Raw genomic sequence first — 72,089 nt, forward strand, 5'->3', positions numbered from 1 at the left:
GTCATCATTGTGAGAAGTTCCCAAATTTGTCGCTAATCGCTAAAAAGGTTTTCTATCGCTGGGGATGGCCAAACGTCGCTAAATAGGTAACGCTGACAATACAGGAGAACTAGTTTAGCGCTTCAGATCCCTGTACAAAGATGGCGGCGGTGTTGACGCATGCTGAGAAGCAGAAGGCGACATCTAGTGTATATATCTATGCTCTGGGAGCTTAATGAGCGCAGCTGGCTTTAGGCCATTATGACATCACAGCCATTCAAGTCTATGGGGAGAAAATAGCTTTTTAACATTTTTAATCCCCTATTTCTCAAAAAGTATAATTTAAAAAAAAAATCTGAAATAACAACTCTCTTGCCCCACTCCAGACCTTCAGAATGGTTGTTTCAACATGTCTGTACGTTAAGCGGTTAGAGTCACATTCATTCTTGAAAAGGTAAAAAGAAAAGGTTATAAGAAGAAGAAGAAGCCAGGAGATTTCAAGATAGTGGATTCCATCCACTATAATAATATAAAACTACAATTACAAAAGGATACATTATGGCTAATCTATTTTCATATATTGTATACTATTAATAAATAGGTCTATTGTAGTATGCACATAGGTCTCTATTTTCTTTACAACCACAACATTTTGCAAGTTTATGTTGTTTTGGTTTTCCTCCAGTCATGGTCTATGTGCTCTACAGCAAATAGAAATATGCAGGATCGTTCACCACAGTGTCCATGGATACACTTCAGAGAAGCCTGTAATGACAGTCTCCTAATCAATCAAAGCTGGAGAGAAGAGGCAAGAAGATGAAACGGCAACAACAATGCCTTCAACTGCCTGTGTTGCAGGAGAGGGGTGAGGAGAAGAGAGGCGAGGAGAAGAGAGGAGAGGGAGCACCTCCAAACACGTCTGCTTGAGAGAAGTGGGGGCAGGACAGTGACACTGCACCCAGAGCACATCCTCTGAGGGACTCAACAGGGAAGAGGCGGAGGAGACAGGAGACAGTGCCGTGGTTCACTGGCAAAGCGCAGTTCCTGGGCTTAATGGCCCTGTGTGAAACACCAGCTGCCATTCACAAGGCAAGCCAAGCGTTGGACAGAGAGAGGGGGTGCGGCGGGGAGACGGGTGGGAGTGGGATGTTGGGGAGGGGGGGCGAGGGAGGTAAACGGAGAAAACAGTGTGCCCTGCGCTGCATACAGATTTCCGTGGACCGTCGAGAAGGAGGAGGAGGAGGAGGAGGAGGAGGAAACCATTAAATGACCATTAACATCCAGGCTAAACTTTTTATTGCGCTCCATTATGTGCTCCACAGTCATAATAATTCATAAAAAGCTAACATAAAATGCTAAACCAGCGCAGTGGAACAAAGACTCCACATGAAAATTATAGGCTGAAAGTAACAGTGAGCCCACAATATACTGCCCTGCTCACATGCTGCTTTTGAATTCCAGTCACTTCCAGAGACGCGGAGCGCAGGGGGGGGCAGGGCCGAGTGGAGCGCGCTAACAGAGGGGGGACGCATCGGTGGCGCTGGGTTAGAGACTTAGCTCTGCGTCCTCTCTGGGGAGAGCCTGCTCCTCTCCTCGGGGACGAGCTCCTACTCACGCAGGGGACGGTGCACAGCACAGCGCCACATCCAAACATCCAGACTGATTTTACTCGTTTACCGCAGTGGCCTCCTTATGTAACCTGCATCCATCTCTCCTCAGCGAGCAACACTCTTATCTATCATACAAAACCAGAAACTCATTTAAAGCATGCCTACTTGTCTGGATGTTATCGGCTGTCTTAGAGGCTAGGTTGTCCTCAGGTGGATGGCTCACGGGTAGTTTTCTATCTGTAATGTAGAGTTAAATTGATTATCCATATTTGGATATTCCCGGCACAATTAAATAAAAGTGGTGGAGAAAAATAATGAGAGATAATGTCTGCCTTTATCGGAACATGTTGACCTTGTTAAATTACTGAACCACAAATCTAGCAAAAAAACAGGGAAACAGGGGCCATAATCTGTTAAATCTAATAAGGTGTCCTCTGAAGGATCAGAGAGGGGGTTCTTTAAGCGAATCAAATGGCATCTTGAGGGAGTGGTACATCCCCTCGGTAGGATTGAGACCAGATACACACTGCTTATGTGTAAAGGCAGAGCCAGCTACAGAGGAAACACTCTGAGCTTTTCCTCATGCTGAACACAACATGGTCTCTCATAGCCAATATGTCACTGCCACAGGAAACAAGAGCAGAGAGGGGGATACGATGGTGAGGTCATGTAACGCGTGCATACAAAAAGATGTTTTGACAGAGCCATCATTATTTTATCGCTTCAGGTCAGTCGCCAATAGTGGCAGAGATCCATCTGTTTTTTGTGCCACTAATCCACGAGAAGCGTACTGTAAATGTGTGCTGGCAGCAGAGCGCAGTCAGAAGTGACAACCTCAGCACAGAACTCACATGCATAGCCAGCCTCAACTCCATCTTGAGTGGAGACGGGGACAACTCCCCCAGAGACCTCCTGAAAGCACACGCTCAGAGCAAGCCAGATCACGCTGCTGTGTGCTTGAGTGTGTGGTGGGTGTTGGTGTTGGTGTACGCACTTGGGTGTGTGAAGGTTGTTTTGAAAATCTGTTTTATAATCATTTTTGGTACCCTAAATGTGACCTTGGATCAGAAGTTCTGGGTACAAGCTACACAGAAGCTATGATGGTGCTGTATGAGGTGCAGTTCCTGTTTGCAGGTCAAACAGCCTTCATGGCTAAATCTTTGTGATTTTTTCCCGTGCACACCCATTTGATTTCAGTGGCAAGTAAAAATCTTGTCAACTGCCTAACTAGCATTTTTGTCTGAGAAAGACCTCTGAGAAACACTGAGATTGTGACCCTGTACGTTCAGAGCACAGTGATCTCACAGTAATCAGTTGGTCATATTTGGCAACAGAGTTGTGTAAAGTTTAATTACTGTAATAATGCACAATGAGATGAAAGCTTTGGAATGCCAAGAGATGACAACTCCCAAAATGTTCAACTTTTGTCACAATTTGTCTCACAAAAATGAAAATGAAACTGATATTCCTTAGAGGCAGCCTGTACGCCGACAGGTTTTATTTTCGTCTTTTGAGGGAAGGGACTATGAGGACAGTGACACCGTGTCATATTGTGTCTCCGTACGTAGATACCTGAAAGCATTGTGAAACCCATGACAGATGCGTGGTGTTCTTGTGAGAACAGGCCGCTCATCTGAAATAAATACAGCCTGCTTCTTCTAGGCCTCCCGCATCTGCTAGAGAAAGAGAAGATTACCTCCTCACTGGCAACATAATATCTTCATTTAAGCTTGAAGATGATATGTATACATCCACCCACATCTTAATCAATTTCTATTATTTCCATATAATGCAAACACCTCCATCTGCCATCAGGATCACTCTTCCCTGCTCCACGAGCGCCCACTATGCACACTGCACACGCAGTTCCCATGGCAACATCGTATGGGTTGGCATCCATTTCTAATCTGTTTGATTAGGTGGCTTGTTCTCTCAACTTCGGATGGTACCTTTACATCACTGATACCCCAGAGATCCTGTAATAACTTCCAATAAACATCATAAACCACAAACTTAATAAAGATCCCATTGGGTTTCAATCGGAGTCTATGGCAGGAGTCTGTGTCTATGGCTAGAACTGTATAATAATAGTTTTGAAATGTGCCATATTTACCTGGCGCAGTCCCCTGAATCTATAAACCAAGTTTTATGTTTGCATCTCAAACATTTTAGTGCACCAACAAGTTACATTTGAACGAGCATTAATGCATGTAACATTGTAACCATTACATTTATTCTGAATTAATTTAGCTCACCCAGTGATGACAATTTCTGCAATACTAGATTTAAAAAAAACAAACAAACATGAAAATATGCACATACCATACATTTTGTCCAGTATTTAGCAAATTCAGCTTTGATCAGATCGCATTTGGTTGGCTTATGATGGTCCAAATGATCTTCAGATCAAATTCAGCTTTGATCAGATCGTATTTGGTTGGCTTATGATGGTCCAAATGATCTTCAGATCAAATTCAGCTTTGATCTGATTGTGATTGGTTGGCTTATGATGGTCCAAATGATCTTCAGATCAAATTCAGCTTTGATCAGATTGTGATTGGTTGGCTTATGATGGTCCAAATGATCTTCAGATCAAATTCAGCTTTGATCTGATTGTGATAGGTTGGCATATTGTATTTGGTTGGCTGATTGTGATTGGTTGGCTTATTGTATTTGGTTGGCTGATTGTGATTGGTTGGTTTATTGTATTTGGTTGACTGATTGTGATTGGTTGGCTGATTGTGATTGGTTGGCTGATTGTGATTTGTCCTCTCTAGACCGGGGGCTGGGGGTGAAAGTTGACGGCAAAAAAGGAATGCGAACCATAAAAAAAACGGTAACACTTTATAATAACTACACACAATTCATCATTTATTAAGCCTTTGTTACTTATTAGTTAATGGTTTGTTCATCATTAGTAATTTCTTGTTCATACATAATTTATCATCAGTAAAGCATTTGTTCACACAATTATAAATGGTTTGTTCATAGTAAATAAGCCTATCCAAAAAATATGTTTGTAGGACATGATTTATACTTAATAAGTAATGAAACAACCACTTATAATGAAATCATTGTCTTATTATAAACCAGTTGCAAACTATTACAAAATGCTTTGTTCATCATTTGTAAAGCATTGTTCCTATGTTAATTCTCATAAATAAAGTATTTGTACACACAGTTATAAATGGTTTGTTCATAGTAAATAAGCCTATATCTAAAATATGTTTATGAATTATTGTTAATACTTAATAAATTATGCAATATACACATACACTAATGATTAATTAGGGTGAGGATACATATTTTATAAACCACATCCTAATATTATAATTCATGATTAACTCAGGGGTTACAAGTGGTTAGTTAATGATATTTTGTGAGCTTATCTAAAGTGAGGACTTTCTATGCCTTGCAACACATTTTCAAATGAGTTGTAAAGATTACATTCACATTCATTCATTTAGCAGACAAGCGACGTACACATGTCAATTAAATTAAAGGCCATTGACATAACATAACAGTGAATGCCGGGAATCGAACTCCCAACTTTTCAGGCTACTGCATGCTAGTCCTGCTCCTTATCCACTACACTACCTTGGCCCAGATAGAAACCCCTACAACTATGAAAGAGTTTCTGTTTTCTTTTACTACACACTGTTATTAAACATCTGTAAACTATTATTAAACGCTGTATTCTTCATTTGTAAAGCATTATTCCTACATTAATTCTCATCTGTAAATCATGTTTACACACAGTTAAAAATGGTTTGTTCATAGTAAACAGGCATATCTTTATTATATTTTTGAATTCACTGTTGTAATACCACTGGGCAGAGGTAGTGTAGTGGATAGGGAGCCGGGTTAACATGCAGTATCCCATAAAGTTGGGGGTTCAAACCCCGCCGTCCACCAATGTGGCCTTGCCCTTTAATTTCATTGACATGTGTCAAGTCGCTTTGGGTGAAAGTGTCGGCTAAATGAATAAATGCAAGTGTAAACTTTAGAACTCATTTGTAAATGTGTTGCAAGGCATAAAACCTCCTCACTTTAGATGAGCTCACAAAATATCATAAACTAACCACTTGTAACTCCTGAGTTAATTATTAATTATAGTATTAGGAAGTGGTTTATAAAATATGTATCCTCACCCTAACTAATCATTAGTGCATGTGTATGTAACAACTGTTAAATAATGGAAATTACTTAATCAAAAACATATTATTGCATAATTTATTAAGTATTGACAATAATGTATAAACATATTTAAGATATAGGCTTATTTACTATGAACAAACTATTTATAACTGTGTGAACAAATGCTTTACTGATGATAAATTAGAAATTATTAATGATGAACAAACCATTAACTAATAAGTAACAAAGGCTTAATAAATGATGAATTGTGTGTAGTTATTATAAAGTGTTACCAAAAAAACAACTACTGGTGAAATTAAGCATGACAGTATAGGGCCTGTAACTATCCTATTTGGTGATGAGTTTAGCCTGTTCATAAGCTAGTGAATTTGGGCTATAATTGGGTCTTTGTGGTCAATGCAGATGACATATTTGGTAATGTTCCACCCTTGCATGTGGAATTCCACAAGGTTCAATACTTGACCTATTCTCACTTTATTTATTGCCCCTCTGCGAGATAATCAGAAAGAAAAGGCTATTTATGGGACCTTTACGTTGATGATATATTTCCCTCTTAATTGTGGTCAAGACAATTTCCAACCTCTTCTTAACTGACTTGAATACATCAGACTCTAGACAGTAATGACCTCAAGTTTAATGGAAATAAGGTTATTGTTATTTGGGTCCCCTGACATTGGCAGTGTACTTGGAGCACTAACCACACCAAAATCCTGTAGCAGTGTTTTTGTAGTATTGTTGGAGGCAGATATATCTGGTTGTTATTTTTTCTTTTTATCAGCTGAGAACAAAAAGTGAAATTGTCCTATCCACAAAAGGTTGTGAGAAGGTGATCCATGTTTTTATACCATTGCACCATTAAACAGCACTATACTCAGGAATAAGCCACACATCACTCACCACTGATCCAAAGTGCAGTAACAAGACTTTTAAAGACTATTTGACACATTACACTTGTTTTATTTTTAGGTTCAGGATTAAGGTTTTCTTGTCATTGTGTTATTTAGTCTCTTATTCTTTCTTGTTTATTGCTTTTATTTGTTTAGTGTTTTCAATCTCTATTTCTCTCTGTTTCTTCAATTTCCAATTCTTGGGTTCTTGGTTTTCATTTGTCAATTGATTATCCCCGACTGAAATTACTCTGGAACAACTTATGTTGTTTTTTCATGTGCTATAAATAAATGTGACTTGACTTTAAAAGCTTAATTTGTTTCAATTGGATTGTGTATATTCATTGGCACATGGTGTTTACTGTGTGTGTGTGTGTGTGTGTGTGTGTGTGTGTGTGTATCCTCTGCCTCTAGACCTCTCCAGGGTGGGCACAGGCGGGGACACTGCTGACCCCTGAGAGTGCAGGCTTGCTCAGATCTCCTGGCCCAGCAGACTCCCTGTTATGGAAAGACCCATGGCACAGTCCCTCAGATGAACTTAGTTCCACTAAACACTACTCAAAAATAGCTCAGTTTCTGAATTGCATCAATCTCAGCCAACAAATTGAAACCCTTTAGAAAAGCCATAGAGAAATCCCTCTTTGTTTACCCTACATGGCCCAGCATAAATTCGCAAATAAGCAGGCAGCAGAATTTATATCCCGGGCCACTTTAATTGCTTGCGCAAATTAAATCAGAGACGCCCACGTTCGTTTCCATTGCTCCCGCTATTCTCTCTGGGATTCTCTGTCCTTGTAGGAGGTGCTTTAGACCTACTCAACTGACTCACCCTCCTTTACAGCCCAGCCAGTAGCAGCAGCAGTGCCCCTGCCAAAAATCAATGGACTTTTGTGGTGGATAAAAACGGTGTTTTGTATCTGCTCGGCGCTACATACACGCACACACGCACGCACGCACGCACGCACGCACGCACACACGCACACACACACACAACCATGCACACACACAACCATGCACACACACACACACACACACAAAGACTCAGCCCTCTGAAGCCCTGCAGATGGAGAGGAAGTGTTGTCACTCAGCATCAAGCTCTTGAGAGAGTACGGCAGAATAGGAAGCATAGGAATTGGGGTTGGTATGCGTATGTGCGTGTGCATCTGTGTGTGTGTGTGTGTGTGGGTGTGTGTGTGGGGGGGGGGGGGTGATTTTTTTTCTCTTCTCTCACCAGATCTGTGCTGATTAGCAACGCCTCGCGCTGCCTAGGTGCACGTGAGCAGGCAGGCGCTGAGGACGGCAGATGATCGGCGAGGTTCTGAGACGCGGGACCTGCTGTGGGGCCACGGAGGGGTGTGGCTGCGGGAAAGAAGGTGGCAGAACGCAGGAGTGGCTAAGAGACAGAAAGAGAGAGAGAGAGAGAGAGAGAGGTAACCATGGTAACATGCTGTGGGAGACATGTAAGGCACTGACTCTTTGCCTCTGACCCCTCTAAACAGCCTCTCTCCATGCAGCATGTTCCACACGCAGCGAGACGGAATCAAGTGTTGTACAGAGGCTCCCCTGCCACCCTCACTTCCTGCTCCTCTCCTAGACATCACTTCCTGTGAGAGTGGTGTGAGGCTTTTACAGAGGAGCTCTCCTGAAGTAACACCTCGCAACTACAGCATTAGAAATACAACAGGAGACATTTTATTTTCGCCACAATTACCATTTGGAAGTTCAAACACTTGCAGTCATCAAAATGTACATTATTTCACACGTCTTGGTTGACTGACCACAGTTAATGTGTTGCAACACACCTCTGTATAATGCTTAAGTTCATTTTCACAGGTGTACAGGCTACAGGCTTTTGTTTCACCTAGCTTACATTATCATTTGGGTGACAATATTTCTATTTTCACAGAAGAGACTGGAAGTCCTCCTAAAAAGAAAACAAGCAAATAATAATAATAAAACAATTTATTTAAACCTATGCTATGTGAGTATTTTGGACATGCCTTGTCAATTCGATGCCCATAGCATAAAATACCTAGAGTTGTGTAGGCATTTCCAATCTGATCATCTCTGGTGAGACTCCAGGACACTGTTACGGTGCGAGTGTGGCGCTAGATGTTGATTTACAGAGTAGCAGACTGGCTTGATAAATGTTTCAGCTGCCACTCTGGGCTGTGGGCGTGTCGTCGCCGGCCCTTTGAGACCTGGCAGATGTGAGTACAGAGCATGTGGCTGACGCAGACCGGACCGCCGCCAAACCGCCGGCCGCCAGGGAGCAACTCAGCTGTGACATCACTCGCCTCATCCAGAACACACACACTCCAGGGTGAGAACCACGACGCCATGTAAGGACACACACCTCCCAACATTCCAGTGTGTGTGAGTGTGTGTGTGTGTGTGTGTGTGTGTGTGTGTGAGTGTGTGTGAGTGTGTGTGTGTGTGTGTGTGAGTGTGTGTGAGTGTGTGTGTGTGTGTGTGTGTGAGTGTGTGTGAGTGTGTGTGTGTGTGTGTGTGTGTGTGACCAGTCTTCAGGGGCGAGGGGGGTCAACTCAGTTTGGACTAAGGGATCAAAATGCATTTCATTGTATTGTAGGCTTACTATACATATGACAATAAACCGAACTTGAACTTGAACTTGGGGAGATGAGCTGGCATTCTAAATGGGATTTGAGGAGCAGACACGTAAACACACCTCCACTCCCCCCCCCCACCCCCCGGTGAGTTCTGCACTCTGTTCTCCAGTGAATGAATTGGACGTTTTTCTATCGCCTCTGTTGACTGCTGTGTAATGCAATAAACCGTGACCATTCCCCCAGCATCTGTGATGCTTACCAGAGCACATTCAGACCATGTGCAAAGCACACAGTGCTGGTGAGGCTTTGGAAAGCTCAGGGAAACAGCTCTGGTTAAACAGACAGAAATTAGAGAATGCAAGACCTTGGGGCTCCTGTCTCTTTCCACCGACAGCTTACTATTCTCTAGCAGGACTATTACCTCCCTTAAATATAATTGTATGCTGTCAGTTAACTCATCATTAAATAGCGTTCAATGTCAGGGCCCAGCTGTCAATGTGACAGTGGGTAGAAACAGCGAACAACAGGAGTGTGAAAACAAAACAACGGGAAGGCGCGAGCTGAGAGGAGAGAGGGAAGAAACAGTCACAGAGGAGAGATCGAACAGCAAGTCATCGTGAAGTAAACCAAACGAGTTGCTAATGGCCTCAGTCTGCCTCCACACCTCCTGCTGTGCGAGACCTTTGGTGAATATTGAAGGATGCTAATGTCAGCCTGCCTTCAAAAAGTCATTCTCCTTTTTTATTGACCCATGCAAGGAAAAACAATTTTTTTTTGCCAGCCCGGGAAGAGCAAGCAGTAATGAAGCAGGAACGACAAATTAGGAGTGAAATTGAATAAATAGATTACATAAAGCAAAGGGGAGGGGGGGAGTCGAGGGAAAAATTACTCACTAGAACGCAGCCTCCATCATTTCGCTGAGGACATTACAGAACAATCGTAATGGTAAGGTTTCGAACATTGGGTTTGCAATGACGAACAAACTCTTTCTCTTTTTTGAAAATGAGGTGGCGGTAGTTCAATATCAAACACAGATGACAAAGCAGCCCTTTGTTATATTACAAATTCAATATTGCCTAGCAACTAGCCGGCAGAGGTGGCCTTGAGAGGGGAGGAGAGCGGTGCTATTGTTAATGTTTCCACTGTTGCGAGGTGATCCCCAAAGGTGAGTGGGGAGGAGACGGCGCCATGTGAAGCTCTGATGGAGCACGGAGACAGCGCAGGGGAAAAAGCTCCCTCATACAGGATTCTGTCAGGGCTTCACTAATTACAGAGAAATCATTTACGCCCGGCAAAGCCAAACATCTGCTCCCGAGAACCCCCCCCCCCCCACACACACACACACACACACACATACACACACACCCCGCATCCCCTCCTCACTCAGCTGCTCCTGCTCTCACCTGGAAGTCATCGCAGTCTGTGTCCCAGTTTGAAAGTGTGTGTGTGTGTGTGTGTGTGTGTGTGTGTGTGTCTGTGTGTCTGATGAAAATCTCTATCAAAAGAATCTCTGTCAGTTTGCTCCTCCATACACATATACACATGGGCCTATGCAGTACTACGGTGGTCCTTATTTAAAAGGTTGTACTTTCTGAAGTCTGGCCCCCTAAGTTTATTTCTTCATTAAAAAAAAGTAACCAGAAAAAGTTTCATGTAAATCAATTAAAATGTAGAGGTAGTTCAAAGAGGTTGACATTTCTTATAAATGGCCAAATCATTTTTACCATTAAACTGTGGCTAGCTGTTCATTCTTCTATCAAGTCTCAATGACTAGTTTTGTTCCATTCTTGATCAAAGCTATCAATAAAAACAAAAAATGAAGCCAGGTCATTTCTGAATGTGGGCTGGTTATAATAGTACTTATGTTTAATCTTTCACTGAAACTTTCCTAACGTTTGTCTCAAGAAAGAAGAAGCAAACTGCTGAAGTTGAGCGCATTGGACAGTATTGCACACTGACTCAGACAACTGTTCACCGAGTGTTCAGTGGTCATTCCTGTGTGAGATGCCATCAAATAGAAAAAAATATGGGATTTGATAACCACTCAGAATAATATTACAGGAAAAAAGCTGCCTTCTAAACAGCAGGTCCTTAGCTACTTCCTCCATTGTCATTTGCAGCAGAAGGAGACAGTTAGGTTAGCTGCTACTAGAACAGTGGAGGAATTCTGGGATAGGGCTAGAATTCCTCTGTGCCACAAGCAAGATATTAATAAAGGAGGCTGAAAAACTGTTTACAGAATGTACGAGATGAAAATGGTTCCATTCAAGACACTTCTTTCAGTGCTCTCACATTATGACTGTATTACTGCAAAAGTTATCATGTTTGGTTGGTGGCTGTCCATGGTCCTGAAATGGCTAAATGGGATTGTGTTAGCTGTCCCCACTGACACCCCCTATGGTTGAAGAATAAGATGACAGGGAAGGAGGCAGGATGCTGGAGCATGTGTTGTGGCAGGACATGTGTATCACAGTTAACCATTTCTTAAGGCAGACGTTGGGTGACAATAACAGCTGTCAATTACCTATTACATCAATAAATATAAACAAATGGTAAGTACACTTACATATTTGATTTTTGTTGCTTTGTTTAATTAGTTGTTGGCACTGGTTGTGTCCTTATGTGCAGCTGACGACTCCTCAGTGGAGGGAGAGCTAATCATTTAATTACTTTGAACCTGCACTGGGCAACGGCCACACGGTGAATGTGTGGAGTCTGTGTGAGGTATTGATAGAGTCGCTGCGAGGTGTGCTCGCCTGGCTCCACGGCAAGTGGCCTTTGTTTTTTTTTTGCCTCTTTTGTTTCAAGCCAGCTATCACCTGTAGCCATTTTGGAAGAAGTGACTCACATGTCACTGCATTTACACCAGCAAGTGGGAAAAGGGAAAAGGACACCTATAGCAAAAAGACCAAGTAAATAAAACTGAACTGAACAAAACACCATCCTTTGGCCAGAGAGAAGGTAAAGCCCATCTCTCTAGAGGTCATCCAGGCACCAGACCCATTTGAGTTAGGTTCTGTTTGTTTTTGTTTTGCCAGTCATCTTTATTTATTTTTATATAAGGTTAGAATTCATAATGTGCAGTTCAACAGGAGCTTACTATATTACAATAAAAGACACAATATGTTTAAGAAAGCAGCTCTTCAGAAAGCAACACAATGGTTTTAAGTCTACTGTATGGCATTAAATATAACATTACACTACATTCTCAAAACAAACTTGCTTTGCTCTTTCTACACATTTTTGTAACTTACGTTGTCAGAGGCAGCCAAGATTCCTGGTCAAAGACAAAATGACAATGGGAGCTCAGTTAAAGGGAAACTTGGCAGGATTTCCCCCTCTGCTGTTGAATTGTGCATTGTGCATTATGCTATTCCAAACTGTGGGAAAAGGTAACGATAAAGCACATGGATTTGTTTACAAGCTAGCGAACTGTTAGCATAAGTTTGGCAGAACTATGTGGATGTTACAAGGTAAGAAACACGATTTAAAACGAGTTTCTTGTTTCTCACTTCTCTTTCCGGGACGGTAGTCTCAATGTTGCAAGGTTGGTTTTCCGCCTGTGGACGCTAGGCGCAGCGGGGAAAGTCACCATTTTCACCGGAACAGGTCATTTAACCATCCAAATGATTTCTAAACGGGTTTATTACGTTGAAATAGTTGCCAAGTTCCCCTTTAAATCTTGTGCCTTTAGGAATAGTAGTGGCATGCCAAATGTCCTTGTCCTCAGTCCAACAGACCATTTTTGTTTCCAAGTCCTTTTTGACCAACAGGTTGAACAATGCACCAGTGCATGGTAATTGTTGATTGCCAATGGTGATAATTAAAAGGTATTCCAAATAACCAACCCAAACAGGTCACAACTGGACCAATCACATGGTAGACCTACTTTTGAGCAGATGTCATCAGCCATAGCGGTGCAAATTGCACTCATAACCGATACCATACTTGTAGATGCCCCAACTTGGCATCCCCCACTGTGATAATGGCATCTGTTTTCACTGCTACAGACACACCACTGTTTCCTCATGGTGGCACATGGAGCCTGATGCACATGTGGTTAGCATTGCTCCTGATCTTGTCTAATGCTATATGCCTTTTCAACCCCCAAGATTTACATATGAGCCTGGGTCTGCAGACAGCCAGATTGATACAAAAAGGCCAGTAGTAAAAGGATGACATAGAAAATCAGTGCACCACAGCTTGGCTAGGCTAGTCTACAAAAATATCAAACAAATGGGCTATATCAGCTTGAAAATGTTATTTGGTATGCTGTGATGTTTATGTACTTTACATAAACAAAATAAATACATAATACAGCATCAGGAATTTAAACAGACTGAATGGATTTTGCGGCTGCACCAAAGGTGAACCGTAATAATGTTGGCCACCTGGCGCTCCCTCAATCCCCCACAGAAGGCGGACGTGGATTAAGTAGGATGATTTATTCAGTCGTGGGGTGGAAACCGTTACAACACTACAACAGCAGTCAGACGAAATGCAGTCATCATACTGTGACAATTAAGTCAGTTAAATAGCCCTGTTATTACCTACTGGGCAATTAAATGTATGACCAACACATATCAATGCAGAGTATTAAATTAAAAGATGAGAGGGTGTGTGAATGAACACAACTATTAGTTCTAAATGAATGTAATGAGGGTCAGAGGGGCTGCCTCTCTCTGAACCAGATGGAAGCGATGGCCATGCAGAAACGCCACACTGGCTTTATCCAGTACACGCCTCACTTTACATCCCATATCAACCATCTGAAGGTTTTGCTGGCAAATGATCATGTGGATGCCAAGGATGAGGCCAAGATGATTTATCTGATATACAGTATCTGTCTCTAGGATTCTGCTTGGGAGACGTGTCTGGTCACGGTCCAGGTTGGGCATCTTCCTGCTTTGGACTGGGATGAATAAATGGCTTAGGGGTGTGGAACTGTCTGTGATAGCTCCTCTGAGCTGCCCAGGCAATGGGAAGTGTTCCTTGGCAGGGATGTTTTGCAATACACTTTGTTTGTTTAACCGAGCAACTGGTGCTGGACCACAAACACTCATTGGCAGCTTTATTTAGAGGTCAGTTTGATTTGGAATAGGCCCAGTAACATAAATATTTATTTCTCAGTAAATGTATCAGTCGTAAAAAAAATCCATGTTAAGCTACTGAGGCATGCAGTGAATTTGCCTGTGAGGATTAAATAACTGTCTTTGTGATCTAAGTTTACAGGCGGGATTATCCAGCTCAAAAGTTACTGAAATGCTGAAATGAGTGAATCCAGTGGCACGTGCAGATGGACACACGCTAATGTAAGCAAACAGCCACACTGCTGAGAATGGGTGCACATGGGCCCCTGCTGGGAAATGTAGTTACAGCAAATGCAAAATGCAAATACATAACAATGTCAAAAGCAATAAAAGCCCCATTATCATAATCCATGTGACTGCCTGCAGTTACTGAAGCAGCTACTGTTATTTTAGTGGAACGTTGTTGATATTTCAACATTGGGTAATCGTAGATTTAAAGGTGTTTTAAAACAACATCTTTGTTGTTGTTTTAAAACAGCATCTTTGTTATTGTTTTAAAACAACATCTTTGAGGTGTTCTTCTTGGTCTTTTCCCCCACCATGACGAGACAGTGGGGGCACATCTCCCAGATACACTAGTTTGCTGCAGGATCAGCTACTGTGTTCATTGGTGGTTGGTGGTAATATTAGATTTGCAGTGGAGAATTGCCATTTCACAGAGGAAGAATGGATGCTGCGTGAATACATTCATGTGCAGTTCAAATGTAACATCAGAAAAGGCTACAAGATGACTATTTCTGAGAATGAAACAAATCATGTTCCTTGAAATCCCAGTGACAAGCACTGTTTTATCGCCTTTAACCATGTCATCATTCAAGATCACAGACTTTACTTGGAGTGAAAAATATCTTATTCCAATTCATTCTTGCTCATTCCCTTCCTTTATTCCTCAATTATACAATGGTACATCTACATTGATGTTGTGGGGAACCTTCCAGTTATTAGATTATATGTATCTGTTAAATGTTTACTCTGATTGTTGTCCAACAGGCTACACTTTAAGGAAATGTAGACATTACAAGGATGGTCATTACAGGGAGTTATTTTGGCTTTCTCCTGTCCATGACCTCTGAGGTCAACCGCCTTAGGGAGTCTGGAGTAAGAACAGCTTTTCTTTTATTAGCTTTTTTTAACATGACAGCTTTTTTTTTCTTTATTCTATGTAATCCATCAAGAATACCCTGTTTAGCCCTATAAATAATGGTAAGACTTTGTCTACAAGACTTGTTGCTCTCATGCTTGCCTAGGATGTTTGTAACCTGTCTCTAGCGTCGTGAATAAAGCTTTTTACTCTGCCGTACGGTCGGCTTGCCTGTGCGATACTTTTTGCCTCTTTGTGGATTAATATTTTTACCACAATGTTTTGGTATCATCTTCAAAATTCATTGTGATGGTATCATAGTCATTTGAAAGGCACCCAACAACATGCGTAATTCCCTCTAGGCCAGGGGTTCCCAAACTTTTCCACGACAAGGCCCCCCAAATACCACTAGGTTCTGGCCAAGGACCCCTTGATGTGTTATTAAACCCATCGACAATACTATGGCAAATGTAAAATTACATTAAGCTAATTCTAATAATTATTTTAGCCACAAGCACTTCGCGATTGAGCATACAGTGTGTAAAAATTGCATTTGGAGCTTTCTGCTATATGAGAGCTATCACTCTACTATTATTCCCAGTCATTATCATGGAAAATATAATGTTCAGATATGCAACAAATTATTCTAATTAGGGCTGTAACGATACACCAACCTCACGATTCGGTTTGTATCACGATTTTTGACCCACGGTTCGATACGAATCTCGATTTTTCTTTTTTTGTGGGGGGGGGGGGCTAGACATTTTATTAAATAACATTTTTATAGCCTCCCTTAGAACACCAGAGGATTACAATATAATATATATATATATATATATATATATATATATATATATATATAATTTTATATCCTGATATAAAAATATTTTTTCTGAATGACTGATATTTATGACAGCACACTTTATGCAGATTAGCCTATAGTCTACTATTTTTTATTACAACTCTACCTCTTTAATTCTTTAATTCAGCTGTCTGGTTGAAGCCTGGAAATATTGTAAACAGAGTAGCATAGTTGGCCATCTTAGCCTATCATAGTCTACTGATTGGACTGTTCAGTTTCCCCATGTGTGTTTAAGTTTCAAGGTAATACTTGTTCTCCTTGGGACAGGCCCTTTTGGGAAACGTTGGTATTGAGATGATCAGTCAACTTCAATGCAAGAGTTTTAAACAGTGCAGCATGCTAATGATGCTAAGCGGATTTAATAGTAATTTAGCTAATCGTCTTCTATGCATCCTTGCTTTCACGATTGTGAATGTTTTATTTAAGTCGCGTGTGTTCATTGAGCAGGAGAGGGAGGGAGAGTGAGAGGGAGGGAGCGCGAGAGAGAGCGGGGCAAGGAGATGGGGTTTATAGCCTACTGTTTGGTAAAGTTGCACACATAGTCTACAATGAAAGCAAGAGGTATGAAATTATTATTTATTATTTATTTGTTTTTAGACAACGTAGGCTACCGATAAGTAAAGCGGGAGATGTGGGTTGCTTTTGTGGCCGCGTAAGCTGCAAAGCACTGCGTGAAACATTAGAAAGGGTGTGTCGCGATTCTGCCTTTTCACACCGCACACAGTATCGTGGATATGAATGTCGCGATTTCGGTTTCGAATCGTATATCGTTACAGCCCTAATTCTAATGGCATTGTATAACAACCCTCATAGTAATAGGTATATTTACAGTAAAATGTTTGAAATGTATTTATTTGTTGCTTTTATTTTTCCTTCCAAATTGCTGAGGCCCCCCTGGCACCCCCTCACTTTGAAAACCACTGCTCTAGGCACCCATATACATACTCATTTGGCTTTTATCCAAAAAACAATTACATACGTCAATTACGACAAGGGCCAGTCTTCCAAAATCAACTTGGTGTTAAGTGCCTTAGTCAAAGGCATAACGGTGGCAACTGGGAATTGAACCCACAACTGGGTAGTGGCTACTGCATGCTAGCCACTACTCTACCACCATCCCACCACTACGCTAATACACTACATCCAAACACATCTGTAATTCCCTCTAGCCACCCAGGTTATACACTACGTGGTTGGAAGGACCACGCCTGCGAAAATATAACTGCCACAGCATATCACCAACTTGTCACGCCCCTGCTAGCTAGTGAGCTTTTTTTCTGGTGCCAACTGGGTTGTCATTAAAACTGCAGTGGGCAAGTCTGACAGATTGAGGGGACATTTTTAATGTTGCCCACCCCCCACTATCACCAAGCACCCTCTCATCGAGTTTGTGCTCTTCAGTGCGCACCAGACTGCACCAGACTGTGATTGACAGTCAGATCTCACACAGCCCTGCTCTGATTGGACCAGAAGAACTGGGAGCTGTGGATTTTTGCAAAACAAATAACAGGCTCTAGGTGGAGGTAGAAGTGCGGGTTTTTTTCTAAAACCGGCTGATTTATGTTGTTCTGTCGGAGCATAGTGTTGGTTTGAGTGAATATGATCAACAAAATCTTGCCAACTGCAGCTTTAAATTGAATGCAAGAGTTTTGAATCCGTTTTTGGTAGTTGTCTCATAGTTGTAGATAAATCACAACTCCTTACTGCTGCTTATAACTGGCTGATAATACATGTAGGCTTAAACTTGGCATATTGGCATATACCAGTAGCCTAGAAATCTCGACGCACCCTAGCGGCGGCAAATTAATTTGCTCAGCCTGTACGTCTAGTATCAAACCATAGGAATTTCTATTGGCTGACGCCGTGGACCTCATCCAATCACATCGCTCTATTTTGTTAGAGAGTCTTAAGGCGGGCTTAACAGGATAACGACAGTCCTGCGACGGTGAACAACAAGGAAGGTGGCTATGGCGAACGAAGAGCGGTTGTTTGAATCGGCGTTGGCGTCAACTTTGGAGGAGTTGGACTTGTGCTTTTCTTTAAAAGTTGAGCAACACAATGCACTTAAGTCATTCCTTTCGAAGAAGGATGTATTTGCCGTTTTGCCAACCGGATACGGATATGGTCGTAGCGCTGGCCTATTGCATGCCTAGGCAGTTTGAAAGACAATTCTCTGCCCGCCCCTTGGATTAAGCGAGGTGAATGGTTCGATTCCAGACTATACATTTCAATGATATAGGATGGCCCGCCAGGCTAATATACCAGTTGATTTGTACTCTAAAATCACTTCAGCATCAAAATGGACACTACTGCAGTTGCCTGAACAGCAGGTGGGCCTTGGGACTGACTTACCTCCAATAACCTTTCAATTTGTGTGCTTTTTGTTTCCCAAGACACATTTAGGAGCGAAACCTCAGCGGGATAATCACAACTAACACAAGAGAGTTCAGGAAGCAGTCGTTTTTATCAGCACTTCTTGGGCTCTGCCAAATAAATCACATTTCCGAAACGACCACATAAATACCTTACACTGGCACTTTTTCAAATTGCCTGCAGAAAGTATTATGGTCCAAACCTAGCACCTGTAATTTTTAACTGCCACCCACTTCTTCTATCAGAGGAAAACATGGCCAATATATCCAGGTAGTTATAACTAAACTTCTAAAGCTAAGAGGGGACTCTCTCATCTGGAGAGGAGGTTTAAAGGGCCGCCTTTGACCAGTAGACAGTAAGAGAGAGGACACTTTGAGAAATTCAGTTGTGTTCCTCTTTTATTTTCAACACGGGAAAAAAAAATCCTCCAGGCAGCTTGCCCACAGACGAGGCGAGGGAGTCAGCTCTGGAGTGGGTCGTTTTGGAGCAGCCGGTGGGCTGGTGGGAGGAGGTCAGGCCCGATAATTTGACAGCGAGCAAAAGGGGGAGACTGTTGGCTTCCCCTGCGAAAAGGGCTTTAGATGTTACCATTCAGCGAGGCCTGCAGGCATATGCTGACAGAGCGGAGTAGGACCACACAGGTGAAATATGTCTGTTGATGAATGAGGGCTCGGTGCTCTCGTCTGGGTTTTTAGGACACCTCCTCAGCTGATGTGTTGGATAAACCTACAGTCCAATGTCTGGCAGCGCTCTCTCTCTCTCCCTCACACACACACACACACACACACACACACACACATTCACACACTCGCAGGAGGGATGAGCACACCTTGCCTTCATCTCTATGCCTCTGGAGCTGTTACTATGGCAACAGCCTCCTAGTATCTGCCAAAGCTGGCTTCCGCAAGCGTCACTCTTTCTCTTTCCTTCTCTCTCCCTCTTTTCTCTCTCATGCCATTTCTCTCTCTCTCTCTCTCATCCCTTTGTCTGCTCCCTCCCACTCTTGTCCGCCCATTCCTCTTTGTCAGTGTCTTGACTCCTACAAACATGAAATCAGGATGCCGTGAGTGACTAGCCGAGAGAGAGTCACGAGGCGCACATGAAAGGAGTTGGCCGTGACCGAACGTCCTCCTCCGACTGCGGCGGGCGGGCGGGCGAGCGAGCGGGCGGCCGTGTGGTAGAGAGTAGACGATGAAGCCTTGACAGGCTCTGCAGGTTGGGCTGCCGCTGCCCAGAGAAGATCAGCCACGACTCCCCAGGATGCCGCCTGCTGTACCCACCACCACCCCAACACATTGGCATATTTTCAGAGGAGCCATGAAGACATCAAATGCCAGATAAATGTCAAAATGCTATGAAATATTTACACATTCAATCATTCATTTGACAATGAATAAGAGGCTGCAGGGTCTCGTGCTGTGACTCTGCTATGTAATGCCATCATTATATTTTCATGATTACTTTTAACTGGTAAATATGCAAGCAGAGGTTCATATTGACAAGAGTGCTAAGGGTAAGATTGTGAGATTGTCATTGTAATGGGAAAAGCAGGCATCACAACCACGGTCTACACCAATTGAATGTTATTTTCTCTACACCTGCACTTTGTCTCTCAGTTCTCTGGCCATAGTGGAGAGCGTATGCAGCCACATTTCTTGAGTTAATCTTTATGGGTTTATTTAATTACTCTTTAAATCCTACAGACAGCCAATACCACTGCGTTTTATTCCACTGCATGATTCCTATTGCAGCCCATTGCAGTATGAATGTTGCAGAAGGGTGTTGTTTTCTCACAGATGCTAGTTATCGCTACAGCAAACCACAACATCAAATCCTTCCATTTCCCACTTTTCTATTTCACACACGGACTGACACTGTTCGTTCACACATTTGAAATAGCCTCCAATGCTCAGTGGTGGTTAAGATCACTGTCACTCCTCATAACACACTGGATAAAAACGGAATAATTATAAGGTTTTTTTAAGCGGAATAGTGATAAGGGGTTTAAGCACTAATCAAGCATGGTTTGATGCAAGGACCATCATCCTCTCTGGCATGTGTTCCTAAAAGGTTTTACTGAGCTCATTCAGTCACTGGGCTTTTTTAAAACAGCATTCATTTGAAGAAAGATATGCAGCTTTAATGAATATTAACACAAGATAACGTGAAGGGCCTCTCAGCAGGAGTCGTGTCACTTTAGTAAACCCAAACCTAATACAACAATTCAATCACCTCGTATCCACTCCATAAGAAATGCTCACACAGCAACACAGAAGCATGCCCACAAACCACGTCAGCTGTTTACAAGTGCCGTTGGTTAGCATTAGAGAGCGGTGCGTGGGCCATATGCCTGCTGCTGTTGCAGGAAGGTGACGGAGGCCTTGACACCTTGTGTGAGGTCATCCTCTCTCCCCGCTCGGCTCTCTCTCCAGCTCCCTCATTAGAGCGGCCACACAGCCAGAGCCATCCAGCGGAGCAGCACAAGCCCAAACATGCAGCGTGCAATTAGCTTCTTATTTTTAGAGTCCACTCTTTTGTCTCAGGGACGAGTGTGGATGAGTGGAAATGTGGCTAACTTTTTGAGCTACCAACCGATGGGCAACAAAAGATCAACACGCTTTTCATCTTTATAATTGCCAGAGGCTTTGTTTTTTCCCTCTCTTTCTCTCCCTCTCTCTCTTTCCCTCCCTTCCTCTCTCTGTCTCTTTCCACTTTGTTCTAAATATAGCCAGTCATCATTACCTGCTGTCCTGAGGGGTGGGGTGTGTGCCCTACGGCAGGTCATCAGGGGATGGACGGTGGAGCCATCACTGCCCGTCATGTGCGGATGGAAGCCGTGACGCACGGGCATGCAGCGACAGATGACTGTCCAGCGCTCCACAGTCCGCCGTATGACAGGTGGAGGGCCACGGGCCACTCTAACAAGCTCTCATTACAGCGTCCGGCCTCTCTCTCCGCCCTGCCCTGTCTGCACGCCGAGAGGCTCCAGCGGCTGGATCAGGAAGCCCCAACCCTCCTTCCCTCCCTGCCGGCCCACCCTCCAGCCCCCACCCTCCTGCCTCAGGCTCCTCCACACCCTGAGCTTAGCCCAGGGACCTTGCCTTTGAACTTGTGAGAGATTATGCGGTGGCTTCAGGCGGCTTTACTTTTCAAGATCATAGCTCTTGGAAATCCGGGCCAAATCAGGAAATGAGATCGTGCCGGACCACATTTCCCACAATGCCGAGCATCAAAAGTGGAGGGGGGGGGGGGAATCGAGTCAGAGTTCAACGCGGCCCCACTCTACTGGTGCTGGATGAAAGTGGGGGGGCTTCAAAGGAGCCAAAGCACAGCAGGCTGAGCGGACTTCTGGAGGAGGTGGGGAAACGAGTAGAAAAAAAAAAGAGAATAACACCGTCACCATGGCAACAAGCCAAAGATGATGACATTTTGAAATTGAAACACGAAACTGAGAAGACAAACAACCAACATGATTATCTAGATGGTGAGTATGGCTAAGGGAAAACCAGGAGATGGCTCTGATATGAGACCTGCTGTGGAGACTGTGGTGTGTAGTATAGGGAGGAGGCTCTCACTTTCAGCTGTGCTACTGATATTCTCCTCCATCTTTGCCTTTTAGAGGACCTTGAGAAGGAGACGGCCTCCTGGGGCTTCATTCAATCAGAGGGAAGCGCTCGCTGGCATCCTCTTGGAATGTCAGTGGGAATCACCAGCTGCTTCCAGATGGAGTGAAAGCAGGATAAGAAACATCCAATCCCAGCCCTCTGCTCCATCCCAACAGGCTGCCATCTCAGTCATACATTTGTCTTCTCTCATCACAAGCACATTCAGTGACAGTTGTACTTCATGAAATAATCACACTATTCTGAGAGCAACAATGACCAGCCAGCCAGTGATGCACACATAGTCTCTGTACTCATCTTACTGAAATGCCATCGAATTAGCATTGGCACAACTACAAAGCATGCCATTTTTGGCTTGAATCATGAATCCATAAAGTATTCTAAACACTAATCTTCTGCAAAAATGTACAGATTTTTTAAAAACGGCCTCATGAATAATTCCATAGCCTATATCTTTTGACTTGTATACAGTCCAGTTGAAAAGCTATTGACCGCATAATATGCATTCTTATTTTCAATACTTTTCAGAACTGACAACCAACCAGATATTTCTCTCCTCATTTGAACAATGACAGCAGCAGCTAATAAGTCAGAATAATAATTAGTCCAGGGACGGCAGATGTAAAATGGTCTTTTGGTTAATTAAAAGCACATTAACACTATTTACACATTGTTTCAATTGTCCCAATACTAGAAATATTGCAAACATGAATCATTAGGGTTTTGATACATTCAAAATACAAAATGTACGCAGTGTCATAACAACAGAACATGAATATGTAACCACAGGAACGATCTAAAGAATCCATCATTGTGACTACCGGTTCTGTCTTTCAGGGTGATTGACAGGTGTGGATAAGAGGATAGAACTGTTGGGTGGAGTGGGTCCCCACCCCCCAATGTTTGGGCAGAGTGAGTCGAAGCAAATAGGAGATCTTTTGGGGGGAAATGCCAGGGCTTGAAGATGCAGGGTGAGCGAGCCCATCAGTTTCACTGCTTGGTCGGGGAGCAGCACTTGAAGAAGGATGGGTGATTACGCCATGACATCTTGAGCTAGCGGTCTGATTGATGCCCTGTCATACTGAAATGTGTGTGTTTGTTTGTTTGTTTGTTTGACAGTTCCTCTGTGAGTGTGTATATGTGTTTTGTGTGAGGGAGTCTTCTAGAATGGGATGTCATGTCAGACACACCAATCACCGGGTGCCACACCCTTCCATGATGTGGGTGTAGAATGTCAGTTCTGTCAATCCAGCCTCAGTGGAATGGATCTGCAGATTTACAAGGACCACCCCACATGCCTCATTCTCAGTCAGCTCAATCTCAGTTCTGCTGTCAGGCCAATCAAACCATGACAGAGGAATCACAATGCTGATATTGATGGAAGACCTTCAACCAATTACAATATAGACCGAATACCTTTAATCAATATCAACATTGATAGAATAGCATTAATCTATGAACATTTCAATAGAAATGTAATGAACTACGTCCATGACTGTGAAGTGCTGGGTGCTGGAGGCATTTGTCGCTGACATATCATTGATATGGAGACCCAACTCACCCTTGCAGGTGACTCCAGAATGAATGTAAATGTCAAGCCTTTGCCAGGGAATTTACGAGTGTTATTTGTGGTGGCTTATTTTTCGCCACGACTCTAGGAAAGGACATGCATCAGCATGTTCCTTGAGGGGACACATTTCAATTGATGTTTTCTTGTTATCCTGCAGAGAGACGTATGTGAGAGGACGCAGAGTTGAAAACCAAGAGGACATTCACCTGGAGGCTTTCACAACAAAAAAGCTCTTAGAATTCCTGTAAAAAAACTAATACATTTGTGTGTAGTACTACAATTGCCATGTAATATCCAGAGAGGCATCCCAACACAATAATGTACAAACTGGTATCTGCACCGAATACAGCAGCACACCTAGATAAAAACACAGCAGACATAATGCAATGCAGTGGGAAAGGGAAAGGGAACATTTCCCAATCAACTTCAGCCTTGAAGCCTGCACTTAAGTTCTCTTAAAAACTATACGTATGCCTTGTAAAATGCCAAGGCTGAGTGTGTGACCAAGAGTTAATGTGTAATATGTGTGTAGAATATCTAACAGTATTTCATGATTACCTAAGGGCCTTATCCGCTGGTGGGTAAAATGAGTGCAGCGAGAAAGGCTACGGTGAAATGGAAGGCTAAGATTGCTCCCGAGGTTCGCTTTTTTCCCCCAGATTCCGCCCCTCGTTACTCAGGAAAGGACATGGACTCCCAAAGGAACGTTCCTCCTCAAGATGTTATTTTTGCTCCTATCTTCAAGGCTCGCACTTAAAGTTTATGAGGGATTGAGAATGGATAATTAGCATTTAAAGGACCTGACGCTTTTCCTTTTTTAAAAGACGGAGCTGCCCCTGCTGTTGCAGTCACCTTCCCCTCCGTCAGATCGTCAGTGTCGGCCCTCACTACTCGGCTCCACTCCGCTCAGACTCTTCAAATGTCCTCTGGTTTGAGTCGGAGCCAGGGCCGTCCTGCGGCCATCGTCGGTCGCACCCTCTGATGTAAGAGAGAAATGTTGAAAAGCGAAAGGGGCTGCAGATATGGAGGTCAGGGCAGGCCATGTGGTAACGCATCCCTGGTTGTCCTCTGGAACGGAAGGAGCAGCAGTGCAAGGCTCCCGTGCTGGCTCTGGGAGCTCCGGGACTGCATGTAAACCCTGGAACGGGAGGAGAGCAGAACACAGACAGTTCTGCCTGAAGCCCCCCCCCCCCCTCTCTCTCCTCCTCTGATCATTTAAGTCACACAGAGGAAGCCAAATTGAGCTGCAGCAATGAGAGTCACAGCATGTTTCTTTGGCATCACGAAAAGCAAACTTAGCACAAACCCACAAAGAACTTTGGTCGAATTGTTGTCTTCTTCTCTGCTTCCTCTGTAAATGTGATCTCTCAGCAGTTGAGGGAGCCACACATGGCCACCCCAGCAGAGCAATGGGAGTTTCTTTGTTACTTTAACTTAGCACTGCTTAATTCCTGATTATACAGCGTGGTTGTGTCTCCAGATCAGCGACAGCTGTAATTCTTACATGGGCCTTGGAGGGGATCAGCCCATAACAGAACTCATTAGTTAGAGTGGCCTTGCTTTAATAAAAGGTTAATTAGGAATTTTGTTATGGCCTCATGGGAGGGGAGGCGGAACAACACTGGACGAGACTTCCTCTGACTCTCAAACAAATGACACAACTTAGCGACGACAACTGCTGTGTGTGTATAGCATCATGAAGGAGAAGGAGGAGGAAAAGGAGGCCCCATACATAGCCCTGTTTCCCCCCCTAGTCCCACCTCCTTATGGTGTTAGCCTGCTGGGTGCTCCTCCCTGATGAACTGCTATCATTAGCCAGAGGAGGCCCCCCCTCACAGCCAGGTGCGCCTCAGTCCCCACTCTACTCCATTCAGCAGGTTCACCACTCATTCAGCAGGTTGTGTGGGTGGCAAAGCCCAGGGGAGGCAAACCTTTAACCACAGCAGTTACTACAGATCATCAACTGGGCTCCTCGTGCATTGTGGTGTAAGCACAGGGGTGGAGCTAGATAGCCCTGAGACCTAGAGAACTAAGCAGTGGAGAAACATAGAAGAACAAAATTAGAACTCTTTCCTGGAGTGCAGAAAGAAGTTATTCATCACCCATTACTGACTCCTGCTGCACACGACCAAAAAGTCCCTGCTGTCTCTTCCTTTTTAGAGGAAACTGTTCATTGGTGAGTCAGCTGTAAAAAAGCCGCCCCCCATCCTCTCTGCCCTTTTTTCAAGCACTCCTATCAACCCTTCACTCTGACATTCCATTTGTGGCTTCCCTTGGCAGAAGCTTTTGGCTCGGAAGGATGAGGCGAGTTCTTCCACAGCCAAACACCTGGGGCAGAGCCCCACCTCCCCCTGCAGCAGAACCCAGGGTACTCGCTCTGGAACACTGAGGGGCAGCTGGGAGAGTAGGCTGGGTTGAGCACTTTGGAATGAACTGCATTTTCACGCAATTCATCCATAATGCAATTTCCCACATTCAATATTTGCTTCAATTTTGACTGGAGGCTAAAGAAAGCAGGAAACACCATCATGCTGTACAAATGCCCCCACTGGCACCACATCTGATTGCTTTGTTTGGAAAAAGTATAAACACAGGTGCCAAAAAACAGAGGGAAAAATGTGACACATCCATAGTTTATGGCAATCAAATGTCACGAAAAGCTCTAATTACATCCGTTGGTGGCCACACAAACCCATCTGGCGGAAGCAATAGCTTTCGTGTGCTGCTACTAGTCAGTGGGCATGATAACCCACAGCTGCCTCCTTTTATAGTTTTCTGTGTCAGGGTTACTGTAGAGGAAGAGCAAGTGATACACATTCAAGTGCTCTTGCAAAGAAACAGCTTGCACCTTGTAATGGGCGAGAGCCAATCGCATGCTCCCCCAGAGGGCCTCAGTTGATGTAGCGAGGTAGTCTCCTCTCAAGGCCATGTGGCACTTGCTGCCGTTGGCCCTGAGCCCAGGTTGCCAAGCCACAAACATGGTCTGCGCTGAAGTAAGAAACGCTCAAGGACTCATGCCGTGGCCTTGTTTGTGGGACTGGTGCAATGTGAAGAGAGCTGCTCTGTGGTGCTGATTTGTGTTGTGTCTTCATAATCCACAGCATCCAGTCCCTGGTCCTTAAAGTACACAAAATAAGCACTCTTCTCCTGAAAACATTTTTGGGATCGGTCAAAATGACCATTTGGTTCATTCATAATGACGAGTAACATGATTTCACACTGTCTGAATATTCAGCCAAGCTATGGTAGCCTACCTGACAATGTGAAAATGGCAAATGTGCCCCAATTTTGTGCAGAGAAAAGCCTTTGGAAGCATGAAAGTACAAAATAAATTTACCCTACAAGTGATACAGGTGTAAATTGGTTTATAGTGATTTAATAGGTGAATTATATTTGAGTGACTAGGTTAGGCTACAATTTAATCTGCATAGACATTATCACACAATGTAACCAGAGCATTAAGCTGTTTTTAACTTGGCTATTCTTATTGCAGTTGCTTGCTAATGTGAACATCTTGGCAGGGCCTAAAATCTGGGCTCGCTCTACAGTCCTTGTGATGTGAAAGATTATCACCATGGAGAACAAAGTCTCATTTATCTGATGAGAAGGAAAAATTTCCTGGATATATTTTTAGGAATTCCATCCATCACCCCTGACGCTCTCGAGTCCACTTGGCTCCCCCCAGTCTCGCTCTTCCTGTTTCCCCATGACAGAGTGCTACCATCACTGGGTCGCTTGGCAACCACGTTTTAATGATCCAATCCCAGGGAGAGCTTTGAGCAATAACCACAGACAAGCATCAGCGAGTGTGGCACACGCTCCACATGAGAGCAAACCCACTCCGTCATTGTGATGAGGCTCTGACAGTGGGATGAAATCTGTCTCACACACACACACACATACACGTACACGCACACCAAGCATTCACAGTCATAAAGAGCCACTTTTCAAACACTGAACTAAGAATGTCTTTCTCTGCAGGGTCTGTCTCCACTGACACACACAGGGCATACAGCATACATACTTCAACTTAAACACAACCAAGCACACCACTTGTTAATCTACTTTCTAATGCACATCCACAGTTCATGGCAGCATTAGTTAAAAAAGACCAACCATGCATTGAAATGAGGAAAGCTAAGCCTTCTAAGACGTCAGGACTTAGAAGGACCGGATAATAGTGTTCAAAAACTCACATCTGATTCTGTTTCTGACTCTGCAAGGACACTGCCTTCATTGTGGACCCTCTGCACCTCCACAGCAGATGCCCCTACATCTCCATCGACTCTGTCAGTTCAAAGCTCACAGCTCCCACGAATCTCCCATTGCCTCAGCTAAAGAAAACTGCAGCTTTGTGTGTGTGTGTGTGTGTTTGAAAGCACCTCTTGTTATTCAACAAAGGGAGGGCATTTGAGGGAGGATACATCTTGCATCGTGCTGCATTAATGATGTGGTCGCACTCAGTCCTGATTTGGCACCCGGTGAGATGTATTATAAATAGCCCATCTGCCAAGGCAAGGAGCCGTGCCATCAGAAGCTCCAGGTGAACTTCAAAACACTTCACATCCTCCTGAGGCATCCCAAAATCACCATACACAACAGACGGACCAGGGAGAAAAGAACACAGACAGAGAACAGAAGGGCTTAGTAAACATCTCAGACCAGCTCAGGAGGTGTACGAAAATACGTGCTGCTGTCAAAACAACTCGGACTGACTTGACGCGCCAAATAAATCATTCAAGTACTGCGATCTGTCAGCAGCCGTGCATGGAAGATGGCTGCCTTGCCCCGTGATTCGGTGAGTGTAAGAAACAAGGGCAGAGGACAGATATATGTAGGTGATGAGGGAGGGTGAGGCTGGAACAGGAGAGGTGGGCGAGAGACAGCCGTGTCCACCGTCTGCTACGAGCCTCTCTGGCCATTCTGATGCCCTGATTGCCAATCAGAAAGCGTAGCTGCGGGCCGGGGGCGCGCCGGAAACACAAGGGCACCTTAATGGCCGTGATTGCCGCGAGCAGCGGCTCCCCTGGGCCCTGTGGGGTGGGAGTGGGGGTGCTGCTGATTGGCTGGGGATCGGTCCCACTGGGGCGGTGGGGGGATGACTCCGTGTCTACAAACAGGGCTCCTCACTCCCCGCTGCAGCCGTGTGAAATGGCTGCCGTCCTCGGCAGCCCCACCGCCACCACCTCCCACCTCGCCTGGCAGGGCTTGGGTGCTTTCTCCCCCTGCTGGTGACAGGTGGACTTACAGCAAGATCCCCCATTTCCACAGATATTATTGGCCCATTTTTCAGATTAAAACATGACTGTCCACAGATTCTCTACTTTTTTAAATGCAGGGAAATGTATATATATACTATATACTGTACTGTATGTATATATTTACTATATAAAATATAGTACATTTATTTTATCACTACTGTTAGTCAGTTATTCTGTCAGCAAGTGGTCAAACAGGATTTGTTCAAGACACAACGAAACAGTTCATGACGATCTTGACGAGAACAGGACCTACCGGTAGTTCTGGACTTAAATATCCACAGATGACATTTAGACATTCAGAGGAGACCCTGTGGACAGGATGGGTGAAACTAAAAACTATTCAGCCTAGCATGCACAACAGCCTGTCATGTCACAACATCAGGCGATTGACTCCAGTTTGCAATTCTAATTCCGGGTGAGTCACTGCCTTCATGACCTTGACACTGGGGAGAGCAGAGGATAACAGGCATGGAAGACAGGGAGAAAGAGAGGAGAGGAAAGAGGAGGTGAGGGAGAGAGAAAGAGAAAAGCTATAGAAGCTCTCACTGGTTTAGCATACAATGTCTCCCTTATATTGACAGAACCCCAGATGAAGTTTGCACAGGTCCAAAATGACTTGCATTACAAAATCACAGCTTCTCTCAGGGGACACTTTATAAGTGGTGCAATAAAAACAGCAGCACAACAGCTGTACAAATCAGTGTGTACCACTGTGAAAAATATCTACGCTAAACTCATTTCTAACCATTAATTGTAAACAAAAACAATAATAAGTTAATCTGCTTTTTGAAAAAAAATGACTTTATTTAACATATTTACAATGTGCATGTATGTGTGTTTTGAACTCTCACAAGGGCACTGACAGAATGCAGAGTGAGTTGCAGTGTTTCTGGAAGACGTCTCTGAACTGCACGTAGTCGTGGAGGAGATGGGGCAGGGGAAGCCTCTGGACGTAGGAGCGGTCCGCCAGGCACTGGAAGCCCACACTCTCCAGCAGCTGCAGCCGGCACAGGTGGGCTAGCGAGGGGATCCCCTCTACAAAAGAGCACGACGGCACAAGGTCAGTACCCTCTACTTAAACACTCAAGCTGGGGAACAAAGCACTAGCAGCAGCCAGGGTCTGGTTTCCGTTGAGAGGTTTATCTTTCCCAGGCACTACAAGTGCAGCTAAACCATCTGCCTGAGCGGTGCAGAATATAGTGTTCAAAACACATTTTAAAACATATTTTACACTCTCCCATCGCATGTCTATTGTTATTGTTGGTTGAAATGCAGTATAAACTGTTCCATGAAGTATAAAGCCAAGGGCTCTGCTAGTTTAACACAGAAAACTTTCTTGAGCGCTCTGTAAAGCAAAGTTGTCTTCAAATGTGTTCAAGCAAAGCAGCTGTGCTGTGATGTGTGATCCAAGAGAGTTGTAAAGTGAAGGGTTGCATTTGGATGGAGATCTTCAGAACAGCCTCTCTGACTTCAGCGTACAGTGCTGGAATAGCATCTCTGTGACTGGCATTCATATTACATTTGGCTGTAACTGCACTAGCTACAAGTGAAGCAGAGGACATTAAGACACCACTGAGGAGAAATAACTCGACTCCCTAACACCAACAAAACTAATCACAGCTCCAGAAACACTACTGTCCATGTGAGACAGTTCACGTTAATGTGAAAATTTGTCAAGCAGTCACAGAATAGAAGGAACACATACACACACAGAGGCCAAACATGTTGTGTCTATCGTAGCTGCTTAATGCTAACCATCTGATGAAGCTCAACTGGCACACCTCATTAAGAACATGTACGTAGTGTTGGATAAACACCCATTAGAGACAAATGTCCTTTCCTAATTAGGAGAAAAAGAGGTCTCTCTGCGTCATGGCAATGGCATGACAATCGCTGCAGATACCCAGCACATCTTGTGGGCACAGCGTCTCAGCCCACACTGTTCGTTTAATAGTAAATTCTGCCTCATGCATTTTAATTTTGCGTTTCTTGAATGTGTAATGCAGGAAGTGAGTAAGCACCACCCGCTGTGCCCAGGCCCACTACTGAACCATCTGATGGGGCCGTGATTATTCTGAGCACGCGCCCACCCAGATGGGAGACAATCAGTTCACTTCACACACTTCCTTTCACCAGCAAAGTGCATCAGGTGGCGTCCGGTTCCTGCATTGTGATCAGGTGTGTGTGTGTGTGTGTGTGTGTGTGTGTGTGGGGGGGGGGGGAGGGGGATAGGGGGGGGTAACCCCCTGTTGTTTGCTCTCCCAAACGCTCGTCTCCGGGAGCTGACACAGCTCATCCCGACCACACAGTGTTCTTTCATCTCCAAATGCTCTCTGTGGGCTCAGAAAGACAAAAAAAAACTCACACCATTGGACTGCCGGTTTCACTTAGCAACATTCATGAGTTCAGCTGGGTGGACGCTGACACACGCACACACGCACACACACTTTAACTTTTTCAGCTGCTCATGACAAAGTTGATGTTTGTTACTCTGGCTCCATGGCTGTCAGGGCTCTACAAAACATGCTTACAGGATGTTACATCATCAGGCTAGATCAGCAGGGCCGCTGGACACTGGCTACTGATGCAAGAGGAAGTCAATGAATGAATGTGCCAGGGGGTAACGACCCAAGGAGGCATACAAATTCTACCTTGTAGAAAACTTGGCCAACTCCCCTTCTGTTGAGGAATTACATCATGAACATGTTGACAGTGTGACTGAAGTAACACAGTGCGTGTTCTTCATTTGAATTAACGCAGGAAATGCTGTGTGTCTGCGTGTGTCCGTGTGAGTATGTGTGCCTGTAGGTGTGTTTTGTGTAAAGGTGTGTGTGTATGTGTAGCTATGTGTGTGGGCGCCGGTGTTTGTGAGTCTCCTATTTACCTAGAGATTTCAAAGTGGTCACTGAGGAATCTGCCTGGCGGCGACACAGGAAGTTCTGGATCTCCAGAGGCAGACACCTCCAGTTGAAGAACTCCAGGAAGAACGTCAGCACTTCTTCAGCAGCCTCTTCAAAGCTGGAACAAACATCACAAAGAGTAGACAGACAAGACTGTGACTGCTGGGACTGGGACACTGATGTAGAGCACACAAAAGCACTCCTTAGGCTGCTCATGAGGCTCCTTTTACACAATTGTTGAGTTTCTAAAACCCGGTGAAAGCCTTGCACACGTCTCGGTAGGAGCACACGAGTGCTTCAGCTGAATGGGGGAGTGAGCTCCCTGGCTCAGCCTTGGCACGGGCAGGCTGGCACAGACAGCAGGTGGGGGATGTGCTTTCAGCGCGGCACTGGCGCTACCCTTACGTACAGGCGGGGTTGCAGGAAGAGCACGGGCTCTATTCCGGCTTGGACCAGCAGGGGGAGCCAGCAGTACGCGCTGTCCACTTCGGCCAGCGCCAGCTGAGCGAGGGCCTCGCGCTCGGCCCGCGCCGTGGGGATCCCGCGGCAGGACAGCACCAGCTGCAGCAGCTCCTGGCAGCGCAGGGCGAGCGAGTACGCCTGCTGACCGATACGCGCTCCCGCCTCCACCAGGAGCCGCACAATCTCCACTCCCTCATCATTCAGTCTGTACGAACTGAGGAGGAGAGGATCAAGAGAGAAATACTGTTCATCTTTTCACTGAAGTCTGCAGTAAACAGCTGATAAAGATTACTTATTAACTATTGTTCCCTTGCAATACATTGCTTTGATATCTATCTATCTATCTATCTATCTATCTATCTATTTACAAAAATAAATTGCTTTGATATATATGTATAGATAGATAGATAGATAGATAGATAGATATAACCATGAGTGGCTAAAAGCAATAAGCCATGTGGTAGGTGTATGTGTCTGTGTTCAGGTACCTCTCCATAGCCAGCTCCAGGGGGCACGTGTACCCAAAGCAGGGCTGCGCATCTGCGTTGTAGCCGGCGTGGAGGAGGGGCACCAGGCTGGCTGCTCTCTCACTGAGCACTGCCTGGTACAGGGGGCTCACCTTCCCCTCGCTGCACTCGCAGTCCCTATCGGTCACCTCCAGGAGGCGCTCCAGGACCCTGCTCTCCAGGAAAGCACACCATCAGCGCCACAGTACAGCAGGTATTACACTACACGGAAGCAATCTGTTAACAACCAATCAGAGACTGATATTTTTAGGGGAGACAGGAAATACGCTGGTAGTTGTTTTGTTATGTTGTTAGTCTAAGTTCTCTATGGAACTAGAGTCTAAAGACTGAGACTGGGCTTCTCAACATTAAAAATCCTGGAAATGCTCCACCGTTCCCAATCAGCTGTATACAGAGCATATCCCTTATTATTACACGGCTCTTCATAATGCTGAAGAATGCTCCATTCACTTGAATGGGCCTTCCCAACGTTCGGTGGTCTGCTAATTCTCAATAACATACCGTTGCTAAGTATAACAGACCGCTGTCAAGGAAAATGGGCTTTGTGCTTCTATTTCACGTCTTTCATATCACTACGCAAGGACTGGAACTTCATTCAAAAGTGAAAGTGGATGGTTGATCAGCTGTGTTCTAAAGAATGTTTGATTTCAGTTCAGCGTGTACTGTTGCAAACTTTTTGTTTCTCAGCAAAAGCCACGATGAAACGGTAACAAATAGGCTATAGCCTAGGCTATGTTGGCTAAAGAGTCATATCGAGGGGAGTTTATTGTTTCGGTTTGGCAAGTAGCCGTGGAATAAGCGGGATAATGTATAGAACGCCGGTCATTATTGGGAAAATAAGTCCCTTCAGGGCGGAACAAGACCCCTCCGCTGCGCGTCGGGGTCCGGTTTGCCCTGTCGGGACTTATTTTCCCAATAATGACTGGCGTTCTATACATTATCCCTTACTTAAAGCTCTCCTCCCACAGTCATATGTGTCTAGCAAATTCATCCACGAGCAGATTCATCTCGTCTTCAATGACCAGCAGTGGTATAAGTATAAGTATATATACTTTTTTGATCCCGTGAGGGAAATTTGGTCTCTGCATTTAACCCAATCGGTGAATTAGTGAAACACAAACAGCACACATTGAACACACAGTGAGGTGAAGCACACACTAATCCCAGCGCAGTGAGCTGCCTGCTACAACGGCGGCGCTCGGGGAGCAGTGAGGGGTTAGGTGACTTGCTCAAGCAGCCGCGGCCCACTGGTCGGGGCTCGAACCGGCAACCCTCCGGTTACAGGTCCAGAGTGCTAACAAGTGGGCCACGGCTGCCCCTCGTGGGCCACGGCTGCCCGTAGTGGGCCACGGCTGCCCCTAAGCTGTGTGTGCACTGCGGGACTGACCTGACGTGTGAAAACTGGGCAGCAGCATGGATGGGCAGCTGCCACTGGTCGCGGTTGCAGTAGAGGTTGGGGTTGGCACCGTGGGTCAGGAGCGCCTCCACGCATGGCAGGTGGCCCTCCTGGGCCGCGATGAGCAGCGGAGTGGCCAGGTCTGTAGCCTGGCAGTTCACATTGGCACCTGAATGGACACAATCACACAGGCATCAGAACAGACAGCCTGGACATGGTGCAGCACGGGTTCATTACCCAAATACATTAAAAGGCAGGAGAGATGTCCAAAAGAACAACTCCTATTTAATCAAAGCTTTGATACTGTATATCCAGCATTTCTAGCAGTACCCCAAGGGAACACTGAAGCTGTTGGTCTCAATCTGTGGTTAATATCCACAAAGGTATCAAATTGCCTATTTAGATATATCTATGAATTACAGTGCCTTTCAAAGTTTGAATTAGACTGTACAAAGACTGTACTATAATAAATGATCTTGTCTGTGTGTGCAATTTACAGAAGTAATAGGCCAATTCTGAACCAAGACTTGGTGTATTTTTTATGTCATAAAAATGTACTGTCTATTATTTCTATCCTGTGAATGGATTCACCACATCACATTCATATAGCACTTTTCTAGACATCCAAAGTGCTTTACAATGCAAGGCGACCTCACTACAACCACCTTCAATCTGTAGCCCCCACATAGGGTGAAAAGCTTGCATTCTACAGTCTTCACTTGTGAAAACACAAGCACATCACTAAGGCCAGATAAGACATGAATGAGGAGAGAAAGTGATCAGTGGATGGTGTGGTAGAGACCAAAGAGAGCACCTGCTCCAGCGAGGATTTCCACACAGGGGCTGTGTCCATACTGAGCAGCCAGGAACAGAGGTGTGATACTATAGTCATCTACTGCCTCCAGGCACGACACACCCGCCAGCATCTGCACAATGTCTGCATGGCCCTGAGGCGGCACAAAAAGAGAAATGTAAGGGAACATGCCGAGCAGAGAGTAATGCCTTTCATCTTTCATAGTGGGGTTCAATGTGATTTGTTCTGTCCCAAGAGGCATGAGGTATTAGGCAGTAGTGCTCTCAGATAACATACCAATGTTGGGATTGTTCCTATTCAAATACACAATTTAAAACTACAAATCCCACAATCCCTCATGTAACCCATTTAAGAGGAACACATAACATAGGCTCAGATAATTTAGGAATGGACCAGGAATCAATGACTGAATTTAAACACCAAGGTAAGTAGAACATAAAATGTATTCTCAATCATTTACATTCATAATACTCAATAACCCAAAACAAAGTTGGTTCTGTGTTATATATCAGTGTAGGTGTGTTGTGGTAATTTCCAGTTATTAATGAGCTATTAACCAACAGTCCCAAAAGAACAGGGTGCACCCATAAAAGTTATGGTTTCGCAATTGTAACAAAGTTCAAACGAAAAAAAAAATAGAATAGTCCAGATGAAGAATCCAAACGTTTCAATCACGTGTGTGTTTACAGTTCAGTCCTACCCGATAGTATCCGGTGAGAAATTTAAAAAAAGAGAGAAGGTTTAATCAATTGCGTGGTTAACGATCAGTCCTACCACACTTGAAATCAGAAGATGCACACTGAAGGGTTTCCTCCGAGGCGATTCAGTCTTGAGTGGCTCGCCATCCTCCGCGCAGGGAAGAGTTCCAGTGTCATAAAAACCCAGCCTAGACTTCAATAATCAGAACATAGCCCGAAGTCTTCTATAACAAAAGAATCCACACCTCAGAAGTTCACTTCTTTAGAACTAGTAGCAACTACTGCTATGAAGCTATTTCTTTACTTGGAATCTGTGCTAGTAATGATTGTTTCCTTCACGTAATCACTCCGGGAAAATGTTACTCTCAGGGTGGGCGCGGCCTTTCCTATTTTCTGACCTTACTTTGCTGACTGCTGTTAGGTAGTATAGAGGAAAATGGTTTGCATTAATGAAGGCAGTGAGAAAACTATAGGATATAATGAAATTCCTATAAGGTGTGTCCACCTGGGTTACACTCACATCTAACAGAACCCACAGAAAGTCTGAAATCCACAATGTTGTGGGGGGCCAGTTTAGGCTGAGAAGCATTTGTGTGCCAACAGAGCTGAAGGTGAGTTTATTCCTAGGATGCTTAGCCTATCTATAAGACGTATGTAAGATATGGCAACACTTTATTTTACGGGGTTCTTGTTCCAGTGTATCTACATAATGAAGTACAGTGTAAGAACCTATATAACAATATGTAATATCACATACGTATTGTAATGATATGAACAAGTAATTATTTAGTTATTACTAGTTCAGCTGTATAGCTGAGTTTAATAGAGCATGCGCAGTAGGCTGCTTGAAGTAGAGCTGAGTAGAGTGGGTCATGAAGTGTTCATCAATCGTAATAGTGAAACCTAGTAGATAAAGTCCATTCTCTTTCAAGTAAGTTACAAGTGTGTTTATTCGAGGACCCACACATTCATAACAAAACATGGTGTCAGAAGATGGACTTAAAGAGAAAGGGCGAGTTTGAGAGGAATATTACGGTGTAGCCACAACTTCGGGAAGCTAGCATGGTGAGAAGCCACAGCGAATTAACGTCAACCCATTGAGTGAACATTGTTAGCCTGTTTTCCGAGAGAGAGAAAAAAAAAACCGGACATAACGAATTGAAAATGCAAGCTTTACAACCACCACCCAACCTACAGCTGACAGGTAATGTGGCTGAAAATTGGAGAAGATTTAAGCAACGTTTCCAGTTGTATTTAGCAGCAATTGGTGCTGACGAGAAGAGTGCTAAAATTGCGTCAGTATTCTTGTATGTCGTGGGTGACGAAGCGCTAGAAGTTTATAACAACGTTCAGTTCCATGCAGAAGGGGATCAAATTAAGTTGGATAAAATACTAGAGAAGTTCGAGGCCTACTGTATTCCTAAAAGAAACGTGACGTTCGAGAGACACCGATTTTTCACGTGTGTGCAGAAAACGGGAGATACTGTTGATCATTACGTGACTGAGCTAAGGAACAGAAGCAAGACGTGCGAATTCGGATAGCTGAGGGACTCGTTGATAAAGGACAGACTTGTGTGCGGGATTCCAGATAGTAGTCTAAGAGAAAGGCTGTTGAGGGAACAAAATTTGGACCTAGAAAAAGCAGTTAGAATGTGCAGGGCTGCAGAGACGGTGAAAACACAAGCAAAAGAGCTGTTCAGTGAAAGCTGCAACGTAGATGCCGTAAGAAGAGATGCACACAGAGCAGTCAAAAAGAAGAGTGCCGCTCCCGACGTGAGAAGTGAAACGACACCGGTGAACAGAGACTAGCTAGGAAAGACATGTGGTCGATGTGGCACGCAGCATCCTCCCAAAAGATGTCCAGCATTTGGTAAAGTATGTCACAACTGCAACAAAAAGAATCATTATGCACGGGCCACGGCATTGTAAGGATCAAACACAACAAAGCAAAGTTCATACGGTGAATGAGAGTGACTCAGGAATTCTATGTGGATGTAGTGACAGAACAGAACACAGAGAAAAAAGACTGGATGCTCACATTGAAATGAAATAATACGCACATTGCAATGAAACTAGAAAATGTAATTTCGAGGAAATTACCAGTGCATGAAAATATAAACATACTGTATATTAACATAAAATGCAAAACAAACTTTTATTTGATAACAGTTGGCAGAAGTCATAGTTATTAACAACTGACAGTTGAAATGGCTGAACACTGAACAGTTAAATAGTTGAGTAGTTTAAATAGTTAAATTATTTAATAGTGAATTATTGTAGTGAGGACATTTATTTTGAAACAGTTGTGGGCAGAGGAAATAGTTGAACAGGATCTGTAGAGCCAGATTGTATGTTTAAAGCCTGAGACAGAGTATATAGTTTAAAAGTTAAATATAGATAGTGTAATGGATGTTGATAGACAGAAAGTTGAATTGATGTTGATAGGCAGATTGTTTAATGGATGTTGATGGGATAGTTTAATGGGTAGATGAGTGAATGGTTTGAAGAGGATGAATGGATAGAAAGTTGGATGGAATGTGCCTTATATCCTTGTAGAATGGAGATACACAGAGAGAGTTGGCCTAATTGAGCAGAAAGCAGTTGATACAGGTGCAATCTGAAGTGTAGGATCATTATGACACCTTCCGAATGCATGCCAAGTTTTGTGAACTTTCGTTCATGGGGGGCCTTACAATGAAATGATTTATGTGTACATTTAGTGACCGTACACCAACAAGGATTCCTGGGACACTGAAAGACCGGGGTACACGAAACTTGGTGGGCATGTAACCCCACATGGATAGCATGGAACCATCGTTTTTCGTTTTGATCTGTAGCCCCCCCCGCTGGACTGGACCCCCCAAAAGGAGGGTAGGGCAGACAGTTTTCTGTGAATATCTTGAGAACCGTAGGGCCTAGGATGACCAATTTTTTCTGTATGTTTGCCTCCAGGGGTCATGTTAACCCAATTTCCATGTGCACACATGTGCATAAACAGATACACACACACACACATACATTCACAGTAATCATACGTATGACACATACTCACACAGTAGACATATGTACGCATGCATGCACATGCACAAACACACATACGCAGACAAACAAATGGGCCTTACTTGGGTTAGTTGGGCTTCAGCTGGGCATGGGCTTAGAGTGGGCTTTGATGTTGGGGCCCACATGGGCAACCCAGATAAAATACGCCATGCTAAAACTAAACATGCATGGGTCCCAACTGGGCCACAATAAAACAAATATATATTTAAAAAAAAACGATAAAGTATGTTGATATGACATGCTGGTTACTGCAGTTATATAAAATTAACAATATATATTAAAAAAATCTATTAGGGTAATGTGTTAGTATTCCGTAATGAGCCTTAAACCATTTTAATGAGGCTTTACAATCTGTTTAGCTTTTTTTTACTTAGTTAAACTTAGTTTACTTAGTTAAAAAACTTAATAGTTTTTGATTTTGCACCAAAAGTTTTCGTGGTAAGCGCCTGCGCAAAGAAACTCCTCCCCAAGAGCCGTTGGAAAAGTTGAAACGTGACAGAAAAAAAGGTTAGGCTGTGACTAGTTTTATTCTTCTCAAATCTCCACGATTACCTACTTGGACGCACTGGAAGAGGCTGCTTTCATCTTGTATAGATTCTAGGCCTAATAACTGAAAAATGCTAGCACTAGAATCTACATTCTGTAGAAAACTATCATGGCATCCTTACGGTAAGTGAACCAAACACTTGGCAAGTTGGAGGGAGTGACAGTTGGCATACCTGCTAACGTTAGTTCTACAGCTAACAAGGCGAAAATTGCTATTTAGCTAGGCTAACATTAACGTCATGTCATCCTACTCTAACTTAATTTTAACCATTTTAACCGGTGAGCTCAATGACCCTCGTTTCCGATATTGATGTTGAAAGTGCTTATTCGATATTAAAGATTATTTTGAATGGCTGACTTGTAGAAAGCACTAACTAACGTTAGCTCTAGAAGCTAGTCTTTGACTTCTCAAAGGAATTTGAAGCCTTTGGCAGGAGTAACATTAGTATTTTCAGGCTGTTTAGAAGTTTTTTGCTGATTCAACAACTAAAATGTTTTGGAAGATATTGGAAACCCTATTTTGTTTGATTTATTTACTAGCCGATGTTAGCTGGTTAGCTGCTGGCCGAAACATTTTAGGCGGCAATGTTTTTTGATTCCGACGCAGGTAGAATCTAGCCCAGTGATCCTCACTATTTTTTTCACAAGAGCCACATTGGCAGTGCAAAATCAAAAGGAGAGCCACTTTTACGACATACTAAGTCACATTTGCAAATGTGCATTTCTACATATAAATTGGACAACCCAAAAAAAAAGAAATAACACAGCCAATACTGGGTAACGTTACACCTGTCGTTTGTCTGCTCGTCCCCTCCCCGGTGTCTTCGTGCTGATTTTTGTTTGCTGCTTCCTCAGACTCATTTCCCTCATCCACTCCACTATTCGTTACAACACTGTGTGTCTGTCAGTCTGGTTTTTGAGCTCGTTTCTGTCCCTTTTGTTTTATTATTAAAAACCGGTCCATTTTGTAACAGTAATAGAATATTCTGATATATGATATAGAGTGACCTGACGTCCGATATCAAAACTGGGAACATAATCCATGTTTGACAGCATAGACAAAACTAGTTTGATACAAGTTTAATGAGTTAAATATAGTTCACTGTTGACAGAAAAGTTCCATCAACAGCATCATTCACAGAAAGGTTCCATAAACATTTAAGTGAGATCAGTGCCATTCAGACATCTGAGGGGTATTCCAAGCAGGCCTATGTGGTTTAGTGACAAACTTGGGTAAATTGACTCAGAATACGTTGTAAACCTCCCAGTAGAAAAGCTGTATGATACAGGAAACATGGTTGTGTGTATTTTAATATTCATAGTGGGCTTAACAGTAATAGAATATTCTGATATATGATATATTATTATATTACCCGCCCCTTAGTTGGAATGTGACCATTGCAGCCTCAGTAGACACGAGAGGAGCAGAAAGACACCAACATAACATGAGGGATAGATGTATTTGTTAAGGGGGGGGGGCATTTACATTCAGTTGTGAAGACCAATACCCTATTTTGAATGACAAAACAGCTTTGGCGTGTGTGCATCCAGCAACATATTTGGGGACATGAGCACTATGGCTCCAGGCATCCCAAAGTGCTTGGAGGAGAATGCACTGAAGTCCTTGAATTGTCAAGGACCAGTTGGGGCAGTTTCATGTCTCTGTTGCTGAGATAGTTTCGATCGTCAAAAGGTCAGAATTGCCAAGAATCTTGTAGGGGCTGTTTGGGGCATATCTCTGTTCCTGAGATAGTTTCGATCGTCAAAAGGTCAGAATTGCTAAGAATCTTGTAGGGGCTGTTTTTAAAGAGTCTGTGCTGTGGGGGGTGAGACAAGGTACTCATGTTTTGCATGATATCTCAGCACCCAAAGTTGTTATAAATCCATAGTAGCATATATATTATCATAATGTTGTGATAGACCTTTGTATGAACGTGTGTTCTATAGATATAACTTATTGAACTTCCATTTGCTATTTATGGCCTGTAGGCCTCATTGACCTGAGCTAATGCAAGTCAGAAAGGGGAAGATTCTATTGGGGAAAGGTTCCAGTGGGGGCTGGCATAGAAGCAAAGAGGGGGAGTGAGGGTGTTTTAATGTACAGAAGCACACATACAGTCCATCTAATCAATAAGTATGTGTGTGGATTCAATTTTATACACTGACCATTTTCTCACCCATTCATTTCTAATGGCCAGTCATATTTGAGACCGGGAATACACATGGGTGTTAAATAAAACACTCAAATTGTCATGAAAATTATCAAAAATTCTTTTGTGTGTTCAGATGCCCTGTATTAAGTCATGGCGCCTCATGGTAGTCAGAATAAGGTAACAATATTTTTGAGAGAAAAGAATTGTCAATCGGTCACATTTGACCGCAAACACAACAGGATCGGTTTTATAACTGCAGTCTTAAGTGCTGCTGGGAAAATGCCTGAGCTGAGAATGGTTCACAATTTGCATAAGCTCAAATGCCAAACAGCTGAAAACACTTTTAAAGAAGTTTGTAGGCAGAGCGTCAAGACAGCAGGTACTGTAGATGAACTAAGTTGCAGCACAGTTTTTCAAGGGTTTGGCCATCGTAGCAGTACATTCAGATAAGGAGGCTACATTTTGTCTAGGCTTGTGGTGAACTCTAATATTTTCAATTTTATGATGAAAAAAAGAACCAAATTCAATGGCAAAAAGAGCACGGGAGTTATTAATGTATTAATAATGTTACAATTAATGAAGAATGCCTGGCCCTATACATAACTCAGAGTTATATATGTGGAGTCTCTTTTTGAAGATGAGTTAATCTGAAGCTTAGTGTTTCTCAATTTACGTTCAGCTTTCCTACATTCTCTCTTCTGATTTGCTACTGTTGAGATATTCCTCCATGGTGTTTTAGGTTTACTAAAGTCTTTGTAACCTTGGCAGGTGCTATTATACTATATAGAGTCAAGGACCCTGAGAATATTAGAGCTAAATTGAGTAAGATGGCCTTCCTGCACACATGATGTCATAGCTACATAGCTTCCATAAAAAGAGTGCTGCTATTCTCATTAATTTATTTGTGGTAATTTGATGGTTTCACTGTAAAATTCACTATGATAGTTCATAGTAACACTGTCAACTTATGGATCTTTTACAGTTCAACCATGAAGTATTTATTAACAGTTCTACCATGACCGCTTTTAATGTGTTCATGATAAGTGATAATGGATGACACTGTGTTCTTTAATCAAAAGTTTGTTTTTCTGTCATGTTGTTAAACTTTAGTCGATACAAGTAGCCTAACATGTGAGTAAGTAAACATAGCCTATTTGATGATGACATCAAACATGGCATAGAGGTAACACAGGAATGTGAAGGATATAAACAGAGGGAATTCATGTTGTATTTCATACAGTCTGGTATTATCCCAGAAATGTGATTTACTTTTGAAGTTGAAAATGTTTAGTTGAACTGTAAACTTTATAGTAAACCTCATAATAATGAAAACCTCAGTCTGACTATAAACAAATTGCAGTCAATCATCATCTTTACTTATTAACTGTAAACTTTAAAGTCCGCATCAGACGTGCGACCATGAAGTTCATAGTAATGGGAGAGTTCATAGTCAAGTTATGATATATTCATGGTCGAACTGTAAAGGCAATGGTAGAACTATAACAAATTTAAGTTGAACTGTAAATTTAATTGTTTTACTGTGAAATTTTACAGTTCATTTTTTTCCTGGGTTTAGTTGGAATGTGATCATTGCAGCCTCAGTAGACACGAGAGGAGCAGAAAGACACCAACATAACATGAGGGATATATATTTCTTCACAAAAAAATATCAAATAATAATGGATTGAAAAGAGGTACTAAAAAACCAGACATGCTAGAATAGAGACCAGAAAATGGATATCCACAGTCCCTTTCTATCAACACTAGTGATTGTTATAGATAAGGATTAGGCTTTAAAACAGATTGTCAACATTTATGTTGTTTGGTCTTTTTTTGGCTGCATACATGAAGGCCAAGGTGGGCAATGTGTTTTCCCTTGTTTGAGGTAGTACTGACATTTCTTCAAGGATGGCAGGTCTGAAAATATCTTCTCCATCATTAAGTTATTTAATTAGGCTAAACATGGCCTTAACTCAAAACAGCTGGTAGGCCTACTGTTAGGACAATGTCATTTTAAAATGTAAAAGTGTCAAATGCAGCCATATTTAAATTCTGCTTACTGCACGTTTATCATAATATAATATGATGATAATCTAGGTTACAGGGACGCTGGCGAGACATGTTTTCGTTTGTATTTATGTAATGTTCTGTTAATTTTTTGTATTTATTTTTCTAGTTAAATGTAATCACTCTTTATTCATGTTTTTTCGATCGTTTTTGTGTTATTCTTAGTCCTTTTTTCTGTTTAACAAACTCGGCTGACACCATCAACGTCAAGTTAACGTTAACCAGCTTCCATTGGGCTGATGAGCGCCTTGGCTAGCCTGCCTTATGTCTCTGAAGTCCCTCATCCATCCGTGACGATGCACATCCAATGTCTGGACGGAGGGATTGCTCAGCAAGGGGGCCTAACGTCAATCTGCAAGAGATCTGCAGCTGCCACGACCACCGAGCTGCGGCTGACTTGCGAGCTGCCATGCTAGCATCTACCGGTGCCTGGAGTCTGGATTGAGTGCTAAGAAACTCTGATGACAGCGTCAACCATGAAACAACAAACGGTCACTGTCTAGGACCACCGAGCTGACAATCAGCAGGGTCGCCCATCACAAATTCGGACTGTCTTGTCCTCCCAGTGCTCTCAGACTGCCAGTGAATTCTCCGGGTTGGTCAGTTATAAAGAACTTTGTTGGTGTTGCATCGTGATGACACAGCTGTGCGCAGTTTTCACGCGGGTCATCTTTGCCCTTGGACATTTTCAGCCGGTTGGAAATTGGACTAATTTTATTTTTAATTTTTATTTATTAATTTGTTTGTTGTATGTCTTGGTGTCACGGGTACGCTGGCGACTACGCCGCTCCGTCCGGCATTTTTTGTGTTTGTTATTTCTTAAATGTATGTCTTGGTGTCACGGGTACGCTGGCGACTACGCCGCTCCGTCCGGCATCTATTGTCTTTGTTAGTCTGTGTCAATGACAATGTCTTATATGTGGAGCACTTTGGGTTGCACTCTGTGCATGTTAAATGCGCTATACAAATAAATCTGACTTGACTTGACTAATCAATATTCATTATTGCAGGTCTACCTATGTCCATGTAATGGAAATAGTTAAAATGTAAAATCTTTTTCAAATCTTCTGCGCGGGAGGCCGTCTTTCTGTCACCTTTTTCAGCCCTTCTGAGTTTGCAGGTATGTAATTCGATGGGTTCTTCTGATTGGCTATTAGCTTTTTATTGTTCTCAAAATCACTCTGAAAGTGATCCCCAATGTTATCGTTCTTCATGTCGTTATCGTTATAGTTTATGTGTGAACGTCGTCATTCATATTAATGTGAACGATATTTGTTTATAGTTATCGTTCTTGGTGTGAATAGGCCTTTAATTGTAGAGAGAATGCATACAGCCAAAATGTGAAAGTTTGTGAACCCCTTGGAATTATTTGGTTTTCTGCATAAATTGGTCACAAAATGTGATCTGATCTTCATTTAATGTCACAGAAATAAATTGTGAGAATTATTTCAGATTTTCATGGTCAGTTCTTTGCATATATAAAGGCTATTATCATAGCACACACACGGTTTGAAGTACGATAAATTAATTGAAGATATATTGCTTTTGCAATAAATGAGCAACTTTGCTTAATTTAATGTAGGGCTGAAAGCATGGCAACATTGGCACCACCGTCTCTTCTACCCCAGAGGGTTTCCCCCTAAAGACCGTTAGGGATGTGGAAGTCATGGAAGGAAAACTGGCAAATCCAAATTTCATGTCCAAACTGGTATGTGCAGTGCTGGCCAAACGTATTGGCACCCATGCTGAAGTTGACTGAAAATACGAATATAAAATCATCTTTTGGAAATTGATCTTAATGCCTTAAGTGAAAAATGAGGAAATATCTAACCTTTAAGGACACCAATTTTCTTAGTGAATGAATAATGTATCATAAATAAATAAATGTTCTTCCTTAAAATACAGGGGTCATAAGTATTGGCACCCCTATGTTAAATTCCCATAGAGACAGGCAGATTTTTATTTTTAAAGGCCAGTTATTTCATGGATCCAGAATACTGTGCATCCTGATAAAGTTACCTTGGCCTTTGGAATTAAAATAGCCCCACATCATCACATACCCTTCACCATACCTAGAGATTGGCATGGGTGTTATTTCAGTTAGCCTATTAGCTGGTTTGATTTGCATTGAGCTCAATGAACATCAATTGAAAGCAGGTCCCACAGACCCAAACACCTTACAAGTGTTAAAAAAGCTATAATAACATTAATAACTATTAATATAATTCAATACCTTTTTATTTATGTAAAATTAAGAAAACATGCCCCCCCCCCCCCCCCCCCTCCATTTTTGTTGTCATGGCTGGGCAGTGTGTTTGCACGTCTCTCAGTTGCCTAACTTGTGTGTTCAAGAGTATGTGTGTAGTTCTAATAATAATCTTCATTTATATAGTGCTTTTCTTAACATAGTTGCAGTCCAGGCTGAGAGTTGTGTTAGACAATACAGTATGAAGTAAGTGACCGTTATATTTGTTTCTTGCAGGAGGTTTAAAGAAAAACGGCATGACCAGCCAAATCACCCGTAAAGATGCCGAGAACGAAAAGGCGGTCTCCAAGTGGCTCATTGGTGCTAGGGACCGGGGGGGGGGGGGGGCATGTTTTCTTAATTTTACATAAATAAAAAGGTATTGAATTATATTAATAGTTATTAATGTTATTATAGCTTTTTTAACACTTGTAAGGTGTTTGGGTCTGTGGGACCCGCTTTCAATGTTTGCTAAAAAGAAATCACGTTTACGTAGAAAGCCAGACCAAGTCAGACTCAGTCCAAGTCGAACAAGCCTTTTGTGTCTATTCACCTTATTCAGCCCCGCCCATTTTAAAGTCCACGTTGTCTTTAAACTTCCGGTCGGCTCGCTACGTCTAGTTAGCTTCATTGGGATAACACGGCAGAAGAGGATAGAGAGGCTAACTTGGGAGGAAAACGACAAATGCCATCAGGAGGTCAGATTGCAATATTAGGCGTGTTCGACTTGAGGCAGATCTGACTTGGTCTGGCTTTCTACGTAAACGTGATCTTCAGAGGCTAGCCGGGAGGAGCTACAACAGAGGGCAGCTCATCCCGGACAGACAGGCTACAGTCTGCCTGACGTGACTCGCGGGAGATATCGCGGAATTTTGTTTGCAATAAACACAGCAGAACTTTCATTCTTACTCACTAAAATGAGCATGATGACTGACGAAATAAATTCTTATGATGTAGTTTAAATAAACCACTGTTGTCATACAGTTAACAGGCCTGCTTTGTAGCACATAAATTCAATATCAAGTGTTTTCCCTATATGTGTGTCTATCTATTTAACCAACAGCAGAAAATAACAGAATATCCAAACATTTTCAGTAGGCTAGCCTACCATTGTTGCAGAAATCACGTATAAGAAGGTATCCCTTCGATTTCTGTTTATTTTCACATATTCCAACATAAGGAAGCACCATGAGACTCCCGTCAAAATCGTCATGAGGACATTCCTCCCAAATGGCCCTATCACGTCTTTGAACTGACGTCATGAGGGCGTGTTTTAGCTCGTGCAGCTCGTGGAAGGCAACTGCAAGAGACTCCCGCAATATTTTAAGGTCATGTGACATGGTGTCACGGTGGTAAGTCCCTCCCCGGCTGACAGAAGTCGGACAGAATTTCTAACCAGCAAGCATTGTGTCCATCCCAGTATGCATTGTGTTCAACCCAGCATGCATCAGATCAAGTCAGATCTGCACAGATCTGCCTCAAGTCGAACACGCCTATTGTACTTCGCTACCCAAGGCTATTCAGCCCTACGGATTGGGTAGACGATGTGGCAGTGGCTGCTATATCGAATGGAGAAACTCGCAAATCCTTATCTGTTTGATAACTATGGTAACTAGTTTAGAAGGCCATTACAGAACAGCCGCTCCAAAGTCAGTGTTTTCCTAACTTCAGATAGGAAAGGTGTAGGGGTGTAAAGATTAACCGATACGTATCGGTATCCGTTTTTTAACATGTAAGATACGGCTACAGTACATCGATATGTGAAGCCCCGTATCGGAATAAAACTGAAATAAACCGGTCGTTATATCGATTTACTTGTTACGAATCGGTTCACAATCTTTTCTGCTCGCTCAGACTCTCATTTACGTTGCAAGCAGCGCGTTCATCCCACTTCCTGTTTTGAAACTACACGTGGCATGGATTTGTGGGTAATGCAGTTCGTTTTGGGCTACATTCATTGCCCAAAGTTGTCAAAGGACCTCATTACCTATACATCTACTGCAACTTAAGCACGTGACTCGGTCGTTTTTTTGACAGTTTTTACTCTTGTTTTTCAAAATCCAGCGCGAAATTAAACACTTACCAGAGAGGGTTAAAGCGGAGCTATCAAGGATCTTTGCACTTACTATAGCATTCCTAAACGGCAACGATAGTCTGTAGAGTAGCCTTACGTTTGATGAAGGGATTATCTTAATGTTAAAGAATAATTTGGCCCTTGCTGCTAAAACGATGCACACATTATTATTATTTTGTTCATATTCACTCAGACTTGGAACAAAATAGGCCCAGCTCATTGATATGTAGGCCTATTTTATTCTTGTAGGCTATATGAGAAAAGGCCAAGATTGTCTTAAGCACAGTTTTATTTTATTTCGGTATTGTCTTACCTCAACAATAGGCTACAGCTCCTTGAAAACAATCAGATATAACTCTATAAAATCTATAAAAAATATTTTTATGTTGTATTTGGCTGCTGTGTTTGACTGAAATGTAGACTATTCTTTTTTTTCATTTCAATACAGCATACAAACCTCAGTTTAGATAATCATATTCACAAATTTGTTTTTGCATAATTGACATGACCATGATAATTGATAATATAAAATTAATGTGCACCTTAAGCAAATGATAAAAAATCTTTCAGAATGCTTTCCATTCTTCAACTGCATCGAATCGCATCGCATCGAATCGTACTGAATCGTTTTTTATGAACCTGTATCTTTTCTTGTATCGAATCGTGCCCAAGTATCTAGATGTGAATCATATAGTCTTTTACATGAGAGATTCACACCCCTAGAAAGGTGTATAACAGAAATGTCTTAAGTCACCAAAATCCTAAATAAACGTTCCTAACTTTATGATGACCCATAACATATGATGCCAGTCATCTCGATAGAGCTCTGCTATCTCAATGTATCGCAATGGATGTACTGCTCAATCGGAAGTTCGGAGACAACGTGGGCAAAGCTAGCGCCCCCCATGTTTGCGCGCGGAATAAGGTGAATATCAGAGAGGGTTAAAGCGGAGCTAGTAATCAAGGATCTTTGGCTATATCTACTGACAAGTGATGTTTTACGATTCTCGTGAGATGTCTTCGGGTCAACTAAGTTGCACGGCTGGTTCTCTCATTAGCGACTCGCTACGGCTATGCTAGATGAACCCCTATTGCAAGTTTGTTTACCAAATTGGCTTTGTAAAGGTTATATCAAGGTGAAATAGACATAATAGACCTTTAAGAGTTTTTTGTGCTGAGTGTAACAGAAAGGAAAAAAAGAGAAACAAATCTTTGGTATTCCTTTAGTAAAATAACCCAGTGTTAAAACAATCTCAAGAGAAAAGGAGTGGTTTTCTGTGAATAATGAATATAACACAGTTGAGTTGACAGTGATCATTTCTCAAAGTTATTCTAGACACTTTTAAAGTAATGAGTCTCAGGAAAGACATTTCTCTTTTACGGCAAGAAATGATTTGAAAAGAAGTGATGTGGGCCCCAGTTTGTCTTGTCTTGTTAGACTATGGTTGACTGTTATTTATAAATGTAAAGATCAGGGAGCTGCGGAGTGTGTACGTATCTAGACGTGTATGACAGCTGCTGACACAGCTATCTGGCTGATGAAAGCTCACCCTGTATGCAGCCTGGTGTAAGCAGGACCAGCCGGACACGGAGCGCTGGCCGTTCACCTCAGCTCCATGTCGGATCAGCACTTTCACTACCTCCTGGTGACCCCCGTCCACCGCTAGAGAAATAGAAAAACACCCTTCAAAACCAAAGCAACTCATAGCATGGATGTTAAAGGTATATGGACTTACCAGCAAAGAGAGGACAGGACATGTCATGGGTTTTCAGGTTGATATCAGCAGAGACTTTAAGGAGCAGTCTGACTGAGCGAACATGACCATTTTTGGCAGCAAAATAAATGGGTGTTTCGGAGTTGTGTGTCAGCGAGTTGACATAGTCACTGGAGTCCATAGTTTCTGTTGGTGAGAAGACAAATTCAGTATGGGTCTTCTGACAACATTACATGAGTACAACAGTACATAAGAGGTGAAGACAAAAGCCACATGCAAGCTATCTGCACCCTGTAGTTGGCCCCATCCCTAGAGGACATTCAGCTCAATACACTGACGAGCCAAAACAACATTCACGGTGAATGATGAAGCAGATAACCTTGATTATATTGTAATAGTGGCACTTGTCTGGGATATATTAGACAGGAACCGCCCCTTCTCATAGTCAACCTGCCATATGCATGAGAAACGGGTACTGATAGATGTTAAGGTTCTGAGGGATGTTGACAAGGTCCTAATTGTTATGACCACACAAGAGGATCAGAGCATCTCCAAAGCTGTAAGGCTAGCGGGGTGATCCTGGCCAGCAGTGGTGAGAATCTACTATGTTCCAGGGACACAAATGAGCAGATGAGCACCTACAGCTCGTTGGTGTGCGAGAGGAGTGAATGGCATCCTGCTTGCTCCAGAGGACTGTGTCACAACACACAGACTATCGTCACAACGCAGACACAGGCCTATTTGCATTGCTTCAAGCAATGGATGAGAAGCAAATCATGCCATTAAAGCAATAGGATATAGCCACCTGGTCTGCTCAGTCCTGTTTTCTTTTACATTATGTGGACAGACAGGTAAGTGCGCACTGTGTGCCGTTTACTAGAGGAGGTGATGGAACCAGGGTGCACTGTGGGAAACTGCTGGGAAACCCCAGGTCCAGAATTCATGTGGATGTCATGTGCCACCAACCTAAAAATCTTAACTGACCAGACAGGCACACCCCTGAATGCCAACAGTGTTCCCCAACCTGCGTTGGTGTCTTTCACTAGAGTAGCCCATTCTATTCGACCATAGTGGAAGAGTTTGAGGCACAGCCCAGCCTCCAAATGGGCTAGATGGCCAAATTTGACATAGCACCTGCAGGGTGCACTGGAGCAAAACCATGGTGGCGCTTCTGTTCAGCTTACAAGACTTAAAGGATCTGCTACTAATGTACTTGCTTACTAATGTCTGTGACGGACACCACCACAGGGCACCCACCCTCAGAGGTCCAGTTCAGCTAATGCTTTAGCAGCACATATTTGTTTGGAAGCCCATACAGTAAAGCAGGGATCACCAAATGGTGGACCGCGGTCCGAGTCCGGACCGTGACGTGATCCTATCCGGACCCAGACCATAATAGCCTAATTTAGATTTTCACGTAAGATTTCAAATCTGCGCTAAATTTCGCTTGCTGCCACTCAGCCAGTGAAATCTGTGAATTCTGATAAAGTCGAGTCAGTGAGTAAAGTAGCCTACTATAGGGAAGAGACTGATAGCCTGAAACGAGCGAGGAGAGGAGACGGGACGAGAAACAATCAGATGGATATCTAAGTTAACGATAAGTTATAGCAGCTATCATCGATTGCTCAAAGAGGAGGAAGCTAGACAGCGAGAACAGAGCTTTATATAACGATACGGGGGCAATACCACGCAAAACTGTCACGTCCGTAACGCCAACTAGGCTAAATATGGATGTGACAGTTTTGCGCAGGATTGCCCTGGACCTCTTCTATTCTGAGACAGGCGATTTTTAAAAGCGCTAATTTGAAGCACCTTAACTAGACAAAGCATATTGAACAAGCATAGGGTAGGCTAGGCCCATTCAACAGTGAACTGAGACCACAGAATATTTTACGATTTAAGAAGGCAATATGATTGATCCACCACAATCTAGTTAAGCCGACATGTATTCACTGCCCAACAACGTGATGTTCCTGGGTTTCCAGGATTTCGGGTCAACATAAAAAAAACTAAAAAAATTAAATTAAACTTGCTGATTAATGGGTTCAAGGAACCAGCCTTGTCAGCTCAAATTTTATTTTAAGTTCACGTTAAGATCTTAAAAATAGCCAAGGCTACTCAGTTTTTCTCCCCATTCACTCTTATCTTGCCTTATTTCTCCTCATTTCGAATGTTGACTTTTAGGCTACTTATTTTATTTCACATTAAACATTAGGCCTAGGCCTACAATCTTCTTGAATTTCCCCTTGGGGATCAATAAAGTATCTATCTATCTACAACTAGGCTCCATCCATCCATCCTAATATTATATATACACAGTGGCGATTCTAGACATTTTTAACAAGGGTGGCACTAGTGAGGCACTGATTCAAGGGTGGCATGAGGCAAAACATCCAGATAAACAGAACCAGGCTCAAGATGTGAAATTAGCACAAATACATTAGGGAAACCAGATGCAAACACCATACTCATAAATTGAAGGACAAAAAAACACAAATACCTTACTCTCACATAAAATGACCTGCTTTTTTGTCTATTTGTTTATTTTCTCAAGAAACTTGAGGTTGGTATGAAGGAGTGTATTGTGTATGTGAGCGATTTCATCTTCCTGAATCTTAATATTATGATCACAACAAGTCTGGGCAAATTATTATTAAATTTTCACGTGGGGTAACTTGTTGCAGGGCAACCATAACCGGTTCCATGTCTTCCGATTAGATGATTAATCATCAGTTTCTTGAGAACTTTAAAGTTCTCAAGAAACTTGAGGTTGGTATGAAGGAGTGTATTGTGGATGTGTGTAAACATTGTGCACGTTGCACATGGTGCAACTTCTTGCAGGGCAACCACATAACCGGTTCCATGTGTTTGAATTGGATGACTAAAGTTCTCAAGAAACTTATCTGCCTGAATCTCAATATTCTGATCACAACAACTCTGGGCAAATTACAAGTCAGCACCAGTGCTGCATTCATTGTTTTACACTTTTATAATCACATCACCAAAAGTAGGTTATTGGTTTTAACAAAATAATGTGGCACTACAAACCTATAAAGTATTTTGATACAAAATATGATGCCATTTTTTTCCAACTAAATAAAATAAAAATGACAACATACTATTTTGTATTTTACATACATGTATCAGACATACTGCCTATCCCTGGCTGTTGGCTGCAGCAACTCAAGCTAGGTAGTACTGATTGTTTTGTGTTTGTTTTGTGTTTATGTTAGTTTTGATCCAATTTGACAGCTTTGCTATGTTGCCCACCCAAAATATCTACCAGCCCACCCAAATATAGTAGCCTAGCCTAGGTTAGAACCAGCCCTGCCCTGCATGGAGACATATTTTACAATAATAATGGAGAAAATGTTAGCAAAACTTTAGGTTTTTGTTAACGGAATCTCCCGACCCTCATTCATCTATTTGCGCAACAGCCCACATTCTGCCTTCAATCCAGCGATACAAGTGAAATAAATGTTTTTTCATCGTCATAGGCACGATATTTAGGCTAACTCTGTTAAGCCTACACAAAGTTGCGTATTAAGGCGTATTTCCTGATCGGGGAAACCTTTCGTTCCGCAGTTCAATTGTGCCGCAGGCCAATAAAGGCAAGCGTGTTTGCCACTTACATTTCTGACGTCTGACACTTCACACTGCTGCAAGTGCATCAAGAAAGGTCCTGCCTTACACCATGTTAATGGCCAATCATAGACTAGGATTTGGGGTGGCCAATCGAATCTCAAGGGTGGCCTGTGCCACCCGGAGCCACCCCTCTGGCTCCGCCCCTGTATATATATTATACATACATACATATACATAGCCTAAACATTATGATGCTCCGGACCTTTGCTTGAGGAAATTTTCCGTAACTGGACCTCGCTGAAGATTAATTGAATATTCCTGCAGTAAAGGGTCAAGGCTTGTTTTAACTCATCTGGGTAGGCTAGGCCTAAAGAGCGCAACCCCTCAAGCTAAGATAAAGAATTGACAGAACCCTCGAATGTTGAAAACTGTTTGCTTTATGTTGAGCACCGAACCATGGCATTTACAATGTTCCACTGTGACATGTAATTTGAAATGGCATAGATAGTGTAACGTTAGGCACTGGAAACAAACTTACTAGGTGTCGCGAGAAGACGCAGACATTCCGTTGATCCAGAGGCAGCAGCTTCGTGCAGCGCGTTCCATCCTCTGTTGTCCTTCACATCGGCGCTGTAGCCCCTCTTCAGCAACCGCTGAACCCGTCTAGCATCCCCTGCTCTAGCGGCAAGAGCTACAGCAGAGCAAGTGTCTTGATAACATTCTGTGAAGTCCATTCCAAGCTTCAGTTCAGTCAGAGGTAGAGAAAATGGACCCTTCGATTTAATGAACTTGCTGCTGCCGTAAGACCTACATTGAGTAGCTGCATGAGGCTACTAATAAGCAACTTCTGATCTAAACAATATTTGCTTTGCTCTTTAAGTGAAATAAATTATGGAGCCTGTTTCAGTCAGGACAGTCGCTAGCTGGGTAGCTAGCTAACTTTGTCAGCTGAGCACACCCTAGAATTACCCTATAACAGGGTAAATAAGACTGGCGCTTTGCCACAATATAGAGTTGTGTTATATTTGGGTATAAACTTTTAGTCTGCCACAGTTATTCTCTCAGTGGAAAATTCCTTTCTTTAACGTTAGCACGAATAGTCAGCAACGCATTGCTATCCCAATAACGAGGATGTTGATGTTCCCTTCACCCCAAGGGATGTGTTGTGATAGGTTGCTGGCGACTGCGAGTTTGGTTCTCTCATTGGTAATTTCCATGTGGCAAGCACCTAGTGATTGGATCAACGGTTCTGGATAGGCGGGACTGCGGAGGGGTATCAAATGCGTTAAAGCCAATCCACCGCGCATGTGTAGTGTGTCAGTGTACAGAATAGATGTCAGACAAAACGTTAGCCGTCTTGTAACTGTCTTTTATATGAAAATATTGGTAATGTCAGGTTAGTGTCATTGTATGAAATGTTAGTAATAAAATACATGTATAATTTATTCCAGCTGACGTAGGGTTAATGTACAGCTAACCAGTAGTTAAACGCGAGTAGCCTGTAAACGTACCTCGAAATGTGGGTATTCGGATACGGGTCTTTGATTTGGAAAGTTGACTTTCCCTTTGAAGAGAAACGAATTGGTTTTATCAGAGGATTTAGTCGTAGGTTTTGGCAAGGGAGCACTGACCATCGAGGTGTCCCAGGGAAGGTAAGGACTGATTGTAATCTATGAAAACATGAATTGCATCTTAGCCACCAGGCTGAAGTAACTTGTCTTGTCGCCTTTCAGCCAGGCCGGGTTGTGACACTAATAGAAGATACTGAGGTGAGTCCAGACAAACTCGACGACACACAAGAAATGCTGTGCCATTATGAACATTGGCATTTTCCCTTAGCGTATCCTGTGTGTAATAGTGTGTCTTTGCTTTTCATATCACTCAGGGCTGTGTCTGGGGTGTTGCTTACAAACTTCCCTCAGGCCGAGAACAGGAGGTGAAGGAGTACCTAGACTACCGGGAAAAGGGTGGATATCGGGTGATCAACGTGACGTTCCATCCCAAAGAGCAAGACAAGGAGCCCATGCACGACACCCTACTGTACATCGGCTCCTGTGACAACCCAGACTACCTGGGGCCGGCCCCACTCGAAATTATCGCGAGGCAGATCATGACCTCCGTGGGACCCAGCGGTCGTAATACAGAATACCTGTTCGAGTTGGCCGACGCTCTGCGACAACTTGTACCGGAGGATCCGGACGAGCACTTGTTCTCCCTGGAGCGACGTGTTCGAGAGTTGTTGGAGGAGACCATCAACTAACTTGCCGTGAAGTCAAGCCGTCTTATTACACGAACCCTCAGGGCACAAAAGTGACAAATGGCCACTGGCTGTGGATTCTACAGCGGCCGACGCCACTTAGGTTTTACTTAGGGATACGGTCGAATTCAGTGATTTTAAGTTATATTTCAACCATACATGTATGGTGATATCAGGGACACCCAACCCTAAACATATCAGCAACAAACGTCACACATCTGATTGGTTCAAATGCAAATAGTGGCTTTTGATTAGGCCTTTTGCAACTGGTGGCTTTTGATTAGGTCAATTCCAAGAAAACCATAGGCTACTATCTTCTATTACATTTGTGTGTAAAGAAACAACCAGATGTTTGAGGTGAATGTCAATATATACCATGAAACTCCTAGGGGAGAATGTGGATACATCTACCAAAATGTGATAAAGTACACATTTGCTAGTAATCCTGTGAGATTCAAAATTCTACAAGAACCCTGAATTCAAAATGGTTAATCTAAAAAAAAAAAAAAGAAGCTCAACACATTATTAACAGTAGCCCATTTGATCAATCTTCAGTTTGTAAACAAACATCCTATGATGTACTAATACTACAACTTCAAAGGCACTAGTCACAAACACCCAACAGAACAGCAACAACAAGTTATTATTATGAGCATGACTTCAGAAACTAGGTTATCAGTAAAACCAGCGCTGTTTACAAGGCAATGGCTCAGCTGATAAAGCCACCTGTTACCGTCTCAGGACGGTATTGATGGCAAAATAAGTTTCAAATTCTGACCCAATGAATTAGGCTTGATGATTTCTAGGAAAATGTTATACATTCTAAAAGGTAACGAGTAGCCAGGTCTCAAAATATTGCCCAACAATATCTGCAAATATAATTTTGTGCTATTGACTACTTGTCAGTTCAGAGTAAACCTAAAATGTCCAACTTCAAAGACTAAACATCAGTGTGCAATGCATCACAATAGTTCTGTAGACATGTTTCAATGTTTCATATCATGGATATGTCCAGTGTAATTGTCTGTAATGCATATGATGTGTATTTGTGACTGTTTTACCAACCATAAACATATAAAAGTTCTCATCTGTAGGGTGAGGCACACTTCTACTCAGGTCATTTTACCGTCTAAAAACGCTAATGTCCAGACTGAACAAAAGCCATCCCATTTCCCTCAACAATGCTGCTTTTATGCTTTTACAAAAGTTGTGCTTGTCATTGAATTGGCTCACATGCAGACTGTACCTCAATACCATGCCTCATGTGTGACTGCATTCATTGTTCCACAGTTGTATCCCCTAAAGTCCAATTTCACTTTGAAAACGGTCTCCAGTGTGCTTATTTGTCTGAACAAGATGCCCAAACATTCACTTCCAGCTTTTAGAACCCAAGTATGAAATGAAGGTATGACATATGAAATATTTCTTAAAAGGAAAAGTCAAACTGTATGTTTGGTATAAACGATTCATTGACTTTATTCTCTGCAGTTTAAAACAAGCAGACAACATCTAAAAAAAAAGACAAAAAAAAATGACTGCAGTTTTGGCACTAAGCTACACAGTGGTTCTGTGAAGAGGTTCTGCAATGCAGAACATGACTATCAGCTCTTCCACTGGCTGGAACACCAGAGGCTAATCCACAAAGGACAGGAAAAATGCCTATGGGACACTTCCAACGAGGTGTGTGTGTGTATGTATGTGTGACAGAACAGCTAGCTCAGCACAGCGTTCATTCTTGACTTGACTACATTTCAAGCGTGCACACACACATATAACATCATGCACATGCACATCATCCACAAACACACATACACACACACATACTGTACACACAAACATGGCTGACTGACCAGAACAGTGCCTAGTTTGAAATCATAAAATAAATCTTGGCAACACTTTACTTACGCAAAGTATGAACAAAGCATTAAACACACTTATAAATGTGTATAAAGTATTCTTAATGCACCATGACTGAAGAATGTCTATATATATATATCTATAAATAGACATGACTGCACTCAAAAAGGCTTGAGATGTAGTATAAGTCCTACATTACATTTAGGCAAAGATGTTATCAGTGCCACTATCAAGAGGTAAAAGAAGCTATTTTGCATTCTGATACTTATACTATAACAATGTAAGACTTTGTGGATGCAGTCAATATAGTCAAAGATTTGTGTCAATTATTATGACTACTTTATAACACTTTATGAATGTGTTTCAATGCTTTATGGATACCAGTTTCAAATAAAGTGTTACCAAATCTAAAAAAACTTCATGGATGTATGTAATATGTTTATGCATAGTTAAATGCATGTACGGTCCACAGTCCATACATACAAATACATACACATAACACAAAACACTCACAAAACTCTAAGACATGTGAACCATCTGAGGTTCAACACCTTAAATACAATACAACTGGTGACTGTCTCTTGACATCTGCAAGCAGCCACTCATGTTCACACATACACACTTACACACACACACACATGCAGCCTCACACACTCTGCCAGCCCAGCATTTGCCCCTGCAATAACCTGCTTATGATGGAACCTGAGCTCCAATTCTCCCACTAGTAACTGGGTGAATACCCACCCATAGCCAGCCAATCCCAAAGCTCGTGACAGCATCTGATTGACAGGCCATGCTGAGCAGTACACTAGGGACTGGGCCTACTTCTCTGCCTGAGTGACAGATTGGGCAAAGGAGAGGAAGAGACCCTGGAGGGAGGGAGATCCAATCCAAAGGTTTTTTTTTTTTTTTTTTTCCTTTTCGATCACAGTCACACTCTGGAAATCAAAAAAAAAACTAACTGTACATTAATATTACAGACTGCAGGCTGTTCACTGCCGGCACTGGTCAACCTTAAATATTAAGTATAGTAAAAAATGCCAAAACAAAAAGAAATGTGGACTATAAATATACATACATTACAGTACGTACAGGGTGTGACACACCCCCCCCCCCCCCTCCTTACCCCCCCAGTGGCCCATCGCTGCTGGGTCTGGCTGGTGTCAGAGAGTCTTGTGTCAGAGGGTCTTCTGTAGTGTAGGCAGAGCTGGGGACTGGCCTCCCATACAGAGGAGCGTTGCCACAGGAGGATGATGGTCTCCGACCCATCACCCCCTCCCTGCCCCGAACGTCTTCTGCATAATAGCTTTAATTACCGTTTTATATAAAATAAAAATTTCATTTTTTAAATAAAAATAGAACACTACAACTTGCAGCATTAGAGAGCCTGGTATGCACTGCCCTGGGGAAGAGAAGAGACATGAGCAGCACTGGGAGAGTCTGTGTTGGACTCGCATGGGCTTCAGCTGTTGCTCGGGTGGGGAGCGTGTTGGCGGGTGGCTTCACCTGTCTAGGCATAATAACAGGGAGACACCAGCAGGTCAGTGAGCACCCCTAACTGGTCATCGGTGAACTGTTGTTTATGTTCCAGCCAGTTGTCATGGTGAGTGCGGCGAAAGTTGGACAGCGTCTTCTTCACGGTCATCTAGAGGGGGAATAAGAGAAAAATGGTTTTGATATTGGAATCATTTACTGGAAACATTACACTTGTGCCCCTCAACTGCTGGTGTACCAATTCACTTATGTGTACAAATACATAAATGTTTGAATTCTAGGCTCATTCCCATCAATACAGGTATTTTCAAGGGAAGCATTCAATACATAGATAGATAGATACTTTATTGATCCCCAAGGGGAAATTGAACATCAAAAGCATATAGAACATTATGCTAAGAACCAGAACCTTGTTGAAGCTACAAGTAAAGTGAAATATTTTGTTCCCTTGTTTCTTCCAGACGTGGGATTAAAAAACATCTTCCCAGTGTGGGACAGAGCTGTCTGCCACCTCAGCGTGCTCTGTGTAGGTAATGTGCAGTCTGCCACCTCAGTGTGCTCTGTATAGGTAATAAGTATAAGTAAGTATAGCCGTTGTATAAGTAAGTATTAGCCGTTCCTACTGGTCGGGGTTTGAACCGGCAACCCTCCGATTACAAGTCCGAAGCCCTAACCAGTAGGCCACCTCAGTGTGCTCTGTATAAGTAATGTGCAGGTTTGATTAAGGTGTGTGGGACTATTTTTGCAATTGAATTGTAACTAAGGCCTGAGGAAATCTGTAGCTCCAAAGGTTCACCATGACGATGCCAATGGAGACAATAGAATAGACCCATTAGTCCCACTGAGCCAGAAGCACATGACATCTCTGGAGACAATTGGATTAATCTGTTTTGACGTGGGAGATTAGATTAAATTGAAATTTCTAAATAGGTCCAACATCTCTAACTGCAGTATTCCATCACACTCAAGTGCTCCATTACAAAACAACAGTTTGCATGCACACTTACAAAAGCTAAATGGACAATTTACATAAAGTGGAGGGAACAGGGAGAGCTCTGGCAGAAGAGCTTTGGCTAGTTTATGTGTGAAGGCATATACAAACAACAACCACAGACAGATAGCCAATTGCTGGTGGTGCCTCAGCTTTGACAATAGCCATTAAAATGCTAATTTCTCAGACCTAGTGTTGGACAACAGATATTGGTAGTGGGGTTGGAAAGATGCAACATATACAATGAATATACAATGTGTGAAAGCATATTGCTTGTGGTGTTTAACTATAGAAATTAAAATGCTAATATTTGGGACAATGTTGGATAACTGATATAGCTGGGAGGGTGAAATACAAAATATCCAGGATGTAATGATACAAAAGCACCAATATTATTAACTCAATAGTCTCCCTGTACTGAAACACACTGGATACACCATTAAGGCCTAATACATTAGTTAGTGGATATGGCCTGTTTCCTCCCCTGGATGTGTTGCGTCTACAGATCTGCATGTATATGTGTGCCGGTCACCTCAATAGGTTGTGTGTCATTGAGATGGGCACTGAGGTCCATGAGGAGCTGGGGCATCCAGGTGGGCACGTCGTAAGGGCTGGAGAGGACACAGGCGCTTAGACCCAACACCCCTGCATGGCGCCGCACCAGATCTGTACACACACACACACACACACACGCGCGCACACACACACACGCGCACACAAAAGGGATGTGTGTAAGACATGTGACATTCCCCGCACAATAAATTCAACTGCACACCAATTATAAAGAAAAACCTAACTTAAAGCAATATTCAAGCTCACAGTTGTCTTCTGGCTTAGTGTATATGATGCATCACAGTGGTTTTCAACCAGTGTGCCGTGAGGCAAAGTGAGAAGGTTTTTTTTCATACAGGCTCATGAAATAGGCAAGAGGAATATGCCAAAGATTCTTATTTAAAACTGTTTTAGGTAGTCATAGATATTTGTTTGTCTTTAGTAGGCTATTGTTATCATTATCAGTTTGGTTTCATGATGTGAAGCTGATAATCGTTTCAAGTGGCCCTGTGAGGTCATAAAACAAAGAATAAAGCAAAGAAAATGTCAGAAATTGTGTCTTGTTCCGATGAGGTCAAACCAAGCTAATGGTCTGTCTGGATGTGTGTGTGCAGGATGTGTGTGTGCTGGATGTGTGTGTGTGCAGGATGTGTGTGTGCAGGATGTGTGTGTGCAGGATGTGTGTGTGCAGGATGTGTGTGTGTGCTGGATGTGTGTGTGTGCTGGATGTGTGTGTGTGCTGGATGTGTGTGTGTGCTAGATGTGTGTGTGTGCTGGATGTGTGTGTGTGCAGGATGTGTGTGTGCAGGATGTGTGTGTGTGCAGGATGTGTGTGTGTGCAGGATGTGTGTGTGTGTGTGCAGGATGTGTGTGTGTGTGTGCAGGATGTGTGTGTGCAGGATGTGTGTGTGTGCAGGATGTGTGTGTGCAGGGTGTGTGTGTGTGTGCAGGATGTGTGTGTGTGCAGGGTGTGTGTGTGTGTGCAGGATGTGTGTGTGTGTGTGCAGGATGTGTGTGTGTGTGTGCAGGATGTGTGTGTGTGTGTGCAGGATGTGTGTGTGTGTGTGCAGGATGTGTGTGTGTGCAGGATGTGTGTGTGTGCAGGATGTGTGCAGGATGTGTGTGTGTTTGTGCAGGATGTGTGTGTGTTTGTGCAGGATGTGTGTGTGTTTGTGCAGGATGTGTGTGTGTGTGTGTGCAGGATGTGTGTGTGTGCTGGATGTGTGTGTGTGTGCAGGATGTGTGCGTGTGTGCAGGATGTGTGTGTGTGCTGGATGTGTGTGTGCAGGAAGTGTGTGTGCAGGATGTGTGTGTGCAGGATGTGTGTGTGCAGGATGTGTGTGTGTGCAGGATGTGTGTGTGTGCAGGATGTGTGTGTGTGCAGGATGTGTGTGTGTGTGCAGGATGTGTGCAGGATGTGTGTGTGTGTGCAGGATGTGTGCAGGATGTGTGTGTGTTTGTGCAGGATGTGTGTGTGTGTGTGTGCAGGATGTGTGTGTGTGTGTGCAGGATGTGTGTGTGTGTGTGCAGGATGTGTGTGTGTGCTGGATGTGTGTGTGTGTGTGCAGGATGTGTGTGTGTGCTGGATGTGTGTGTGTGCAGGATGTGTGTGTGTGTGCAGGATGTGTGTGTGTGTGCAGGATGTGTGTGTGTGCTGGATGTGTGTGTGCAGGATGTGTGTGTGTGCTGGATGTGTGTGTGTGCTGGATGTGTGTGTGCAGGATGTGTGGCTCCGCACCGACTGAGGGGATGGTGTCCACCACAGAGCCCCGCTCCCGCTTCCTCTTCTTGGGCAGGCGCGTCTTACACAGGGCCTCAAAGTGGCTCTGCATGCTGGCGTCCATGCAGAGGAAGCCACACTGCAGGAAGCCACTCAGGGTGGTGGCGGCCATCTCTCGCACCTGACGAGGTAGAGGTGGACAACAGTGAGGTGTGGGGGGGGGGGGCAGAGAGAAATGCTCATGATGATTGGCAGAAGCGCTGTACCCATGGCAGCTAGGTGATTTTTAATATCTCGACTTTTTTAACTGCTATTTAATTATTGACTTACTGTCACTGTAATCTGTTGTTGTGGTCATTTTATATTGTTAGATTCTTTGGTTTACCCTCCCTCATGGGGCAGATGGTCCCAATTACAGCCAAAGGACAGATCAACAACAACAACAATGGACAGAGTGTCTCGTCTTGAAGGACAGGACACAGGCGCCTACACAGAACAGGGCCTTGACCCGGGCAACTGTTTATCTGTTCACCTCCTTAATCTGGATTGGCCACTATGACCCGTTAACTAGTAAATCTGTAGCTCACTGTTTACCTTGTACATCGTTTGGTGCCAGGCTGTGGCTACAGGCATGGTCTGGATTAATGAGACCAACCATTGTTTATGGTTGCACATAGTTTAGGTACAAGTGAGATATATCTGAATCTTAAATACCATGAGTCAAATGTAATCATTCTTATTTTGTCATACAACCTATCTCAAGAGTCATACACCCCCTTTCCTAGAGTATTGGTTTCTTCCAAAAATTGCAGGACTATATGTTAGTTAGTAACAGCAAGCGGAGCAGTCTCTATGGCTCAGACAGCACGCATACATGTACAGAGAACTGTGTTGCTCACCAAGGCAGGAGGAACTAACAGTGCTGATGCGGTTAGTAGAACACCAATCCCTTTTTCAAACTTGTGAAAATGAGAGGCAAATAAACACTTAGGCTAGTTCCAAGCTAGTTCCAATTAGCCATCCCTCAATCAGGTTGTTTAGCCTTCTGGCTATAGCTACTCATGATAGCTCTCACAGCTTTTAAATAGGATGCTGTGCTGTGTGAATCCTCCTGCAGTGAGCTAATCGTTTTTACCACAATTATCACAGGTTACAATTAGCAAAACACATTTATAGTTTATGTATCAAATCGTCAGGATGCAGACAATTATTTTTTTGCAAATGTTTTAAGCTCCAGCTAACTGACTGTGAGCACTGAGTATAGCCGGACGGCTGAAACGTCTGCTCTTGCTCCCAAAATTAAATGAAAAAACTCACTTCTGAAGACTTTAAGTAATTTCTTTCAGTGTGCGAACTACTCCTCTCTCTCTCTCTTCAACTCTTGGTTCAAACGCACCTGGCTAAACTCTAGATCATCTGAGCGCAACAACACTCCCCTGCATCCAAGCTCCAGCTAAGCCATTCCTTTTAACATCAGCTTCAACATTGTGTCCACCTTTCTTGCAAATAGCCAAATCTTGTTTCTCTCACCCAAGAACAACACAATATAGCCAACATCAGAGCCATATAAAGGTAGAGTTGCGACAACTCCATTGACGCTAATGTTACATTTTCTTCCAACAATGGCAGCTAATGGAAGCTTCAAATAGTTCCCTGAAGCTAACAATTAATAATAGCAGCAGTGCAGTTACAGCAGTATAGACTGTTTGTAGCCAACATTTCAGACTCAGATGTACATTCCTTTGCCTCATCCGAATAATAATAATAATAACTAGAATTGCGGTTCCGAGGAACTGCAAGAGTGGGTTTGATTAGGGGCATTGAACTCGGCCTCATCCAAGGATTCCAACGGTACCTTATTTATGGAAATCGGACATACGGGTCAAAAGTTACATGCACACACCTTCATATACACAGACAGCCCAGCCCAGCCCATTAGACATTGCTAGATGGCTTAGAACTCTGCCAGGTGCAAGCTTAAACAATTAGAGCTGTGATGTCATAATCAAAATTAAAATCCTGAACATTCCGCCAAAAAACGCAGAAAAACGGGAATAACGCGAAAACGACAAGGGCCAGCTACACGAAAGTAACAAGCAAGCTACACCAGTTCGGGCCTGAATTTTTGGAGTTGGAACCGCGTCGATAGCTCAAACGGTCTAGGAGCAGTAGTTCGAACAAAAAGTGGGTGAAAAGGAATAATAAAGAAAGAAAGAAAGAAAGAAAACTTAAGAAGAACAATAGTGGGCTTGCTAGGACCCACTAAAAACTAGCCTACAAATCTAGACGCGCCCCTAGCCAGGGCTAGTCTAGCAACTCTCCGTTGGCTTGTGAGCTCCAGAAATCTAAACTTAATCAGGACATTGAAATTGTGTATAGAGTCGTTTGGTGGGCTTAACATAATGATTGATGGCAGAGTTGCAACGGTTTGGCTTGAATTCCCTGCTACTTGAAAACAAATATCCTATTGCGTGCAGAGGGAATTTAAAAGACAACTGATTATCCCGCCCCTCGGACTGAGCACCGCGAACGGTGAGTGCCCAGACCCTACATTTTAATGTGGGTCTGGCTCGCCAGGCTAACTAAAAACAGTAATAGTAGTAAAGTAATAGTAGGCTATCAATAGCCTAATTATAATAATAAACGATTGATGTATATAATATGACTTTTCTGCTGCTCAGTCTTTATCAGTTCCTCATCAAATAAATTAAAAGAGGCTAAAAGCCCAATAAATGTGCCACACTAATAGCCGAATATAAGATAACCCTTGCCCATCCCATTTCAATTAGGCAGCACTACACCACCACGAACAAGCTGTCATTAAGTTTTTGCGTTAGTAGGCCTACAACTTTTATGACGTGACGTTTCTTGGGCATTTAGCTTCACCATCATGTCAAGTTGTAACGTATGCGCAATGCTAATCTAGGCTATGGATTTAAGTGGCTTAAAGGCAGCAAAAGTGGGATATAGTGCAACTGCTTCCCCAAAACAATTCCTCCATAACTGTGTATTTAATCGTTTGATATGTGGATAACTTTCAGTGGACTAAACAAAAGGTAAAGATTTTGTTATCACAAGGCTAGCTGATTCGTTATATGGCGAAGCATATAGCCAACTTTGTTTGCAGCAGTAAAGCTGAGTTTGTTGTTAACATTGTTGGTAACTGTCAGGGAATTTAACCCCAACATATAGATACAAGAACCACAACACGTAGTAAGGAAGAATTCCTCACACCATCAGTCTCTGACTCTGCAGCCCAAAAGCTGTGTCTTTTATTGTACAGATGCACACAGAAAATAGGAAGCAAGACATAGCGACTTCATTGTGACATACTCTATCTCACCCACACACACACAGACAGGGTGCAGTACCTGTCTGTCTGGGTGCACACTTCTTAGAACTCAGCAAAACAACATTTAACTTGAACTCTCTGTTCTTAGAACTCAGCACAACAATATTTCTGCTTACACAAATGGTTATACAATATTAATAATAATTTTCTTACAGTAACGTAAACGTTTCTTCAGTTAATGTTTGACTAGCTGTGCTACAGTTTCTCGTTGCAAAATTAAAATCTCCATGCGCTTTTGTAGGCTACACGCAGTCTCAAAAACAAGGTTTACAGCTCTTGAGTCACGTACTAGGTCATTTTTTTATAATGATAATTTAGATAGGCCTAGGCTACACTCAGGGATTAAAGTGAAAAAAAATCGTTTGACTGAACTTTTTTCAGGCCATAAGTCTTACGTTGTTCATTGCTGTCGCGACCTATTGGTTTTTAATGTACAAAAAGATGCAAACAGTAAAGTAAAGGGTATTTGCCTTATTCACACGGCGGCCATGGTTTAAACCAAAACGAGGCTACAGGGTACACTTACTATATAATTAATGCCACCTACAGGTGAATGCATAGAACATAACAATCCCATGGTTTGTGTACCCTGTAGCCTCGTTTTAGCCGCCAATGGCCGCCATGTGAATAAGGCGAATTGAGAGTGTTCTTGATTGAGATTGAGTTTTTCTGATGAACAAAACAATATTTCAGTACCATCCCTGACCATTGCTGACTAGCCATTGCTGTTCTTGTCTACTGCAGCAATATTGAAGAAAGGCTTTAACTTACACTCTTATTTAACTACTTCAGGCCAAAAGTGTTTAAAGGGGAGATTTTTTTTTCTTGTTAATATGCAATTCAACACCAAGTAAAATCGATAAAATCAAGTTTGCAAGACTTACCATTTCCTCATCAAAGTAACGAATCAGAACATTCGAGATATTGTTCATATTTCCATTTGTTGCCTCATCAGCATTTAATGAAAACATGGTAATTTTGAGTTTTACAGACAAATCAGTATTCCAATGAGCAGCAATACTGTGTGTGCTCATGCAGGAGATCTGCGCATTTGACAACGACAATCTGGAGAGGGCGCTTTTGTCTTCAGCAACAGATTGTATAAGGTTGACAAGAGGTTGCGATATGGTGAGGGACAGGTCGTGTTGCGCTATGAAAGAACATGCATAGCCTGCTGAGCGCAAAAACGGTCAGCCAGCCATAGATAAACGTAGCCTACCTCTGTCGTGGTGGCTAGTTGCACCAGGTAGGGAAGATGTCCTGAAGTGCACAAACGTTAACCTTGGCGGTCTTCTGATTGGTTGCGTGCTAAAACGTTTTCCTATTGCATCCATAAACAATTTTCTTGCAGCAAACCGCCTAAAAGCAAACCTGGCACTTTAATTTCTTTACACCATGGCTTGCTAGTTCTCCGCCGTTTTCAACAGCTGCCCATCTCCATTATTTTTTTAACTTATAACACCTGTGCCTTCCTTTAGCAACAACGCATCCATGACAGCTAGTGGCCTTGCCAAATAGACGCACACAGTGTTGGGGAGTAACGGAATACATGTACCGGCGTTACGTATTCAGAATACAAATTATGAGTAACTGTATTCCGATACAGTTACAAGTTAAATAGTTGGTATTTAGAATACAGTTACATTGTTGAAATCAATGGATTACATGACGATACTTATCTGTTTCATAAGTTTGTTCACTCTCTAAATAAATTAAGGCAACTCCATTTCCCAGAAGCTCCTGAAAGCTATGATGAAATTGTTTACATGTTTAAATCCAAGCTGCCGTCTTGCACTGTCTTGCACTAGCCTCAAAACGCAGCCAGCGCGCATTATGGAAGTGTCATCGGAGACCCTGAAATGACTGTTTGCACAGCAAATTGAGTAAAGTAAGTGGAGGTAACTCCTATTCCTCACTGATCGTGGTTCCTGATGTCTGTTCAAAGGATATTTTCCCAAGTATTAATAGCTCAGGCTACTTCAGCCAATCGGTTACACGTTTGCTAAGCAATAAGCAAAGCCTAATTCACGTATTGATTTAGACCTAGGCTACAATCAAACCAATCTCTAAAATAGGCACTGCATTCTAAGTTTTTTATTCTAACTTAAAATAGCTTTATAGATTATTATTTTTTCTAGATCTACATTTACATTTTAAAATGAATTATATGGTGCAGCCTCTGAAGAATTATTCTTGCGAGTAGGCCTAGCATATTTTAACGCGCGGTTTTTGATTGTCATTACGCGATCACGTTCATTTTGAGAGCACTGATATACAGTAGCCTAGCCCATAGTGTTTACATTTACAGGTCATTTGCGTTCCACCTGTCATATGCGCCCCTCACATGTAGCTGGGTTGATGCCACCAAAAAATCTCACAGGCACACCTTAATTAGGGTAGACTGAATACAGTTGAGACATGCGTACAGTTGAGACACCTTAAATATCTTGCTTGCACAGCAAGCCCAAGTTGTGATTTTTGCTATGCACATGCGTATTAGTGCCCTCTTTGATCATGGAAAATTTGAACGACACTAGGATCTCCCATCCAAGGATATCGGCAATTTTTTTTTTTCCAAAGTAAGAATTTCACTTCACCATGCACCTTCGACAATGAATAGCTCATTACACTTATGTTGCTGTTAAACGTAACTGGTATCATTACAAACATTATTATGTGTATATTTTGGCATATTTTATTGCATTGTGTCATGTAAGGTCGTTGAAAAATCTAGAGAAATGTGTGAGGTGGTCAGCGGGGGACAATTGAGACACACATTGGATCGATAATTTCTGGCCACGCCCTTAAAGTAGCCTATTTATTTGTTTATTTTAATTAGCCTAGTCGCCTGCTGTAGTTTTAATGGTCACTTTGCTATTTTAAAGTTGTATCAGGTAGCTTAGATTACTCAGGTAGTTAGTTGACTTTACATTCTCCTATGTGGGCCTAACACTTCAGCCATTTGGAACAGAAGAACACACCAGAATAGGCCTGTTTAGTAGTAGGCCTAAGCATGATTTGATGGCTGCATTCCTACACTTATAAAATGCAATTCAATGCGGAAGTAATCTAAGTATTCAGAATACGTTACTCAGATTGAGTAACGTAACGGAATACGTTACAGATTACATTTTTGGGCATGTATTCTGTATTCTGTAACGGAATACGTTTTGAAAGTAACCCTCCCAACACTGGACGCACACAAATCATGACGCTAATATGCGAGGTTCTGGTAGGCCTACTGGTTATGGTTTTGTGCTATAAATTAATAATATTTTATAGCGAAGTTTTAAGTTGACTATTTTAATTGCATGGTTATTTTTTGTCAACATACACTTACAACCTACTGTCGTTAAAAGAGGCCTAAGCAAAATAGGCTACAAGGCATATGTCTATGCGTCACAGACTGACCCCCTTACTCAACAGGTCGCGATGATGACAATATTATTATGACCGCCGCGCAGAGAAGCGGCGGTCATATAGGTTTAAGTCAGATTTTTTTTTTTTTTTTTTTTTTTCGCATGCCCAAATTTCTGTCAATGATTCCCAGGACACTGAAAGACCGGGGTACACGAAACTTGGTGGGCATGTAACCCCACATGGATAGCATGGAACCATCGTTTTTCGTTTTGATCTGTAGCCCCCCCCGCTGGACTGGACCCCCCGAAAGGAGGGTAGGGCAGACACAGTTTTCTGTGAATATCTCGAGAACCGTAGGGTTTAGGAGGACCATTTTTTTTTTGTATGTTGCTCTCAAGGGGCCATGTCAACCCATTCCATAACCACTCATTTCATGTATAGCGCCACCTAGTTAAACACAAAAAAGTAAAAATGAGGTGTTGTAATTGAAGGTATCTGTGACCTAACAAAGTCAAAACTGTACAAAATTGGACGTGTAGGATCATTATGACACCCTCTGTATGCACGCCAAGTTTCGTAGAATTCCGTTCATGGGGGGCCACACAATAAATTAATTTATGTTACTATACACCAACTGGCCTGTAGGTGGCCGGAGACAGTTTTCTGTGAATATCTCGATAACCGTAGGGCCTAGGAGGTCCACCTTTTTTATGTATGTTGGTCTAAAGGGGGCATGTCAACCCATCCCATTACCACTTATTTTATGTATAGCGCCACCTAGTTAAAAATGAAAAAGCAAAAAATTAGGTGTTTTCATCACAATATCTCTGGCTGACAAGGTCAAAACTGCACGAAATTAAAAGTGTAGGATCATTATGACACCCTCCAAATGCATGCCAAGTTTTGTGTACTTTCGTTCATGGGGGGCCTTACAATAAAATAATTTATGTGTACATTTAGTGACGTACACCAACAAGGATTCCCAGGACACTGAAAGACCGGGGTACACAAAACTTGGTGGGCATGTACCCCCACATGGATAGCATGGAACCGTAATTTTTCGTTTTGATCTGTAGCCCCCCCGCTGGACTGGACCCCCCGAAAGAAGGATAGGGCAGACACAGTTCTCTGTGAATATCTTGAGAACTGTAGGGCCTAGGATGACCATTTTTTTCCGTATGTTTGCCTCCAGGGGTCATGTTAACCCATTTCATGTGCACACATGTGCACAAACAGATACACACACACACACACACACACATACATTCACAGTAATCATACGTATGACACATACTCACACAGTAGACATATGTACGCTTGCATGCACAGGCACATACGCAGGCACACACACAAGCACGCACACACACACACACACACACACACACACACACACGCATAACATAAACATGTATATGCACACAATTCAAGAATTTCTCAGAATTATGAACAGGCAAGATGGAGGTGGGGTTGTATAAAATTAATTTTACATGTGAAATCTATGAACTAATCATGTTTTGGTACTTGTTGTCTAGCAGATATCAGTGAGAATTGAGTGTGGATAATGCAATTTAGTGAGACAGTTAGAATCATATAGGCCTTTCAGCGTGATTTATTTTTGTGGAAAAAATGTGCTGGACTGGGCGGCGGTCATATTTTGTACCGCTCTGCGGTACATCTAGTTATTATTTTATGTTAACACGCTCAGTCAAAACCTTCCGTCGCAAATTGTGAAAAAACTAATTGTTGTACATGTCATAACAGATGGGATAATAATTTGCATAGGCTACGGTTTATATTGTGTCGCTTTACACATAATGCTAGTTGCATTGATTAAAAACTGTAACAATAATAGGTTGCATCGGGTGGCATAGCAGGCTGTTCAAGTCATAGGTGACACCCAAAATGAATGACCTCCCCTGACAAGAGTTCGCGATAGTAGGCTAAGAAATTGTCTACATTGATGCACGGAAAGAACACAGCCTACGCTTCTTCTCTGAATTCGCAAATAGAGCTCACAATGTATCGTATCCAAAAAAGTTAAACGGATTGGCCAACCTCATCAGCTGTCTCGATTGTGTCACTATAATCCAACTTTTAGACCGTTAGTCCTCCAGACGTGTTCTTTTTTTTTAAGCAAACGCCCCAGGCCAATAAGACAAGCGTGTAGCTACAACAAAGCGAAACTCATGGCTGACGTATCTTCTTGAGCGGTCACTGATTGACACAGAAAGTTCTCAAGAACACTATTAGGTATTTAAACATTTACCATCACACACACATTCAATATATTATTTGCCTTAAAAAAAGGAAAAGAAAAGGTGGTAGCCCCCCCCCCCCTCCTATTTTTTTCTCATCGGATCTGCATCGATCTCAAATATGGCATTTCTAAAATCAAATTGACGGAAATCCGTTGTAGGACGGAGAACTTTAATCCCTGTACACTTATGGGGTGGGTGCTATTGCGTTTTCTAAAGAATTTCCCGTCTTGGTTTTGTACAGAAATTAATATTAAGTGACACATACGTAAAAGGGAGAAAAAAAGGTCACCTGAAATTTAATTTAATATTGTTGTAATGGTAGGATAACTACACAATTTACACAACAATTACACTGTGTTATAAATATTGTATATTAATGCATTTATTGTCTGTCAATTACCCAAAATTGTGGCTCTGTTTCTCATTGAACAGTAGCTTATTTAATGCATTCTAATCCATTGTCAATCACTTCCGGGAACTTTTTGAAGTTTACATGAACCACTTGACCTTAACGAATTTTGAACACCCATTGTCACAACTCTACCTTTATATGGCTCTGGCCAACATGTGTCATAGCAGCATACATAATCTATATGTATAAGTAAATGTAAAGAGGGATTCCTGATCTACTAGAGCTGATTTAGTGAACTTTCAAAATACTCCCCCTAAAGTCTTTGAATATGTCAAAGATAATTGCGTGAGTAATAGTATGTATACCCCTCAACCCCCAACCGCTTAGTGCCCACACACAATATTAGGGTAGGGTAGGGGAGGGGAGGATAGGGTAGGGTAGGGTAGGGTAGGGTAGGGTAGGATAAGATAGGATAGGGTAGGGTAGGGTAGGGTAGGATAGGGTAGGGTAAGATAGGGTAGGGTAGGGTAGGGTAGGGTAGGATAAGATAGGATAGGGGAGGGTAGGGTAGGGTAGGGTAGGGTAGGGTA

General features: G+C 42.8%; 3 protein-coding genes across 4 annotated transcripts in view; 1 reads left to right on the forward strand and 2 right to left on the reverse strand.

Annotated features, from left to right (window-relative positions):
* Positions 1-29,844: 29,844 nt before the first annotated feature.
* asb3 (ankyrin repeat and SOCS box containing 3) lies at positions 29,845-54,150 on the reverse strand. The gene is made up of 9 exons (XM_076296306.1): positions 53,845-54,150; positions 49,743-49,907; positions 49,557-49,669; positions 35,164-35,296; positions 34,341-34,518; positions 32,915-33,103; positions 32,374-32,640; positions 31,949-32,082; positions 29,845-30,099 (listed from the first exon to the last, which is right to left on the reverse strand). The coding sequence occupies exons 1-9, from the start codon at positions 54,038-54,040 to the stop codon at positions 29,912-29,914; spliced, it is 1,563 nt and encodes a 520-aa protein (XP_076152421.1). The 5' UTR covers positions 54,041-54,150; the 3' UTR covers positions 29,845-29,911.
* A 640-nt stretch (positions 54,151-54,790) lies between these two features.
* chac2 (ChaC, cation transport regulator homolog 2 (E. coli)) lies at positions 54,791-56,887 on the forward strand. Its single transcript, XM_076296307.1, has 3 exons — positions 54,791-54,958; positions 55,040-55,075; positions 55,192-56,887. The coding sequence occupies exons 1-3, from the start codon at positions 54,824-54,826 to the stop codon at positions 55,564-55,566; spliced, it is 546 nt and encodes a 181-aa protein (XP_076152422.1). The 5' UTR covers positions 54,791-54,823; the 3' UTR covers positions 55,567-56,887.
* Positions 56,888-58,536: 1,649 nt separating this feature from the next.
* Positions 58,537-72,089, reverse strand: part of psme4b (proteasome activator subunit 4b) — a 42,916-nt gene continuing 29,363 nt past the window's right edge. For both annotated transcript variants that reach the window (XM_076296305.1, XM_076296304.1), the window contains 3 exons: positions 62,196-62,358; positions 60,438-60,571; positions 58,537-59,065 (listed from right to left, as the gene is read on the reverse strand). In XM_076296305.1, coding sequence (XP_076152420.1) covers positions 58,931-59,065; positions 60,438-60,571; positions 62,196-62,358 — 432 coding nt within the window. In that variant the 3' untranslated portion in view covers positions 58,537-58,930. The remainder of the gene's footprint in view (positions 59,066-60,437; positions 60,572-62,195; positions 62,359-72,089) is intronic.

The sequence above is a fragment of the Alosa pseudoharengus genome, unplaced genomic scaffold (genome assembly GCF_046254945.1).
Source record: "Alosa pseudoharengus isolate Yale_2024_CS ecotype anadromous, Long Island Sound unplaced genomic scaffold, YU_APseudo_1.1 YU_APseudo_1.1_scf_20, whole genome shotgun sequence".
In the NCBI taxonomy this organism is placed as follows: Eukaryota; Metazoa; Chordata; class Actinopteri; order Clupeiformes; family Clupeidae; genus Alosa; species Alosa pseudoharengus.

Bases quoted from the DNA above. Each gene is read 5' to 3' on its own strand.
- asb3 (XM_076296306.1), bottom strand. From the start codon at position 54,040: ATGGACTTCACAGAATGTTATCAAGACACTTGCTCTGCTGTAGCTCTT. The intron at 34,519-35,163 runs GTGCTCTCTTTG...GTGTCCATTCAG, and splicing joins GGAAATCCTCGCTGGAGCAG to GTGCCAATGTGAACTGCCAG. The intron at 30,100-31,948 runs GTAAATAGGAGA...GCTCTTTTGTAG, and splicing joins GACCACTTTGAAATCTCTAG to AGGGGATCCCCTCGCTAGCC.
- chac2 (XM_076296307.1), top strand. From the start codon at position 54,824: ATGTGGGTATTCGGATACGGGTCTTTGATTTGGAAAGTTGACTTTCCC. The intron at 54,959-55,039 runs GTAAGGACTGAT...GTCGCCTTTCAG, and splicing joins ATCGAGGTGTCCCAGGGAAG to CCAGGCCGGGTTGTGACACT. The intron at 55,076-55,191 runs GTGAGTCCAGAC...CATATCACTCAG, and splicing joins CACTAATAGAAGATACTGAG to GGCTGTGTCTGGGGTGTTGC.